The 52,380-nt window shown below is 41.3% G+C and overlaps 1 protein-coding gene across 1 annotated transcript; it reads right to left on the reverse strand.

Moving 5' to 3' along the window:
* Positions 1–8,672: 8,672 nt before the first annotated feature.
* On the reverse strand, positions 8,673–49,883 carry GPR19 (G protein-coupled receptor 19). Its single transcript, XM_047867110.1, has 4 exons — positions 49,844–49,883; positions 49,041–49,129; positions 31,317–31,473; positions 8,673–10,005 (listed from the first exon to the last, which is right to left on the reverse strand). Exon 4 carries the CDS (start codon positions 9,981–9,983, stop codon positions 8,736–8,738), a length of 1,248 nt encoding a protein of 415 aa, XP_047723066.1. The 5' UTR covers positions 9,984–10,005; positions 31,317–31,473; positions 49,041–49,129; positions 49,844–49,883; the 3' UTR covers positions 8,673–8,735.
* Between the last annotated feature and the right edge of the window lie 2,497 nt (positions 49,884–52,380).

A 52,380-nucleotide genomic window follows, 5' to 3' on the forward strand; every position in this document is an offset into this window, starting at 1 on the left:
TCAAGTACAAAATGAAAGCTGGCAGTGCCTCTTCCCTTGTGAGAGTAGCCCCGTGTTCTTCCCACTCCAGACAGAAAAAGGAAAACCCATGTGCCCTGGAGCCTTTTTTTTTTTTTTTTTTTTGGGAGGCAGAGTAGGAACTCTACCTAGCAGCAGCCAGTGCAGTGTCTTTAAACAGAGCTACACTAGCATCACTCTTCCTGGAGTGAAGAGGGCCAGCCCTGGTGGAGAAAGGAGTCTTCAGTACAAATCAGAAGCACACAAACACAACACATCTGGGCTCCGGAGATGCTGACTCATTTCGAGGACAATGCAGTACCCAGCCAGAGCTGCTGGAAGCATGAGATGAGAGAAGGTTCTTTTTCAAATACAAAGGACTCATCATGGAGTTCCTTTACATTAGCACTCCTTTGGTGAGATAAATGTTTCATAGATCATTAACCACATCATTCTATACCTGGGGGTGACAGAAACACATCAAGCTAAAATGTGCTCATTCATTTGTTAATCAGATAAAATGAAAATAGAATATCTCTACAAGTGTAATATGTACAATCGCATTCTGAGTAAGATGGCTTTTTAGGAACATTTTTGTTGAGTAAAAAGAAGTAGCCAGTTGTGTGCTGGTAGATGTTTAACAACTGACTCTTGGCTGGGGGAGGTCCGATTTGTAGTATTTACCCATTTCTGGGGTGGAAATATTCCCACCATGGTTGATTTCATGCTACTATGTTGTCAGTCGGCAACCAACATTTTTGAAAATTTAAAAATTGACTCTTGCAACATATATGAGCCACCTTGACACCACTGGATAATCTATATAGAACGAGAATAGGGAATCTGTTAGGACTCTTTCAGGTACAAGTAAATACCCAACTGAAGTTGGTATAAACAATAAGGAGACTGAAAGCTACAGTGGCTTGATAGTGTCAGTAAAGACATTTAAAGTCATTAAAGACACAATATTTCCTTCTGCTCTAGGTTCTTGTCAGTAGGTTGGCTTTCACCATTGGTTTAATCCTCTCATAAACATCCCCAACAGTAAACCCATATATCTTTTCTTTAAAAAAAAATTTTAAGCCATAAACCGTTCTGTTAAATTTTTCTTCAAAATAAACTTAAATGTTGCTTACAATGTTTGTGTTCGTAAGTTTGAGTCTATGGCTTTTCACTGTGTTTCTTTCCCCTTCAACTCCCCAGTTACCAAGAAGCTTTTTTTCAATACCTTCATTTCGCTTTCATTTGATATCATTGAAATTTGATTTCAATGAAATTTCATTGATTTCTAGTTATAGTATAATTCATATGGTTTAACTGAAAATATACAACTGTTACATGTTTTAGCTACATAGTTGCCTATGATTAACTATGACCAAGAGTGACCTGGGTCCGTTTCACTGGTTTTTCATATTCTACTAGAATGATAGTTAAATTAACAGGCAAAACTGATTCCCCTCCACTCCCATCAGTTTTCTCTTCTGTATAAAGTGGAAATCCCAACAGAAGGGTGACAATAAAAGTCTACATCCTCAAGTATTTTGTGTATCCTGTTTTGGACCATTCCTTCTTTTTAAAATTATTTTTTAAATTTTATTAATTTATTTTGAGAGTAAGAGAGTATGCAGGTGGGGGAGGGGCAGAGAGCAAGGGAGAGAGGGAATCCCAAGCAGGCTCTGTGCTGCCAGTGCAGAGCCAGACCCTGGGCTTGATCTCAGGAACCGTGAGCTCATGACCTGAGCTGAAATCAAGAGTCAGTTGCTTAAGTGACTGAGCCACCCAGGTACCCCCTGGACCATTCTTTCTTAAGAAATATTTTCAGGGGGAAAAGTTTCCTTTGGGGTGAGTAGTGAAGTAGCCCTACCACTTATGTCCCTTCCATTCAAGTTCCTGCTTCCAATTGTTCCTTCCACCTTGAGTCTGTAAAATCTTAACTTAAAAAAAAGAAAAAAAAAGCTACAGAAGGAAAACAATATTTGACAGTAACATTAAAAACCCATTTCTACTAATGTTAACACACGGCAATAGGTGCCAAGTAACTTGAAAAATGGGAAAATTCACCGGGTTAGCAGTGACTAAAGTAAAATAGCATTAGAAAACCTTTATTAAGGGCTTCACATGTGTTCAGTAATACACTGATGATTTACATGAGTTTGGGCTCATTTTATTACTGCAACAATTCTGTAAGGTGGTGTGATGGTTAGTCTCCCATGTCAATTTAGCTAGCTATAGTACCTAGTCATTTAATCAAACACTAATCTAGATGTTGTGAAGGTATTTTGTAAATGTGGTTGACATCTACAATCAGTTGACTTTAAATAAAGATTATCTTTGATAATCTGGGTGGGCTTTATTGAATCAGTTAAAGGCCTTATGAACAAAAAATGAGAGAAGAAGCAATTCTGCCTCAAGACTACAACATCAAATGCTGCCTGCTGGCCCGGCCCATAGATTTCATAAACCGCAACCCCAGCCTGCCTGCCTGCCCTACACATTTCAAGCTTGTCAGTCCCCTCAATGGCCTGAGCCACTTCCTCCAAATATTATCATCTAGCTAGCTAGCTATCATCTAGCTACATCTTATTAGTTCTGTCATTAGGGTTCTAGAGAAGTCTAGTACAGGTAGATACCGCTACATTCCCCATTTTAAAAATGGAGAAGCTGGGGTTTGAGAATAATTTTCTGGGTAAACGGGTGGTAAGCAGAATCCAAACTTCAACCCAGAAGTTGACTTCTGAGCCCTTGAAAGCAACCATAATACTATTTATGACTAAGGAAAACTTTGCTGGCTGGATGTATCGCTGGAATGTTGTGCCTAATTTTCAAAGCATCGTTCAAGTAGAATACATCTTCCTGGACAATCAGATAGCCCAGAAGTGTACATGAATCTAGACTGATGGGCAGAGTATATATCTTTTCTTCTCAGCTAGTGTGCTGCCCGTTGTCTCTACCATACAAATCCTGCATCTACTTTTCTGTTGTCCAGGTGTCTCTGCCATGTCCTCATCCAGCACGCTCAGGGTCCTATTAGCAGAACACTAATAGACCTAAGACCTCAGAAGACCTAAGACTACTCGGTCTTCTTTTTCATTTTTTGAAAAATTTTTAATGTTTTATTTTATCTTTGAGAGAGAGGCAGAGACAGAGCATGAGCAGAGGAGGAGCAGAGAGAGAGGGAGACACAGAATCCAAAGCAAGCTCTAGGCTACAAGCTGGCAGCACAGAGCCCGACACTGGGCTTGAACTCATGAACCACGAGATCATGACCTGAGCCAAAGTCAGATGTTTAACCAACTGAGCCACCCAGGTGCCCTGGGAATATAGTCTTCTTAGACTGTTCTTTGGAAGATCTGTCAGGGAAGGAGAGTAGAGAAGATTCATTCAAAATTCCCTTCGAGGAACTCTTGGGTGGCTCAATTGATTAAGCATCTGACTCTTGGTTTCGGCTCAGGTCATGGTCTCATGGTTCATGAGTTTGAGCCCCGCATCGGGTTCTGTACTGATGATGTGGATCCTGCTCGAGATTCTCTCTCTCCCTCTCTCTCTCAAAATAAATAAATAAAACTTAAAAAAAAATTTCAGGCTGCCAGAACCAGAATCCTCAAGCACTTAAAGGGGAATCAGGGAATGTTACAGCTACAGTTTAGATTGCAGACTTAAAAAAAAAAATTCCCTTAGAGGAGTGTTAATCTGTATTTAGCTATTGTGGGCAAATACCTGGGACTACTTTATTGCTGCCTGCTGAAAACTAGATTATATTCGCAAGCTTCCAGACCTACATTATAATCCTGGAACCAGATATACATGCACCCCTCATTGCAGAGGCCAGGACTTTTTGGGAGTCATTTTCCTGCAGAAGTGAAATCGCACATTCTTCAAATTATAGGTGAATCCTAATTGTATAGCCCTAATTGTATAACTCAGGGTTGATGGGGAGTTTTAAAAGGCAATCTTTTAAAGAGGCTTCTTCGGGAAAAGAATACAGAGCTTTGTTCGGTTGAGCAAAAAGTGCAGAATGGCCCAGATTATAGGGGATCAAAAAATTAAAGACGGCCTGAGGGAAATGAGAGGGCCCTAAAATAAATTCAACCTAAAATAAACTTAAATGCCTAGGAGCATAGGGACATTTACTTTTAGGAAAAGTCTAGATTGCACTTCTATGAAAAGGGCCATGAATTCTCAGAGTCAAATGGTAAAGGGAACAGAAAAGACAGAGGCCTTGGTAAGTGTGGGTGGCACTCCCACCAGTTTGGTGTCTGATGGGGTTTTGCGAAAGTGATACCATTTGCAAAATGGATTTAAAATAATATTTTGACTAGTGATTTCATGTCTGTAAAGAGTATTAATTATTTTGGAATTTCCTCCAAATGTTTAGATGCTCTGTCTTTTGAACACACTGATTGATCAGTTAATCTACAGCTGCTTCTTGTGCTCAGCAATTTTCCCTGACTTGTTGCTAGACCAGGACCTCTCAGAAATTGCCCATGTGACAGGCATTAGGAAGAGGTGGTGGGCTCTACCTACTAGCCACAGTGCCACCAAGCGGTCATTCTGCAAAACACTTAGACAAAGTCCGTTTGTCTCCCCTGTTCTCTAATTAGAGTACGCCAAGGTAGTCTCTGTTCCAGATGAATTAGCAGGTTAACTGAACAGTGGGGAATTGTTTATTCTCCTCATAGACTTCTGCACACAGGGAGGATTTTTTCTCCAATAAATGAATCATGCCACGGCAAGCAGAATGGTGGAGTTAAAAGAATGTTGGACTGGGGGGCGCCTGGGTGGCTCAGTCAGTTGAGCATCTGACTCGATTTCAGCTCAGGTCATGAGTTCATGGTTCCTGAGATTAAGCCCTGCGTCTGGCTCTGCACTGACAGCACGGAGCCTGCTTGGATTCTCCCTCTCCCTCTCTCTCTGCCCCTTCCCCACTAGTGTGCATTCTTCTCTCTCTCTCTCAAAACAAACAAACAAACAAACAAACAAACAAACTTTATATATATAAAAGGATGTTGGACTGGTTGGTAGAAGGCATTTTAGTTTACCCCTAATTTGACCTCCCTTGGTTGTAATTTCCTCTCCTAAACAATAAGGGGCATCGGCTAGGTCTCTCAATGTCCCTTCTAATCCAAAATTCTGTAATTCTTCATTGCTTTTACATGCAGTTCTTCCAGAGGAGCTCATCCTCAAAGCTGATCCTGGTCCAGTAGCTCCAATAGATCTCAGTTATGTTGTTTCACACTGAGTTTGAGCAGGGGGCAGCAAGACTGGAAGGGAAAAGGGAAAGACTGTGCCCACCCCAAGACACAAAACTGCCCACCTTATCTGGCAAATGACTGCTCCCACATATTTGGTGGAGGCCCTCCTGGGTAAAATTGTCCTTCCTGAGCAAGGAACTCTGGCCCAGGGAATCAGCTCCAGCCATCTTGGGTAAAAACCTGGAATGTCAGGTCAACTGAGAAGCACATATGAGCAGGATGTGCTTGTGGACTTTCAGCAGCAGGCTGATTCCACTAATGCTTTCACTGAAGATTAGAAGAAAAGGAACAACTTGGATTCCACCTTAAAGGATGCGTCCCTGTCCCTTCCTCTGACAGTCTCTGGGAGCCAGGTATGAGCATCACCTCTACTCTGAACCCTGTTCCCCACTATCATTTTTCTTGAACTCCGCTTTGGAGGCTACGTGAATCCAGATTCATGGCGCGCCTCATATGTACCTGGTAAGGAGACTGGGGTAATGTTTTTACTGTCTCCAATAGGCTGCCTCCCTGTGATTTAACTGATTCTTGCTAGGCAGATATGAGTTATGGCGAATGTTGTTCTTGTACTGTTGGGACTTATGCAAAGCCTCATCAATCTGTGAATTATATCCAGTTTCCTCCATTTCAGGATCAAGTGAGACAACAGGAATCCTGAATATTAAATAAGACTAGGGGTGCCTGGGTGGCTCAGTTTGTAAAGTGTCCAACTTCAGCTAGGTCATGATATCATGGTTCATGGGTTTGAGCCCTGCATTGGGCTCTGTGCTGAGAGCTCAGAGCCCAGAGCCTGCTTTGGATTCTGTTGTCTCTCTCTCTCTCTCTCTCTGCCCCTTCCCTCAAGCTGTCTCTCTGTCTCTCAAAAACAAATAAACATTGAAAAAAAGTTTTTAAAAACAGACTAAACAAAAATACAGTGAATTATCAACATGCTCAGAGAATATAGCTGGATTATTACAAGTCATGAGACTATGATTTGGTTGACCCTTTTAATTTGTCATTATTTGGGAGATTCTTTAAAAAAAAAAACCTTAAAGTGTCAACCAAATCAGTCTCATGACCTATAATAATTCAGCTATGAAGTTGTCTCACTGACTTTCCACTGACTAGGATAAACTCACAGAACATTATAGATAGAATGGAGCTTAGAACTCTTTTAGTTTAAACTAAAACCTAAAAATATATATATAAACAAAATTGAGATGAATTAAATTTAACTTTTTACAATCTTTTAAAAATATTCCTTTTAAATGGATCAACAGTATGGACCAAAAAATGGACAAAAATGCAAGGGTTTTCTCTGTTTTTTAACAAGTCTGAACCATAGAATTCGAGGGCTAAGTGAGAGAAATGTCTAGCTTCTTTTGTCATTTTAGAGTGCCATCTGCTGATGGGATAAGGAAGAAGAAGATGAGGAGGAAAAAGAAAAAGAAAAATATGAGATGTTCTTTTTGCCTTTTGAACTTGACTGAAGGAAGCAGCTCCATTTAAAAACACCGGCTCTGTAGATGTTTAGTAGATGAAACGCTTTCTTGTTCTTGTTCCTTGTCCTAATTATTGAACCCAGTCTTGTCTCGTTTCCCTTTGTCTGTATCTCTGACATTCAGCACAAGTCCAACAACCTATCCACAGCCGAAGAAAAGGTGAGGGCCAGCTCATTAAATTCCACCTAGACTCTCCTTTTAAGAATGGGCGGATTCTCTTAGACCTTAGATTTCTACCAAAGCAGCAGCCAGAAGACCCATGGAGGCCTGGACGGGTTTGGCCACTCGTGTGTTCCTTAGAGAGACATCTGTAGTGTCAAGGAAAGAGTGATATACATGCAGTTAGAGGCCCTGAGTGTGAATACCAGCTCTGTCACACTCCAATGTGGGCAAGTCACAAAACAGCATTCCAGATTCTCATCTATGAGGCGCAGATGACAAGAAGTACACCACAGAATTCCCAAGAGGATAAAATAATGCCGGTAAAATTGCTCAAAAACTGGAATTATTATTTGCAGCTCTTAACTGGGATGTGAAAATGCATACTGTCTTGTCTGTAAGCCCTTTATTATTTATTTATTTTTATTTATTTTTAACATTTATTCATTTTTGAGAGACAGAGAGAGAGCATGAGTGGGGGGAGGGCAGAGAGAGGGAGACAGAATCTGAAGCAGGCTCCAGGCTCTGAGCTGTCAGCACGGAGCCTGATGCAGGGCTCGAACCCACGGACTGCAAGATCATGACCTGAACTGAAAGTCGGACGCTTAACGACTGAGCCACCCAGGTGCCCCATGTAGGCCCTTTACTGTTTAAATAGGAACATTTTTAAAATGTGCTGGACCTAGATTTGAAACAACAGAAAGCTGACAAGCAGAGAAGAAAACCTAGAGATAGCACAGGCAAAGAAGAGTCTGAATTTGGCCAGGCTATGAAGATGTATCCTGGAGAGAGATGAGGGGAAAAAGGCGCTGGTTGGACGTATGGCCTCAGGTCAGAGTATCAAGGAGGATAAAGCAGGTGCTTCTCGTCCTCGCTATATCTATTTATAGAGGTCGGGCCAGGCAGCCAAAGCCCTCTGCCTGAAGCGCAGAGCACAGAGAAACGCCATGTGTCATTTCTCCCACTGGCATTTTCTAAAGGGCTTGCCTAGCAAGGACACCTACTCATTTGCTTGAGTTTAACTCATAGAAGGGAAGTAAACATCCTAGACACAGCCCAGATGGGACACAGATGTGAGAAAAACATATTGACCTCGGAATTTTCAAGACCTCATCAACTGCTTAGGTTAAGGGAGAATGAAAATGAGAGATGGGGAGAGAGAGAGAGAGAGAGAGAGAGAGAGGGAGAGAGATATTAGGCAATTTTATAAGTTTTCTTTCCCTAAGAATCCTGAGTCAAATTTAATCACAGAAGACTTCCCAGAAAGTTCCAGTGTATTCCATCATACGGGGTGCTTTCCACAGGAGATCCGGACAGCGATTACTTGGAAGAAACTAATGTAAAAACATATACAATATTAACACTCCCTCAATGTTACTTAGTCGCAGAAATACAAGTCTCTGAAGTGTGTGTGACAGGAGATTTCATTTGGAACAGAAGCCCATAGTTATAAAATTTCAGTAGGGAGGAGAATAAAGGGACAGAATAAAAGGAGACAGAATAAAACAAATTTGAGTCATTAATCAAAGGCTGTGTGTATGGTTTATGCTTTTTGGACCTAATGGTAACTAAAAAGTAGGAACGCATTCTCTCTTTTATGTACGTAACTAATAGAGTAAAAGAACTCTTAACTATAGCTCAAGGTGAAAGCTTCCCCTAAAAGAAAAGGCAACCAAAAGAAAACCACAGAAATTCCAATCAATAGTTAAATGCATTTTACAAAATAAAACATTTCCCTCAGAAAGTTGACAGAAAAAAAAATGCATATAAATAGCTTCTGTTTTTAGAGTTAAAGCTTTTTAATCTCTGGCAACATAACAATAATTGAAAGAACTCTGCGAAATTAGACAAAAGTATTTGGTGGATTTGAATTAATGGGCCAAGCAAGCTTTTTTTCCTTGGCTTCTCTGTCAAATGAATCATAGATTGAGTCTTTGGTTATAGTTTTGGCCGTGGGAGGAATTTCTGAAATGCCAACGTAGTTTTTTTTGGCCATCCTTGAACTGGTTGTGATAGTATAGGCATTGCTTCGGTAACACTTCATTGAGGACATGCAAAAAGTTTCTTTCATTCCTCTCCTAAAATTGGCATTATAAATGGAATAGAGCGTAGGTTTAGAGGCTGAAGAACTAAAAGATATCCATGTGATAGCTGTGAAAACAAGAGAACTTTTCTTAGAGTCCCGTTCGGGGGGGTGCCACAGCTGAGCCACATGAAAAGGTAGCCAGGAGAGCAGGAACAATAGATTTAAAATGAGGAACATCTTGATAGTTTTCACTTTTGTCCTCGGGACAATGTTCATCGTCCTCCGCACTGTCCGACCATCGGTGCCTATTCTCCAGATATACTTCACGACCTTCTGGTAAAATAAGATGATGAGGACAGAAGGAATCACAAAGCTCACCAAGAAATGGATGACAGTGTAGGCAGTTCCTTCCCAAGAGGCAGGGAGGAAGTAATTGCAATGACTGTCCCAGTGGGAGCCATAGAAAAAGAACACGGGGGTCACGAAGGCTGCATTGAAGACCCACGACGCGGCAATCATTTTCTTGGCTTTTTCTCTGGACACCTTGAAGCTCAGGGGATAGACAATGGTGTAGAACCGGTCTATGCAGATGGAGAGGAGGACGTAGATCTGGACGCCTGGGGTGAGATACTGAAAATACCGCACCAGCTTACACATCACACTGCCAAGTGTCCACCTCCCCGTGGCGAACTGAAGCAGGACGAAAGGCGTACTGGCGACGCTGACGAGAAGATCAGCACATGCCATGGAGACCACAAAGTAGTTGGTGGTGGACTGTGTCCTCCTACTCCGGTGGATGACCAGACAAACCAGGGAGTTGCCAAATACAGAGAACAGCCACAGGGCCCCGAAGAAAATGCTGGCTGTGGCCACTTCCCCGGGTCTCAGTCCGTACTGCAGGTCCGTTCTGTTGCTCATCCAGCCATGCTCCCCATGTAAGTCTGTCAGGTCACGGCTTGGCAGAGGTGTGGCTGTTTCGGTGCAGCTGTGGTTTTGGAGGGGCACCAGGAGCGTGGGGATGACCAAAGGCGGCTTGCTGTTATCCATTCTGTGAGCAAAAACCATATTCACTTTTTTCCTCTTAGTTCTGGATAAGAAAAGAAGAATGAGGCCTCCTGTTAAAATGGTGTTATAAAGAGCGACTCCTAAGGCTAACAGTCTTATCGGACACTGAGACTGTTGTTGTCTGTCAGTGAGTAGGACCCGTGGACTGGCAGGAACCCTGGACTACCATCCAGAAAGAGCTCTGGTTCCACTTCTCTTTTGTTTTAGGAGCTGTTTTGGCTGATCCCAGCTCAGGCTGTCCCTGGCCTCTCCCTTTCTCAACCCTTACTCAAGTGAGGTAGAACTCCTGCCCAGCCCCACCCCTAGACATATCCTTGTTGCCTTCACCCGCTGGGGACCACAAAGGGTTAAGGCACTCAAATCTGGCTCATGGTAAGGGTGCTACTCCCAAATGGAATGCATGGCAAGCAGGTGAGAAGTTCCTAAATGTCAGGACACTAAAGCAGTGAGGCTGCGACAAGAAGACTCGGGCAGATGGAAACACACGGATGTCAGCTATGGAAACAGCTAACAGGAATCTGTGCAGACAGCCTGGCTGGTTCCCAGAGATGGCCCCGTTCTTACTTATGCAGAATTTCCAGTACAGAAGCATTATGAAAGGCCGGAGCAACTGTATATAACACTTTCACAGGAGCCAGAAGTAGCTTCTAATTTAATGACATCTGAAAATAGCTTGCTTCTTCCAAAAGATGACATGATCCCTGTTCTAATAGCTTGCTACTTACAAATGATGTAACTTGAGGCTATTCTGCTGTTACTGTTTCATAGAATAACATATTGACTAAAGAACATACAAGATGTTCTCTATAGAATGTAACCAGGTTACTAGAAAGTTTGTGGCAAATGGATGATTAAAACCAGCCAACTGTAACTGTTACTCAGCTGGGTAAATAAACATTTATTTATTTTTGAGAGACAGAGAGAGACAGAGCATGAGCAGAGGAGGGGCAGAGAGAGAGGGAGACACAGAATCCCAAGTAGGCTCCAGGCTCCAAGCTAGCAGCACAGAGCCTGATGTGGGGCTTGAACTTACAAACCGCGAGATCATGATTTGAGCCGAAGTCAGACACTTAACCGACAGAGCCATTCAGTGCCCCTCAGCTGGTTTTTTAAAAGCTTATGACCCTTGGGGCGCCGGGATGGCTCAGTCAGTTAAGTGTCCGACTCTTGGTTTCACCTCAGATGATCTCATGGTTTGTGAGTTTGAGCCCCACATAGGGCTCTGTGCTGTGTGGAGGCTACTTGGGGTTATCTTTCTCCTCTTCTTTGCCCCTCCCCCATTCATGCTGTCTCTCTCAAAATAAATTTAAAAAAATAAATAAGTAAAAGCTTATGATCCTTAGATATAGAAGATTATTATAAATTTAGCCTTTAACTTTTTAGGGTACTATTTGGTGACAATAAAAGTTACACTTTTTTTTTTTTTTAATTTTTTTTTTCAACGTTTATTTATTTTTTGGGACAGAGAGAGACAGAGCATGAACGGGGGAGGGGCAGAGAGAGAGGGAGACACAGAATCGGAAACAGGCTCCAAGCTCTGAGCCATCAGCCCAGAGCCCGACGCGGGGCTCGAACTCCCGGACCACAAGATCGTGACCTGGCTGAAGTCGGATGCTTAACCGACTGCGCCACCCAGGCGCCCCTAAAAGTTACACTTTTTAATAGGTAAAACAATTATATAATTGTGGGCTATTCAATTAAAATTGGTGTGACTTTGGTTGTAGTTGGATTATTAAGGTCTAATTTGGTCTGAATCTATTAAGCAGAAAGAGAAAACACAGCATCTATGTCCAAAATAACCAGAGCAGTCCCATGTAGCCTGTGGCACAGCAGGGGGGCCCTCCAGCAGCTCCCGCGGGGCCCTGTGTCCCTGTTGGTGGGTTCCTGTTGACCAGCCTCACACAGAAGCATTTCTGAAGTTTAGAGGTGGGATTAAAGAGCAGTTTTTGTTATTGTTTTTCTTTTAAAGATTTCATTTTTTAAGTAATCTCCACACCCAACGTGGGGTTCAAACTCACAACCCTAAGATCAAGAGTCACACGCTCCTCCAACTGAGCCATTCAGGTCCCTACCAAGAACAGTTCTTAATGAAAGAACAGTTTTTCTTTTTCTTTTTTTTTTTTTTAAATTTTTAACCTTTATTTATTTTTGAGACAGAGAGAGCAAGCATGAGTGGGGGAGGGGCAGAGAGAGAGGGAGACACAGAATCCGAAGCGGGCTCCAGGCTCTGAGCTGTCAGCACAGAGCCCGACACGGGGCTCGAACCCATGGACTGCGAGATCGTGACCTGAGCCGAAGTCGGACGCCCAACCGACTGAGCCACCCAGGCGCCCCGAAAGAACAGTTTTTAATGGCAGAACAGTTCTTAATGGCCCGCTTTTCCTTGAAGGACTTTTGCACTAATTTGTGGTAGGGAGAGGAGTGTTAATATATACTGTTCTCACCCTGAAACCACATTCAACAAAAATCTGGAGCTCAGTGTGATGTGGTAAATGCCAGTCCCATATTACCTTCAGGCTTTTTTGTCCATAAGGCAGCCTTACATGATTTCTCAAAAGAAATGTAAGATAATTAGAAATTTGACTACTAGAAGGCTTTTAAGCATGGCTGGCTGGGTGATATTATAAGAATACCAACCACATTCTCCATCAAAAAAAAATCAGGATACGCAGTCTGAAAACAGAATATAAGATCTAAAGTTAGCACTGCCCTAGAAAATCTGGAATGCATGACCCTTGTACTTATAAAGTTGAAATGATCTCTTCACCTTTATATGTGTAAAACCTACGAAATGCCAAAAAAAATTATTTTTTTAAAGATTTAAACTTTAGGGGCACCTGGCTGGCTCAGTCGGTAGAGTGTGTGACTTGATCTCGGGGTTGGGAGTTTGAGCCTCACACTGGGTGTGGGGATTATCTACAAATAAAATAAAATATAATAAAGATTTAAAGTTTAAAAGTAAAACAGACGAGGAATCTTCCCAGGCTGTGCTCAACTTTTGGGGGATGCCTGCAGCGTAAATAAAACAGGACTTGGTGGCACAGCCTCTTTTCCGTAGTCAACACACACACTTTGAACCTGTGAACTTACTTTTGTTTCTCTCTCCCTTGTAGCAAAATTCTGGAGATGAAACTCAAGTTCACCACCACAACTAAAGCACCAGGAGGCCTTCCATCACTTCCTCCAGCTGCATTACACCAGCGAGTGTGTCTGCCCACTTCTCTAGCCCCACCACTCGGAAGCAGAGGCTCCTAAAGCTCAGAAATCGGACGAGGGAGACTTGAGGAGGTCCTGAGTCCAGGTCTCCCCAACGATGGCACGACTTTTTGGACATTACGTACAACTGCTACGGCTCTGTTTTTTCATTCAACAAACCAAGACAAGACACTATGCTAGGTACTAGGGAAACTGATAAGTAAAGCCCGTAAGAGGGAAAATGGATAAACAGCTGCCTGACATAACTAAATTCTGTAATAATTATAATTGATTCTAAAAAGGCAAGCAGCTAAGTGGCAGAGAAAAACAAGGACCCAATTTTACATGGGATATGAAAAAGAAAGGAGACACTTCACAAAGGAGGTGATGTTTGAGTTGGGGATTTAGAGACTAGGACTTCTTTAGGAAGACAGGGAGTGAAAAAAACATTCCAAAGAAGAGAGAGAGCATGTGGAATGAATTTGGGGGTCATCTTTTTTTGTGTCCCCTTTCCCTTAGGGGACATAGTTTCCTACAAACCACACCTCCTAGAGTATACACAGTTTCTAAATGTCCTACAATCAAACTGACCTAAAATTTCCCCAAGGTTACAGTGAGAGGTTACATTTTCTGCATTCATGGGCTGAAATGTGGTCAACAGTGGATGAGAGTATGAACAAAGCCAGAATGGCTGTGGTATCCTTGTTCACACAGCACTTTGTTAGTCCTTTATTGCAGCATTTTCCAAGTATACTTTCCTTTAGAACAATGGTTCTCTAGCTTAGCAACGCATTGGACTCTCTCAGGGAGCTTTTAAAAAATACTGATGTCCTGGTCCTCCCCCAGAGATTCTAATTTCACTGGCCTGGAGTGCAACCCCCCAGGTGATCCTAATGTGCAGCCAAGATCAGGAGTCCCTGCTTCAGAATTGCTTTCATGTTTCTGACTTCCCCCATCAAACTGTGGGCTCCCAGGTGAAGAATGCTATTCTTTGTCTTTACATTAATAATTGCCCATTAAATATTTACTGAATCAAATCCATAGGGACAGAGAACTGAAATGTAGGACTCCTACCATAGGGGGCTCTGCTAGGAAAATTAAACCCAGAGATAGAAAGTCATTGTGTCTTCTCATGGAGCTGAAACACTGGTGACCATGGAGACAGGAAAACAGACTGTGAAACTAAAGTCACCTCCATCGACTGCTACATGCAGAATTCTCATTTAAGGGAGAGTGAAGGTAGTTGAGACGTCTGTCCTCAGACAGGCTTCTGCAATCCCCACCCCCCAAAAAATAGTCTGCCATGTTATAACTAAATTCTAGGGTTCCAAAGTAAAATTTCAGGTTCCAAAGTAAAATTTCGCCTACCCCATTAATTTGGAAATAAATCCTTCTTCAGGGGAGTGTTTCTGAAATACAAGGGTTGTTTAATTAGTTATTATGTCTGGGTTATCCATATGCAGTAATTTTATTTTTTTTTTTAATTTTTTTCAACGTTTTTTTATTTATTTTTGGGACAGAGAGAGACAGAGCATGAACGGGGGAGGGGCAGAGAGAGAGGGAGACACAGAATCGGAAACAGGCTCCAGGCTCCGAGCCATCAGCCCAGAGCCCGACGCGGGGCTCGAACTCACTGACCGCGAGATCATGACCTGGCTGAAGTCGGACGCTTAACCAACTGCGCCACCCAGGCGCCCCATATATGCAGTAATTTTAACAGCAACAGGAAAAACTTATTCACCTCTTTCCTGATCGACCTCTCTCTTCCCCTTCAGTTCTGAGACTGCCACATGATACACCCCACTGAGTTGAGTACTGAAGGCCCTTATTAGAATATATCTCTATACACTATCATTCATCTATCAGGCTCTAGGAGAGCTATTGCAATATACAGGTGGGGAAATGGTGGATGGGTTGACATGGTATAGAGCTAGGGACTGGGTGGACCTCCATCCCCCCCTCAGGAGCCTGGGGTAAATGCCTGTTACTGTATATTGCAATTTTTACTTTGTTTTGTTTTTTGTTTTTGTTTTTTTCAAGTTTATTTATTTTGAGAAGGGGAGAAGGCAAGAGAGAATCCCAGACAGTCTCTGACCTGCCAGCACAGAGCCCAATGTGGAGCTCAAACTCATGAACTATGAGATCATGACCTGAGCGGAAGTCAGATGCTCGACCAACTGAGCCACCCAGGCACCCTGCAACTTTTATTTTGAATGTTGCTCTGCTTCATAAGGTTATGAGTTCCTTAGGGCAAGGACTGTGTTTTTATCTCTGCATCCCTGGGGCATATAGATACTAAAAGTTTACTGAATAAATAAATGGATAAATGTGTTAATAAAAAGTATCCAATACTTGAAAATAAAGCAAAGAGAGTATAGCATATCTTTTTAATGTCATGCTAAGACACTGTTAAAGGCGGTTCCCCCAAAGAATTATTTAATTCTCTGGGAGAATGTATCTGTGCTTGATTTTGCTATTTACTATATGACTAAAGCCCAGACATTGTGAAAGTACATGTTAACATGCAGATTTCTGTCTAGCAGAAAAAATAACTCCAAGAGTTATGAACTTATTGCTCGGTAGGACATCAGTTTTGTGTCTGTCTAGCAATCTTATGTCCATCTTCTTTAAAAAAACAAACAATAACAATAACAAAACCCTATAAATACCCATCTATTCAAATGCTCTTAGAACCAGCCTTATTACCTCATTGGTTTCTTCAGTAGCAAGTTGATAAATCTTTGACCTACGTTCATCCCCTATTTGTGTAAGAGTGAGTCATGATTTTAGCTTTTTGAAAATCACACTGATAGGTGGATGAATGCATGAAAGATGAGAAACAAACAAAAGGACCAAAAGAGGAACAGAGGCACACAGCTGACAAACTTGGTTTACTTCAGGGTTGTACCAGGGGCCATTCCTTGCCAAGCATCAACTGCTGCTTCGGCTTCTAGATTCAAAGAACCCTAACAACTGATCTCTTTTCCCCCATGGAATTATAAAGATTCACAGGCATTCTTACAATAGAGAAAGACCATTTTTATTTCTGAAATCTGTTTAAACATTTAATGTCAAACTAGAATTTTTATAATGTTGAATTTTTTTTTTTACATGATTTGGTTGGGGAAAAAAAAAAAAAACCAATCTGAGACATTTTCTTGTACCATGGTAAGCTTCTGCTGGACCAAAGCAGATACATAAGATAAGGTTGTTTACTACTGAGCAGTAAGACTAATTACAATTATGACAGTAGTTACAGCATTAACACCACTGAGAATTGATATCTATTTTGTGCTTACTATATGTCAGGTACTTCATACACATAGCCCTTTGAGGTAGGTAATAGCCATGTTTCACAAATGGAAAAAACTGAAGTTCTTCCCCAAGATCATATAGTTATAAAGTAGTCACCCCAGGACTGCCTCACTCCAAAGCCCATGCTCTTAACCACCACTAGGGCTTCATGCCTAGGGAGGCCACAAAAGGCTGGATCTGAATTCAGAGGTTCACACTGGCTGTACATGGATAGGTCTTTCTTGACTCCTCAAACACAGGAATGTAAAATTATTCCGCCACAGCCTCTTGCCTACCCACAGATACATCTGTTCAATATGCTAGCTCAGAAATATGTGACATAGTGAACATTTGGGGAAAAAAAAATCACTCCCACCATATACTGCACAGAGGCTTGGCATCAAAAGTACAGTAAGACATGTTGGTCTGGAAATACAGCCTTTCTTCAGAATGAAAAATGTGAGATGATTGGAAATTCATTATAACACATGATTAACCGTTATTGGCTTTTAAACACAGGATGAAAGCAGAACTCTAAACCCGTTTGAACTGAAAGTGAGGAAAAGTTTGATCAATGGTAGTGCCCCAAGTAGGGAAATGTCTCCTTTAAATTTTAATTTTTGTAACTTAGAAAATACCATGGTGGTAGATATTTGCTCTTAAACCTTGCATTGTTAGTAGGCTGTATATGTGAAAATAAGAAATACCCAAAACAGTAGTGGGTGACTGGCTTGCATGAGCTCCCCAGAGCCAGCTGTGCACATTTCTTCGCAACTCCAAGTTCAATGACATCATGCTGGTATAAATCAGCCTTGGCAGGAATATTCACACCATGGAAACTGACAAACACCACAAATCAGGTTTTGTTTTGTTTTTTTTTCTCCTCCTGCTCAACTAGATGTTAAACATTTACCAGCCTACTGCCTCCGGTAGGGCAGGATTTACAGGGCAACATACCCTGAAGCCCTGAATTTACATCCCTGAATTTACAAATGGCTAAGGAGGCCACACAGGCTCTTCAGAAGCTTCCTGAATGGTTATCTCGCTTTCTGGCTCTGAGCTATGGCTTTGGTGTGGACACTGAGCTCAGTGCCTTATGGAACTACATAAGGCCCAGGTAGCCACCAGCATGACTGTGGTGGGGGAACAAAAAACCAGAGAGGATAAGACACGTTCTCACAATGTGCCACCCAGATATGCCTGCCAGATGAAATACAGGATCCCCAGTAAAAGATGAATTTCAGATAAAGGACAATATTTTAGCACAGATATATCCCATATAATATTTAACTGGTATCCTATATTTTTATTAGCTAAATCTGGCAAACCTACACCCAGAACATAATCCTGTGCTGAAAATCTTCTCATCTCACAATATAGGAATATTGCAAAGCGTACATATATGAAGACTTTGAAGTTAGAAAGCTCAAGTGTAAATTCCACCTTTGTTGCTCACTAAGTTGTTGTGTGACCCGGGACAAATGATCTAACCCTTCTTGAACTCCAGTTTTCTTATCTGTAAAATAAGGATAATTATTCCTATCGTATTTGATTATTATGAAGATAAAATGAGATAATATATGCACAGGAGTTAAATGAGCTAATACCAACCAATCTGCCTAGTATGAGGAAAATTGTCAATAAGCCTTATCCTTGTGCAGGTCTATACATGATCTAATGCAGTGTCTAGCACATAGCAAGTGCTTAAAAAATTAGCACTCTTATGGAGGTTCTTAAAAAAGTTAAAAATAGGACTAGTACAATCCAGCAATTGCACTACAAGGCATTTACCTAAAGAATACAAAAATACTAATTTGAAGGGATACATGCACCCCAAATGTTTATAGCAGTATTATCACAAGAGCCAAATTAAGGAAACAGCCCAAGTGTCCACTGATAGGTGAACGGATAAAGAAAATGTGATGTGTATATACACACAATGGAATATTACTCAGCCATAAAAAAGAATGAAATCTTGCCACTTGCAACAACAAGGATGGAGCTAGAGAGCATTACGCTAAGTGAAGTAAATCAGTCAGAGAAAGACAGGCACCATATGATTTCACAATATATAGAATTTAAGAAACAAATGAGCAAAGAGGAAAAAAGGAGAGGCAAACCAAGAAAGACTCAACTATAGAAAACAAACTGATGGTTACCAGAGGGGAGCCGGAGGGACAGGTGACCTAGGTGAGGGGGATTAAAGAGTGCACTTCTGATCAGCACTTTGTGATGAATGGAAGTGTTGAATCACTATACTGTACACCTAAAACTAACATTATACTGTATGTTAACTAAACAGAACTTAAATATCAACTTTTTAAAACTTAAAAAAAAATTAGCACTTTTACTACTGTTGGCCCATGGAAGTCTCAAAAGCCATATGACAAGCAAATTTTAGTAACCACATCTCATACTGTAGTGATAATACTAACATCAGTCACATAATTTAACTGTGTTAAGAGTGAATGGCTTTTGCAGAGGGGCCTTGGCACCTAATCATTATTCACATTGTTGATTCTAAGGGAAAAATCATTGAGATCCAAATAAATCAACACAACCTTTCTCCAAGTTGGGCATGATTTTTTTTAGTGACAGATTAGCCAAATAAAACCTTTTTCTATACTTTAAACCAAAATATGTAATACAATGAATTGAATGTCTTTCTCAAAAACATGTGAAATCCACTCCACTTAAATTATTTCCATTAAGTAATTCTGAATAATTGCAAAAGAACCTCATATTTCCAGTGAAACAGTTTCTCCTCCACCATCGGAGACCCCTAGTATCACATGCTTACTAACCTGGAATTTTCTCTACTGCCCTTTCCCCCTTTTCTATTGTATGTTATATAACATATAAATATTCCTCCGTAATATTTCCAGCTCTGTGCCTTTCAATCTGTTTCCAGCCTGGGATCAAGCAGTGTCCTAAGAGCAGCCTGGGCACACCATCTTTGTGTCTGGATACTGGCTGTCCATGGACCTGTATTACTCTTCTACCACCTTTACCTTTCTTTGTCCTTCACATGAATTCTAAAATATCAGAAATAAACAGAGTCAGCATCCTTGGAGTGATTTCTGGGAACAAGGAAAGCTTCTTTCTCAACTTCTCTTACCATTAGAGCATCATTCTTTTAAAGTCAAGGTCCCTATTAAAATGTAAATGCTTCTTAAAGAGTAAATATTTTTACTATTATAAGCAGAAGAGACCCCTTTTATCTCTGAGATCAATGATCTTAGTGGAAAGGAAAAAAGAAGAGATGCCAAAACAAAAGTCTTGAGGACAGTCACACCTGAGAGAATAAAGATGGGGTGCCATTATGGGAGGGAGTGGGTGAAGGGTGAAAGGCTGAAGGTGAAGAAGCACCTACTTGACAGTTTTGTGTAGGGATGGCTAGCACTGTAATAAATGTCACACCCAAAAGAATATAACAGAAAGGAACCCAAGCTCTACCCCACATGAACGTTTCTGTTGGTCATGAGCTGCAGTCCTCCCCAAATTCTTTACAAACAATGTTGCAGGAGAAAATGTTAGGTTACCCTGGCATCTCACTATAGGTGCATATAAAGGACACTAGCCAATCTCTCTCACCCCACTGCCACTTAGTAAAGTTCTGTGCAGGAGGGATGCAGCTCCGGGGTTAATAATACTGAACTTCTCCCTCTCTCTACTGTTCACACAAAATCTATAAAGTCAGACAAAATGGGGGGGGGGGGGGAGAAATATCAAGAAACATCACCCTAAGAAATGACTATTTTCTTACAATGGTATATGCAAAATAGTCTTCAATTATACAATTACCCAATATTTTTTATCACTTAATATGAACCAGGATTGTGCTAATTGCTAAAAATATAGAAGTCAGCTAGACAGACAAGGTCCCTGTTTTTGTGGAGCTTACCTCTAGTAGGGAAAACAAATTACAGCTAAACAAATACATAAAGAGTAAAGAAATGGCTAGTACTAGGGAGAAAAATAAAGCAAAATGAGGGACCAAGGATCCATGAAAAATGGGATGGCACGTGACTGGTTGGTTACCCAATGGCCATTCCCAACTTCTCCCTTGCCTTCCTCTCTCAAGAGGCTGAAAAGGCAAGATAACCACTTTCTGCCATCCCTTGCAGCTAGGGATGGTTACACCATCATTGCTTCTGGCACTGAGACAAGAGGAAATCTCTAGGTGGGTGTTGGGAAGCTCTTGAGAAAATGTTTCTCTCTTGATAAGAGGAAAGAGGCATGTGGAAAGTGTTCTATCTTATGGGCCTGGCTGCCCCTTACTTCTTAACCTTTGTAAACTGTCATGTGAAGAGGTCGGGGCACTGGGTGGTATCTTATCACCCAGTAATAAGGGCAGGGGAAGTCCTGAGACTCAAAAAGATATTACCCAGTGTCCTGACACTGAGGTAATGTTAGAACAGCCACCACTAGGCTTCTCAAATAAGCAATGTTTCTGTATGGCTTTAATCCCCTTTGAGTTTTCTATTACTTGCCTCTAAAATCATTGTAACATAGGGTCTTATTTTAGATGGAGTGGCCAGAGAACAGTTCTCTGAAGAAGTGATACTACAGCTGAAACTCCAGTGATGGCAAGCCAGCCACAGGAAAGTCAGAATAACATTCTAGGCAGAAGCAATGTGTGCAAAGACCCTGGGGCAGGAATAAGCTTGTTATGTAGCTGAAGCATATGAATGTGGAATAAAATGGTACCTGATATAATCAGAAAGGTAGGCAGTGGATTAAATCACATATAGCATTGTAGGGCACAGATATTATTCTTATTGCAATGAGACTCACTGCAGGCTTTAAGCAAAAGAGTGATAGGAGTATGACCTGATTTATGTTTTAAAAATACAACTTTAATTGCTGTGTAGGTGGCTGAGAGAAGTGGGGGCACCAGTTAAGAAACTGTTACAATAAGCTAAGTAAGTAATAATGATGGCTTAGACCTAGTAGCAATGTAGGTGGAGAAAAGTAGATGGCTACTGAAAATATTTTGGAGACAGAGCCAAGAATATCTCCTGGTGTGTGATGGGGTTAGGGGAACAGGGATGACTCCTAGGTTTGAGGGTCTGCGATGGGGGTGGGGGGAGAAAAAGTTTGGGGATCTGGAAATCAGTAATTCTATTTTGGGTGAGTTACATTCTTAGCAGATACCCAAGTAGAGACATCCAGTTGTCAGATAAATAGATAAGTTTGGAGAAATGTCTATTGAGATTCTTTGCCCATTTTCATTAAGTCATTCATCATTCCATAAATCCATTTTAAGATCATACTATGCGCCAGAATGTACTGTGCTAAGAACTATGTATACAATGACCAATAAAACCATGTCCCTACCTTCAGGAAGTTCACAGTCTAATTACGACTATGCTGTGGAGGGATGGAGAGAAGAGGAATAAATAAGTACAAATAAAACCAGTAAGTTGTAGTGAGTTCTGTGAAAGAAAAGAGCAGAGCACGGTAGGAGGACCTTCTTTAGGGCTGGGTGGTTGGGGAACCAAAGGAAGCGTAGCAGCCATGACAGAGAAGAACAAGCCATTGCTAGTAGACTCCCTAGGACACCTGCTGCAGACAGATGACAAGACAAGAAAACCCAGTCCCTAAGCTGCCCTGGATCCCCAGCTACCTTCCAGATCTTGAACAATGTTTCAGGCTCCTTAAGGCCTGGACTTAGTACTTGTGATAGGCTGTTTTCCTTGAGGCAACTCAGATTTCTCTGCAGTCAAAAAAACCTATCTCACAGGGGATGGGGGACAAGAAAGAGAGAAAAAGGGGTAAGCGGGGCCTAGAGGGCCTAAGTGCCTCTGGGAACTTCCTTTGACTCTGTACCAGATTCGTTCCCCTATTCGCCTATCCCACTCCACAATATGTCCCCACCTGGTCATTTAAGCAGGGAGCAAAGAATGCCTTCATTTCTGCCTAGAGGAGGGGAAAAAGAGGAGGCCTGATTCACTCACCTGCAGGTCACTGTTCCACGGAGTCAGTGTTGCCCATTGATAATTGCAACTGGAAGACTCCACCGCATTGTACGGAGGCAAGATAATAAGTCACTCGAGAATTGATTTGTGCTGTGCTCTTTGCTGAGATTTTTTTTTCTGTCCCCTTCTGAGAATGACCCCAGACCCTAAGTTCTGCCTTATTTTGCAGGAGAGTTGTATTACTGGGCCTGAGACAACACTGTTTCCTTGGCTTTTGTTTTCTGGAGGCTGAGTTCTCTGACGGGATTTCTAAAGAGGGTAGGAGACAGAAACAAGGATGGCTGAACCAGGATGTGGCTGTGGCCCCTGGAGTCATGTGAAAGGCAGGCCTAGATGGCCACAAAAGATCTTTTGGGAATGATGAAAAGGTTCCAAAATTTGATTATGGTGATGGTTGTGCAATGCTGTAAATACAACAAAAATCACTGCCTTATACACTTAATATGAGGGAATGTTTTGGTATATGAAAAAGTTGTTAAAAAACAAAAAACAATGTTGGCCTGGAACCCTTGCCTCACTTCCCCACTGCACTCACTTCCCTACTGCTCCCCACTGACAAGTGGTAATAGAGGAGTGCAGCTAGCAGGGTGGACTCAAGGCATAGAGTTTCTAGCTGGGAATAAAGTCCACTGCCCCAGGGGTGGTACCAACACAGATCTACCAGTTTCCAAGGACACGTTGTGGCCCAGATCATAATTACATTTCTGGTATAATCAGAAGGGATCCAAGGTTAGAGCGACCATCCCATACATTTTGCTGTAAGAACCCCAGGACGTAGGAAGAGAAAGAGACTCCCACTCCCAGTCCCAGTAAAGTTTGTCACTGACTTTTGCACTTAGCCTGGTAGGATGGAGCCCTGCCATTATTTAAAGGAAATAATATATGTAGGAGGCAAAATGCCCCCCCCCCCTCACCAAAGATGTCCATGCCACACAGCAAAAGAGATTCATAAATGAATGAGCCCTTAAAAACAGAGAATCCTCTCTGGTTAGAAACAGACAGATGAGGGGCACCTGGGTGGCTCAGTCGGTTAAGCGTCTGACTTCAGCTCAGGCCATGATCTCGTGGTTTGTGAGTTTGAGCCCAGCGTCGGGCTCTGTGCTGACAGCTCAGAGCCTGAAGCCTGTTTCAGATTCTGTGTCTCTCTCTCTCTGCCCCTCCCCTGCTTATGCTCTGTCTCTGTCTCAAAAATAAATAAAACATTAAAAAAAAAAAAAAAGACAGACAGATGAGGCAAAAGAAGTTAGAGAATGATTCCAAGCATGACAAGGAAGCAGACATGCTGTTGCTGGCTCTGAGATACAGGGGCTCACGTGCAACAACCAGAGAGAGGCCACTAGGAGTGATGGATGGTCCCCAACTGATAGCCATGAAGAAAATGTGACCTTAGTCCTACAACCAGAAGAACTGGATTCTGCCAATCACTGAGAAGAGCTTGGAAGGGGAATCATCCTCTAAAAAGAAACACAGTCCTGTCCACACCTTGATTTCAGCCTTGTGAGACTCTAAGCAAAGAAACCAGCCAACCCACTCAGACCTCTGACCTGCAGAACTGTGACATAATAAATAGCTATTATCTTAAGCTACTAAATTTGTGTTAATTTGTTGAGCAGTAATAATAATAGGAGCTTGGCATATATTTTGACACCATAGTTGATAAGAGCATGCTATATACTGTAAATGTACACCTGAAATCTGAATTCTTTTATTCTTTTTCAATATGGCATTTCTTAGATAACTGGGTGTGAACACTACCACTTTCCACTACCCCACCAGCATCTAGATTAGTAGAAACCTTGAAAAGCTTAAAGAGTGTAGTTTACCTTAAAGATTGGACCAGGGACTAAGAAACCAGGGCTCTGATTCTGATCATAAGCACTGAACAGAAAGTCATGAGAAACAGGTCTTATTTTTAGATCCCTGTAAGGACCTTAAGTAAATCAATCTCTCTGACTCTCCATTTCCATGTCTACAATATCAATGAGTTGGCCTAGATGACTTCTAAGTTCCTTTTAGTGTAATGAACTAAAACTGATAGACGTTTCAAGGAACAACACACATTCATTTAATATATAACCCACTACTTTCACCCGGCAGAGAGCTCATCCCAAGAGGGCATTTTGATGGGAGGAGAGGGAAGTTGGTTAGGGCTGCTGAGGCTTCTGTGAGCTTCTGATAACCAAGAACAGTATGGGTCTCCAAAGAAGAGATGAATTTCCCCTATGGGCCAGCTAAGCACCCTGCTCCTGCCACCCCCAGGTGCCCCACTAATTTTCCTGGAAGAGCCAGCAACCTCTTGAAGATTCCCTGCAAGAAGTGATGGGTCAGGGAGGACCTGCCACATGTGTTTGCCTTCCATTCTATCTAAACCAAGCTTCTCAGAGGGGAGAAGAACTTACTAGCATCCTCTACCAATTTCCCACACCTCTCTTCCCAGTATGGAATCTTTCGAATTCTGAAGGAAACAATTTGGCCAAGGGATTTGCACCTCCCCAAATTCAATGTAATTCATTGCAGCAAACGGTTTTTGAATAGCTGCTGTGTGCTCACTGAGTTAAAGTAGAGGCGAGCAGTTGTTCTGGAGGTAAGCGTTCAGTTTCATTTTCAAGCTTGGATTTCAGTATTAAAATCTCTAGTGAAACTCAGGAAAGAAGGAGGAGGCAAAGACCAGACGCATTACACTCAAAGCACAGAACGATACAGTAGATGCGATTTACAGTCATTTGAAAAGAAGATGGTTTTCCTTAAGAACTGAGTGCAAACACTGAACAGAGTTACTAAGAACTCTGTTTTTCAGAAGCATTTATATTCTGTTTCACATCAAATTAACATCAACACTCTGGGTAAATTTTGTCCTCAATCAGGGTTTTTCCAAGAAAGCAAACCTTTAAGTTCATGGAGCAGAACTTAGATTTGAATTTGCATTAATGTGCATTCTTCATGGACATATTATGCAACTATATGTAGCCAGCTGTCACTGAAAATATGTTTGACATGTATTTGCTTTTTTTCACATGGTTAATACATATTTTAGTACCATATATTTTTAGACATTTTATAAGTTAAAACGATGCTATCATTTCTCATTGGTTCATACTTTAATCCTCTCTATACATCAGCCATGGTTGACCCAAGTCACCTACACCAATCATTTTTAGCTTTTCTTCCTCAGAGACAGATGTGACAAATGTGTTTTTACATGTGACACACCCCTACAGATGTATCCAGAATTATGTGCAACTCTACGAGCCTGACCTATAACTCCAAAACTGAGTCTTCAACTAAGAAATCATGTGGAAAAGAAAATAATTGTGTAGATATCCTTAAATTTATTCTAATTAATTAAAAAAATTCGGGGCGCCTGGGTGGCGCAGTCGGTTAAGCGTCCGACTTCAGCCAGGTCACGATCTCGCGGTCCGTGAGTTCGAGCCCCGCGTCGGGCTCTGGGCTGATGGCTCAGAGCCTGGAGCCTGTTTCCGATTCTGTGTCTCCCTCTCTCTCTGCCCCTCCCCTGTTCATGCTCTGTCTCTCTCTGTCCCAAAAATAAATAAACGTTGAAAAAAAAATAAAAAAAAAATTAATCACTGGCAAATCTTGGTATTTGATATATTAGCAAGCAATTATTTGCAACAGATATCCTTTACTTGGCATATATTTTGACACCATAGTTGATAAGAGCATGCTATATACTGTAAATGTACACCTGGAATCTGAATTTTTATTCTTTTTTTCCTTAAATGTTTTACTTACTTTTGAGAGAAAAAGAGACAGAGAGCATGTGCGGGGAGGGGCAGAGAGAGACAGAGGATCCCAAGCAGGCTCTATGCTGTCAGCACAGATGCGGGGCTCGAACTCACGAACTGCAAGATCATGACCTGAACAGAAGTCGGACACTTAACCAACTGAGCCAACGAAGTGCCCCTGAAATCTGAATTCTTGAAGGCTAAGGGTGCCTGTCACAGAGAACCAGAGAAAAGACTATAAGGAAGAAAAACATAGTTATTCTCCCAACTGGGCAATGGTGGGAATATGATAAACCTGTTATAAAAGTCTACCAATGAGCATTTTTCTGGAAGTAACTAATCTCCTACCCATGATCTATAAAGCCACTGACATTCCAAAAGGTTTCATAGGCTACACCCAAACTTGGAAGTTGTGTTACATTCCTTAGATGTGGAAGAAAATGACTCTTCACACATTTCAAATATGAAGAGGCTGTATAATGTGATGATTGGGAGCATGGGCTCTTAGAGCTGTGGTTCACAGTTAATTCTGCCTCCCAGGGGACATTTGGCAATGTCTGAAGACACTCTTGATGTCACAATTGGGGGAGGAGGGTGTTACTGACATCTGGTAGGTAGAGGCCAGGTATGCTGCTAAACATTCTAAAATAATGTAGGAAAGCTCCCCACAAACACAGAGTTAGCTGGCCCCAAAAACCAATAGTGCTGAGGTTGAGAAACCCTGCTATAAAGCAACCTGCCTGGGTTTCAGATCACTCAATACCTATGTAGCCTCTACCAAGTTACTTAACATTTTTGTCCTTATTGAGTGCTTTTTACCAATAAAATTAGGATAATAATGGTACCCACCTTATTGATTTGTTGTGAGAATAAAATAAATGATGCAGGAAAGGAGCTAAGAACAATGTCTGGAACAAACCAAGTGTTCAACAAACACTGACTTTTGTTATCACTGTATGTATTGAGAAAGACTGAGAAGAAATATAACAAAATTGTAACAATGGTTGTTTCCAGGTGGCAAGATCATGACTGATTTTTATTTTCATTACAGTTCTATAGTTTTCATATTTTCCAAATTTTCTAGAACTGTATTTATACTAACCTAATATCCAAAAACATATACTATATTTTTAAAGAATGCAGAGGAAAGAACTTTATTTGTGATATGGTGGAAAGAGGACAGAATTCAGATCCTGGCTCTATCTGCTGCGTGGGACTTCGGGCAGGTTAGTCCATCTCTCTGAGCTTCAATTTCCTGATCAGAAATTGGGGCTAATAACCTATGTCACAGAGTCTGTATCAGGATTACACATGACAGACATCCAGTGCCTAGGAAAGTATGCTGAATGAGAGGTTCCATGAGATGACCGTTTTAAAAGTTTAGCCAGGGAAAAATGACTCCATAAACAGGAAAATATATTCATCATGCTAACGCCTCTTTTGCTTTTTATTTTTTTATTTTGTTAAATTTTTATTTATTTTTGGGACAGAGAGAGACAGAGCATGAACGGGGGAGGGGCAGAGAGAGAGGGAGACACAGAATCGGAAACAGGCTCCAGGCTCTGAGCCATCAGCCCAGAGCCCGACGCGGGGCTCGAACTCACGGACTGCGAGATCGTGACCTGGCTGAAGTCGGACGCTTAACCGACTGCGCCACCCAGGCGCCCCTCTTTTGCTTTTTAAACTGTCCTCTTAGAGAGACGACCTCCCATCTCGTGTCATTTTTGGCCTTGGTTCATAAAGGAGACGCTGCATCCATATTCTGGTTCTTCCTTCTATTCCTTCCCCTTCCCTATACACACATATGCTAGGAAAGGATTCAGTAATTTGGCTGGCAGGGCCTGACTCATTTGGCAGGGTTTACAAGCAGTGGGCAAGTTACTGTGACTGAGGCAGGGCCCCGGTCTCACTTTCTCATATCCTTCACCCAGGCTCAGTGTCCCTCTTCCTATTTCCTCTTCCATTCCTAGCCTCCAGGTTGGCAAGGCCTCTCCCTAAGGGGAAGCCTCTCTGCTCTCTCTGTTCCACCTTCTCCTGTTCAGCTGGGAGAGTAGAGCTGGTAGACTTGAGAGGGATGAGTAGGAAGCCCAGCTAGGTTTCCAAACCTAAGCCTCTCGAGCACACCAGCCCTGCCTACCTGAGAAGCCCTGCATGAGTGTGGTGGGCATGCCGCACTTGCCTGGCTGTACAGTGCTTCCAGCACGGCTTTTCTTCTGCACAACTCACTCAGCAGGTAACACTGGAGGTAAGGCGGTAAGGAGGAGAAGTTTATCCACAAACCCTTTTCTTCCTCTCCTTAATGACTGAATTAGATGGGAACAATAGGATATGTCTCTGAATATTATAAAGAGGGGTGACTATTTTATTTATTTTATTTTTATTTTTTAATGTAATCTCCACTCCCTACATGAGGCTCAAACTCATGACCCTGAGATCAAGAGTTCCATTTTCTACCAACTGAGCCAGGCAGGTACTCCAAGAGGGATGACTGTTTAAACCCTAGTTATCCTGCTAACTTGAATTCAAATCCTAAGCAAACTTTCAAGATAACCTGAGACAATCTTTTGCACTCAAGTCCTAACTGCCATGGTTTGGGAAAAGTACTGTGGCTCCAATCTACTCTGACACTAAAGATCCCAGGGTTCTCTGGGGGAGGAGTCCTATAGTCGTGTGAGTTCTTGGCTAAATGTTCTGGGGACCGGGAGCCACAGCTGATTAGGAGAGGCCTGCCTGGGGCAGGAACTGACCTTCTCATCACATTCAGCCTCAACCCAAGATAAACTATTTCAGTGTTGGGAGATGATGCCAGGCAAATCATCAGAGTAAAATGAGATCATTAGGGTGCCTCTATATCTAGACACAAATAAAAATATCAGGAGAACCTCATTCTAAAGATAAATAAAATGTCAGGGGGATTGGATATCCCCAGGTAGGAATTTATGAATACTTCTTGAACTCTAGTGTGCTACTGCTTCAGGGTCAGACTGACTATTGTATATAAATTTCAGGCATAGTTTTGACTATATGTAGTTGCTAAGTTCTCTCCCACTACACATTCACCTCTTCACTGTCCTCTCTACAAGCACATGCAGCATAAAATAGACGTGGGCCCCTAAACTGGCTCCAGCAGAAAGCTTCCAGAGCTTTCGCAAATGTATAGTGTGAGCTTACCATAAACCGGGCCTGGTGCTAAATGCCAGAAACCCAGTGATGGAAGATATGGTCCCTTCACTCAAGGAGCTCATTTTAGATGACTATAATAGTGTAAAAGTGGTACTTGTCCCAGGGAAACATAGATTTTAGCAGGGATCCAAGGCTTAATATAAAGGACTAAAGTTCAGTATCGTAGGAGACACAATCACTCTTCAAAGTATTCTTCGATGAAACCCTGAAAGGGAATACCTCATTTAGTGAAGAATTTTACAAATTTTAGATTTCTATCCCTTCTCTTCCTCTTTGTATCTTTGACCTAGTAACTTCTCGTAGTTTTTCCATAGCACAGAAGTATGAGATCAGTCATCATTTACTGTCAAGAGCCAAAAGGGAAACTACACAGACCAAAAAGAGGAAATCTTTATATTTCAGAAATTTCTAGAAGTTAAGGGAAAAACTTATTTTTCCCTTAAAAACCTAAAATAATTTGTAAAGAGAGTGATCTGTTATTACCTTGAAGTATGATAATATTATTTTAAAGCAATAAATCCAGTCTGTTTGATACCGTAGTTTGTGGTCATAATTTCTAAAGTTTTTAATCTCTTTGTTTTATTTTGAAAACCAAGTTAAGTCCTTTTAAAGATAACATGTTTAGACTGGTCTTATTACTAGGTTCAGAGGATGAAAATATGTTCAGTTCGATTAAAAAAAAAAAATCAACCATGAGGTAATTCTAGATTTTTTTTGCCTTTAGACATCATTTGGTCACCATAGTAACACAGTACTTTACTACCAAATATCTATACAGCAAAAAGGGAAGAGAAGAACAGGCAATTACTTACTGGTTATTTGGGAGTACAGAATATGACTATTGGGATAATTCAAGATTAAATATAGATTCCACCGGGGATCTGTTTTAGCCAGGCAAGCTAATTTGATCTTCTAGTAGCATCAGCTGAACAAAATTTGTAGGCAAGTCAACTGTTGACATCATTTGAAATAACACAAGCAGGAAAGAAGCATAGTTTAGTAGTTAAAAATCATGGACTCTGGGGTCAATTTCCTTGGGTCCAAACCCTATTTCTAGGGTTTGCTAGCTGTATGATCTTGGGAATGTTCCCTGATTTCTCTGTGCCTTGGTTTCTTCATTACCAAAATGTGGGTACTAATAATACCTCCCTCAGAGGGTTATTATAAAGATTAAATGACTGATTATTTGTGCTTAGAATGATGTCTTGCACATAGCAATAACTGTGTAAGTATTTTTTAAAAGATGAAATAAAATTTAAATTTGCTAACTTCCCTCTTTGTGCTAGGTAGAAATGGTCAAAGATACCAAGATTTAAGTACATAGCAGATTATTTTAGCCTGTAACTTTAGAAGATTCCTTTGAGAACTTCCTGGGAGCCTTCTTGATGGCTATTCTGTAAGATTTGGAAGTCAGTAGCACTCTACTATCTAAAACCAGAGCTGGAAATAATCATAAGCTCTCCTTGTATCAGGAACATCAGAAGGAAGACAATTGCACAGCACAAAGAAACAGCACGCCTGCCCGCTCAGGCTCCCTAAGCCACTGCCAATAACCTCTGGGAACATGGGCACAGAATAAGCAAGGGAGGAAACAAGATTTTATTGCCATGACAATGAAATCTAGTTGATTTCAGTAATATTTTTTTTTCCTTCTTTCCAGGGCTCAAAGAAAAAATCGTTTTCATCAATTAGTACTTTGTTTTACTAATTATCATTGTACAAAATTTCCATCAATTTTTCTTCAACAGGCACTTACTCTGGTAAATTGTTCCTTTTACAGAACTATCTAGGCATCTTTTCTAAACCTGCAACAAATCTAAAGCCCCTAACCAACATCTAAGCCATGACAAAAATCTCTAAATTGCCTGGAAAAAAGAAGGTATTATGTTCTCTAAGCCAAATTTCAGCCGCGATACCACAGGATCCCTAGCGCATACCTTCATCTGGACTTGATTTCAGGGATGGTCTCCTTTGGTCTTCTCCGTCAGGAATAACCCTTGCATAGGAGTTTGGAGAATTCAATAAACCACCAGGAAAGCTTGGGAACACATTCATTTCTGTCCTCTGCCTTCCCCTTGGCTCGTAGCCTGCTTCCTGGTAAGAAGACAAGATGACGCTGTACTGGGTTGACTGTTAAACCATCTTCCCGCCCCCAGCCCCACTCTCTTGGTGCCCCTCCCTTATCCTTTCCAAGGCTCTGGAATGTGTCACATGGGAAATGGATCATGTGGTTCAAGGGGGGAATGTGGCCATCTTCTATCTCCCTTCCCCCACTTTTCCTTTCAGGAGCAAAGCAGCAGAAATCTCCGACCTGATTGGCTCTGACCAAAAATCTCCATATGAAAAGGAAAAGACTCAACCAAACCTCCAGCCTTCTCCACTTTCTTTTTTTGTTTTATTTCTCATCTGAACGTTTTATTATGGACATTCAGAGTTGCTTGGTAGTGAGGGAAATGATGCTTTCTTCCCAGCCCCTTTCTTTCTTATTATCAATACCCTAATGTGACAAGGTGTTCCCTAACCTCCGTCTGGAACCCACTTAGCATAACTGAGACAACTGAGTGTTCAGCACCAAGGACAGCATTGCACCCCCTTCGGCGTTCATTAAAGCCATTTGTCTACTTCACTCTCAGGTAAATAAAAATATTTTTAAAATATTTCCCTGAGGTCTTGTGTCTAAATATAAGTCAGACCACATATTTAGGGCCCTGATGTTTTCTACTATCAATTTATTGCTACTTTATAAATACAATTTTTACATATCATTACAAGGCCATCCCATGCGTACCTACCTCCCTGTTGCCATCCCATCACCCATCCCCATCCTTTAGATATGCTCCATGTTTTAGGGGGAGGGGAAATTCTCATAACATAGTTTACTATACACCCATATATCTATGCTCATGAACAAGACAAAATAAAGCACAGAAACACACAGGATTTCTTAAGTGTGTATATCAAGATGTCCTTAGTCCCATTCCTAGGCCTCAGGCAGGGTTGAATTAGAGAAGCAGGGAGAAAGCCTAGTAGAAACTGTTTTTGTGCAGGGTCTATCCTGCTTTGCTGACGTCCCTGTTGCCATGGTGCTAGGTAACAGCTGAAGGGGATGATTTCTTTCAGAACCGGTCACCATGGGACCCTGCTGACTAAAGAAAGGAAGAGGAAAAAGGACTGAATTGCTGAGGAGGACTTTCAATTAGCATTTTCAGAGCCAAATTTACCTAATGGGCCCTTTCCTTATTAAATTGTTGCTGACCCTAAATCCTAAAAGGATTCTAGAAATTAGTATGGACACTGTGATGCTAACTCCCTCCATACTCCTCTGCTTTTTTCCCTAAAAATCTATTTAGGTGCAACTGAATGAAAATGCCAGCTTCACAGGGTGACTGTGGAGTGCCATCACAGAGTTGGGGGAAGGACACAGGAATCTATATTTTTCTCAGGTTGGGACTTCTGATTTTTACGAAGCCATTCATCTTAAGTCCTAACAACCTTAACTTTACAACCACACCTGATTGTTGACACAAGGAACAATTTGTGAATGTTTTACAATGTTATAGGAGAAAGCACAAATATTTTTGAATGTGAGTTGCTGAATGATATTAAATAAAAATAAATTTGATTAAAGTCAATCCTTTGGATAGAATTTGGGCTACCTCCATCAGGAAGCTCTACGTTTATGTCATTAGGCTGGCATATAACTGATTGTTTCTAACTCAGAGTCCTTACCATGGCAATTCTAGATATTTATCTTGGGGGGCAGAAATACTTTAAAAAATTTTCTTAATGTTTATTTTTGAAAGAGAGACAGAGTGTGAGCAGGGAGGGGCAGAGAGAGTGGGAGAAACAGAATCCGAACCAGGTTCCAGGTTCCAAGCTGTCAGCGCAGAGCCTGATGCAGGGCTCAAACCCACAAACCGTGAGACCATGACCCAAGCCGAAGCCGGATGCTTAACCGACTGAGCCACCAAGGAACCCTGGCAGAAATACTTCTAATGTGCAGGAATGCAAACTCTGTTAAAAAAAAAAAAAAAAAAAAAAAAGAGGCTGCACAAGGAAGCTGGAGTATAATTTCAAGAAATCAAAATTTCTTCCTGGCTCAACATTCACAGCTTAAGATGTATTTACTTCTTTTATTTTAGGAGAAGAGCCAGGTTAATTCCAGTTTTTCTAAATAAGACAGAGAATTTCAACTTGGCTAATTCTAATGCTTGTAGCTTTCAGAAAATTCATTTATCAGGAAAGCCGATAGGTGTTGAAGAAATTCTTAGAAAGCCAGCAGGACGATGACTTAGATATCATCTATCTTTTCTTAGTCAATAACAATAACGAGAACAACAAGAAAAACAGCTAATGTTTAACATGTCCCAGTTATTTAGTACATGTCATTTAATCCTCCTCCCAAACCATGAGACAGGTACTCTTATAGACTTTCTTGTTTTATAGAAGTGACTGAGGCTTAAAGAGGATAAGTAATGTGCCCCAAACTACACAGCTAGTTAGTGTGGGAATAAGCATTTGGAACTATTTAATCTGACTCCAGAGCAGGCACACTATACTATACTATTCTACATCGTGAATAATGGACTAGACTAAAATTACTTGTCAATTGATTGTAATGTGATTCACTACTAAGGGCCTCTGACAGGAGAAATTAAAAAGATTGCTTTAAATTATTTGAGACATGGGCACCTGGCTCAGTCAGTTAAGCATCAAACAATTGATTTTGGCTCAGGTCATGATCTCATGGTTTGTGGGATCAAGCCCTGCACTGGGCTCTGTGCTGATGGCACAGGGCCTGCTTGGGATTCTCTCTCTCCTTTCTCTGCCTCTCCCCTGCTTGCATGCTCTCTCTCTTTCAAAATAAATAAAAATAAACTTAAAAAAAATCATGAACTTTCTGATTGCTTTAAACCAAATCGAAAGCAAACTACTGTCCAACTGTCTGAGAGATTTATTAAAATAGTTTTCTTAAGGGGCACCTGGGTAGCTCCGTCAGTTAAGCGTCCAACTTCAGCTCAGGTCATGATCTCGCAGTTTGTGAGTTTGAGCCCTGTGTCAGGCTCTGTGCTGACAGCTCAGAGCCTGGAGCCTGCTTTCAATTCTGTGTGTGTGTCTCTCTCTCTGCCCCTCCCCTGCTTTCGCTCTGTCTCTCTCTCCCTAGCAAAATAAACATTAAAAAACTTTTTTAAAATAGTTTTCTTAAAACAAAGCTCTTTTTACAAAAGAATGCCGGCTAATGAATGCAAAGTATAATAGTTAGGAGCAGCCCTCAATGAAATAACCTATTCAGTAAAGGACCAAAATGGGCATTCAAACTATTAAATGAGGACAGGTTGTTTGTAGATGATTTGCAAACTGCAAAGGCAAATGTATTCTGGAAGGGGGGGGGGGTCATCACCATCTTGACTATGCCACCAAACAACTTGCAATTATGTGCCAACATGAAGCAATGTGAACTACCCAATATTACTAATGAAGTACTCTTTCATAAAATGTTCAACCTGAATCTAAACAAACTTCTATTCATAGCGTCTAGTTTTTTTTAAAGGGCAGGGGTTGGAGACCAAGTCATAAGATGTTATGAGGAAATAATCAGCCAAATCGAGAATACAGACTATTCTACAAGGGAACTTATCTAGACTTATCAAAAGTCAATGTCATGAAATGAAAATAAAACAGGGGCACCTGGGTGGCACAGTCGGTTAAGCATCTAACTCTTGATCTTGGTTCAGGTCATGATCTCACAGTTCATGAGTTCCATCCCCATATCGGGCTCAGTCCAGAGTCTGCTTGGGATTTTGTCTTTCTTTCTCTCTGCCCCTTCCCTGCTTGTGCACACATGCTCTCTCTCAAAAGAAATAAACTTAAAAAAACAAAAACAAAAACAAAAAAACAGGTGTGCTGCTTGAAGGGTGTGCTGTTACAGATTAAAAGAGACTAAAGACCACAGTTGCAAAGGATACGATTTGCTGACGTGCTGACTGGGGAGGGAGAGAGAATGGAAATAAGTAGCTATAAAATATTTTTGGGAGGCATCTGGGTGGCTCAGTCAGCTTGAGCATCTGACTTTTGATATCAGCTCAGGTCATGATTGCTTAGTGTGGAGCCTGCTTGAGTTTCTTTCTCTCTCTCTACCTCTGCCCCTCTTCTCCATTCCCGTTCCCTTTCTCTAATAAAAATTAATTAATTAATTAAAAATATTTTGGGGACAATTGGTGAAATTTGCATTGTGAAATGGATATTAGATGACATCACAGAATTGTTATTTATATTAGGTGTAGGAAATGGTTTATAGGAGAATTTTTTTATTCTTAGGAAATGCTTAAGTATTCAGGATAAAGTGTCAAGACGAATGCAAGTTACCTTCAAATAGTTCAACAACAAGAAAATATATGTATGTATATATACGGAAAGTGTGAGAAAATATGGCAAAACAATACAATTGGTGAATCTAGGGGAAGAGTGTATGGGTGTTTATTGTACTTAAAGTTATTGTACTTAAACTTTGTCATCTGAATGAAAAAGTAATAAATACTGTTCTATGCTAGAACAAGGACATGCCACATGGAGTCTGTCCCTTTCCAGGTCAGGTTTAGTGAGAAAGAAAGTGAGATAAAGGAGAATAAAGCAGTCAGAAAACTGGACTTGATCTCTTTCTAGGACGAAGTTGGATATGAGAGTACTCATTTTCTACTGTGGCTATAACAAATTATCACAAACTTAGTGGCTTAAAACAACACAAATATTAAAGTTTTATAGCTTAGAAATCTGACAGGGGTCTTACTGGACTAAAATCATGGTGATGGCAGGGCTGCATTCCTTTCTGGAGGCTACAGAGACAGAATCTATTTCCTTACCTTTCCCAGCCCCCCACATTCCTTGGCTTGTACCCCTTTCACTCCATCTTTAAAACCAACAACTTTGTACCTCTCTAACCATTATTCCATAGTCACATCTTCCTTTGACTCTGACCTCAGACTGAAAAGGTTCTTTTAAGGACCAATGTCATTAGATTGGGCCCACTCAGATAATCTCCCCTTTCAAGGTCCTTAACCTAATTATATCTACAAAGTCCCTTTTGCTTTGTAAGGTAACAACATATTCATAGGTTCCAGGGGTTGGGACATGGACATCATTAGGGAGCCCTTATTCTGCATACCACAGTGAATTGCCTCCATGTTGAGAGGATCTCTACCGTTGCTCCTCTTTGGGGACCACTGCCCAGGTCCCTCATACCACACTCTCTGCACTTTCCATAGCTATTTGGGCCAATGGCAAGTCTCCAACAGTGTAGTCAGACAGAGATAGAGCAGTCAACTATCCCAGGCTGTTCCTATTCCCTTGAAGCATGGATGCTGAACTAACAGCCAGGGGGCTGCCACGGACAGATGAGGTGACTCCATAGCATGGGCCAAGAAGAAGCTGAGTCCACAAGGGGAGGTAGCCAGTACTCCCTGGGAACTTTGCCTGAAGCCAAAAATGGGCCATGAATTCACCAGCTCCAGGCTTCAGCATCACAGGCCAGCAGATTCCCCAGTGATCAGGCCAACAAGGGACATCATGCCAGAAAACTGCCAGTACATACTCTATGTCCAGAATGAAGCCAGGGGATTCTATCTCTCTCATCAATTCCACAAAAATGTGTACATTACACTTCCCCACCCCCCATACAAATGGATGTTATCTTCAGAGAAGATGCAGGACCTCCTTGGAAGGCATTGTGAAACATGAAACATATTTTATCCAAAGGAGACTTATACTACTTAAAGGAATTGTTCAGTGAAATTGAACTATATCTGAGACTGAATTAGACACTTAGGGGTTTTTTTTTCCTTGTAACCTAACAATGGTTTTAAAATATGATATGACTCCTTTCAAATGGTGATACCTAATACTACTCCCCTTGAATGTGGACCTGACTTAGTAGCCTATTTCCAATGAAAAGAATGTGGCAGAAGAGATTCTATGTACCTTCTAAAGCTGGGTCATAATAAGGATAGTTTCTGCCTGGCTCACTAACTTCTTGGACTGTTCATTCTAGGGGAAGCCAGCTACCATGTCAGGACATTCAAGCTATCTTATGAAGGGGCCCACATATGGAAAACAGGCCTCTCACCAACCAGCACCAAGGAGCAACCATGAGTGAGTTGCCATGGCAGCAGATCCTCCAGCCCTAATCAGGTGACTGCAGTTCTCATCAATATTAGGACTGCAACAATGTTTGACACCCGAAGCCAGAACTGCTCAGCTGAGTTGCTCCCAAATTCCTGACCCACAGAAATTGTGAGATGTTTATTATTGTTTCAAGTTACTGTGTTTTGAGGTATTTTGTTATATAGTAATAGATAACTAATACACAAGTGAAAACTCTGGAAAAAACAAGATACCTATTCTTTCTTGGCATAGCTGAGTTAATTAAGTGTAATTAAGTTAATTAAGTAAATTAAGTGTCCCTACTACATATGTGTATGTTCCTTATACAGAAGTTATGTGGTTTCATTAAGTCAAGACACTAGGAAGGGGAGAAACAATTAGCCACTTAACAGTGTTGTCTGGGGGAAGAAAAGCTAAGTAGATGGAAGTAGGTTATAAAGACTCAGAAGAACTGTAGGGAATTCTAGAACAGGAAGACAGACCTAAGACGGGACTGAAACAAGTGACCAGAAAGCTGTCAGAGCCAAGACTGGCACTGACTCTACCTCTTTCTCTATGAGGCTACAATGCCTATCATCTCTTACTTTCTCATAATCAGCTATGTTCACCTGCTTCTCTCTTTTTTAAAATTCGTATTTATGTATTTATTTTGCGAGAAAGAGAGAGTGTGCACGTGTGTGAGGGAGAGAAAATTCCAAGCAGGCACCATGCTATTAGCACAGAGCTCAATGTGGGGCTTAATCTCATGAACTGCGAGATCATGACCTGAGCTGAAATCAAGAGTTGGATGTTTAATTGCCTGAGCCACCCAGGTGCCCCACACCTGCTTCTCTTTTGGTATCAGTCCATCCTGCTTTATATTGCATTACTGGCCCCCAAATGGCTGGTCCCAACAGACCCAGCTGGCTCTGAAATGTACACGACCTTACCAGTTCAATGTTCCTATCTAAGTAACCCAATTTCAATTAAAAACAAACTACCATATAATCTAGCAATCCCATTTCTGGGAATATCTCTATCTCTAAAGGAAATAAAATCAGTATCTTAAAAAGATATCTGCATTCCAGGTTCACAAAGCATCATTCACAGTAGTCAAGATATGGAAACAATCTCAGTGTCTGTCAATAAATGAATGGATAAAGAAAATATGATACAGACTTCAGAAGATGACAGAGAAGTAGGCGGACTGAGATTTCCCTCGTCCCTCAAACACAGCTGTATTGAGGCCAGAACACTTGAAACACCCAGGAAATCTATCTGCAGAGTAACAGAAAAATCTCCACAGGTGGAGGGAGACAGCTTGGCCAGACAGGTGCGTGTAGGTGAATTGGGGGACATATAACAGAGTGGGCACGGAGGGGAGGGATCCCCTTATGTGGAGAGACAAAGGGGAGAGAAAGAGAAGCTGTATATTGTGGTTGTGTGTTAGGACAAGAGAAAAACATCTCCAGATCACAGACTGAGGAACGAGAAATACAGAGTACCAGTCTCTACTTCGTAAACAGCCTTAGGAGCTGAAGATCCTAATTTTCAAAAGTGTGCGATTTTCTCCAAACAACACCTAGGGGTGGGGAGCCAGCCCCAGGGCTTAGTAGCAATCTCAGGGGCACACTGGGAGAGAATAATCCCCTTCCTGGAGTACTGTGGAAAGAGGGGTTACTGCCCCACCAAGGACCAAAGAGTCTGCAGGCACCCAACATGTTGGGAGAGTGGAGTGGTGCTACCCCAGAACGGGGTTGCATGGTGCAGGATCCTTTAAAAACAGGTGCTGAATCCCAGCCCACTGCCTAGGAGGTGTGGGAGACTGTGGAGCAGGATAGGCTGACCACTGGGACTACTCTTCGAGGACCGCCTAAACCGTGTGGTTTGAGACGCTGGTCAGGGGAGGAGAGATTGGGGTGTTACCATTTTTATCTCCATTACCAACACGGAGGGGCTTCAGAGAACAGGACAGCGGCCCCCAGTGGAGGCGGGACCTGCTTCCTAGAGAGATTGACACTGACCCAAACCAAGCAGCATCTCATCCAGACCAGCACAGCTGCAGGTCCCAGGCACCAACAGACAACTGTCCTGCGGTTTTGTATGTTAGTCTGTTGCTCTTTTTTTTCCCTCTTTTCTTTCTTTCCTTCTCTTCTTTTTCTTTTTACCCTCTTCTTTTTTTTTTTTTTTTTCCTTTAGAATCAGGCTCGTAGTTTCTGATTTGATTTTTGGTCAATTTTTATTATATATATTTTTTCTTTATTTTTTTTCTTTCTCTTTGTTGGTTTTTTTAATCAGGCATTTTTACTCTATTCCTTTATACCTCTTCTATACCTCCTTCTTTATTTTCCTTTCTCTGGATTAAGCCTTAAAGTTTCTTTGATTCTCTACTTGGTCTTTTTTTTTTTCGCCCCTTTCATTTTTCTCCTCATATGAGATCAGGTCCCCTGCCCATTCTTTTTTTCCAGAGTTACTTCAACAACAAATTAAAGCATACCTGGTGGAAAGTCTAAACAATCCACTACTATGAGTAAGGAGGAGCTTTGTAGAAGACTGACCAGTGGGATAGAGCAGGCAATACACAACAACAGAGAGCACTGACACACTCCAAAAATACTTCCTGAAGTTCCAAGCCCTGGACAGTGTATGACCCCTTTTTAATATAGTATTACTTGCAGGTGCAGGACATATAACAAGCTACTAAAGCATGTAAAGGACAGAAAACTAGCCAAAATGATGAAACAGAAGAATTCTCCTCAAAAGAAATTCCAGGAAGAAATGACAGTCAGAGAATTGCTTAAAACATATAAAATATATATCTGAACAAGAATTTAGAATAACAGTCATAAGACTAATAGCTGGGCTTGGAAAAATCATAGAAGACAGCAGAGAATCTATTGCTGCAGAGATCAAAGACTTAAGAAATAGTCATGATGAATTAAAAAATGCTATAAATGAGATGCAAAATAAACTAGGTGCAGTGACAGTGAGGACAGAAGAAGCAAAGGAGAGAACAGGTGAAATAGAAAATAAAATTATGGAAAATGATGAAGCTGAAAAAAAGAGGGAAAGGAAGTTACTACACCACAAGGGGAGAATTAGAGACCTAAGCGATTCAATGAAATGAAATAATATCCATATCATAGGAGTTCTAGAAGAAGAGAGAAAGGGGCAAAAGGTTTATTTGAACAAATTATAGCTGAGAACTTTCCTAATCTGGGGAAGGAAATAGGCATCCAAGTATAAGAGACACAGAGAACTCCCTTCGAAAACAACAAAAAAAGGTCAACACCATGACATATCATACTGAAACTGGCAAAATACAAAGATAACAAGAGAATTCTGAAAGCAGCTAGGGACAAATGGGCCTTAACCTACAAGGGTAGATACAAAAGGGTAGTAGCAAACCTGTCCACTGAAATTTGGCAGGCCAGAAGGGAGTGGCAGGAAATATTCAACATACTTAATCCTTTATCCAGCAAGGCTGTCATTCAAAATAGAAGGAAAGATAAAGACTTTCCCAAACAAAAACTGAAGGAGTTCACGACCACTAAACCAGCCCTGCAGGAGATCCTAAGGGGGACTCTGTGAGTGGAATGCTGCAAAGGACCAGAGATATCACCACAAGCACAAAACCTACAGATAACACAATGACACTAAATCCATGTATTTCAATAATCACCCTGAATGTAAATGGACCAAATGCCTCAATCAAAAGACATAGGGTATCAGAATGGATAAAAAAACAAGATCCATCTATATTCTGCCTATAAGAGACTCATTTTACACCTGAGGACACCTGCAGATTGAAAGTGAGGAGATGGAGAACTATCTATCATGCTACTAGACAGCGAAAGAAAGCCAGAATAGCCATACTTATATCAGACAAACTAGACTTTAAAACAAAGATTGTAACAAGAGATGAAGAAGGGCATTATATCATAATTAAGGGGTCTATCCATTTAGAAGATCTAACCATTGTAAATGTTTACATCCCCAACATGGAGGCACCCAAATATATATATCAGTTAATTACAAACATAAATAAATGTATAGATAATAATAGTGATTGTAGGGGACTTCAATACTCCACTTACAACAATGGATGGATCGCGTAGGCAGAAAAATAAATAAGGAAACAACAGTCCTGAATGACACATTGGACCAGATGGACTTAACAGATATATTCACAACTTTCCATCCAAAAGCAGCAGAATACACATTCTTCTCAAGTGACATGGAACATTCTCCAAAATAGATCACATACTGGGTCACGAAACAGCCCTCAACAAATATAAAAGGATTGAGATCATACTATATATATTTTCAGATCACAACTTGAAACCAACCACAAGAAAAAATTTGGAAAGCCCCTAAATACATGGAGGTTAAAGAATATCCTACTAAAGAATGAATGGGTCAACCAGTAAATTAAAGAATAATTTTAAAAATATATGGAAACAAATGAAAATGAAAACACAACAGTCCAAACCCTTTGGGATACAGCACAGGCAGGCCTAAGATACACTGCAATCCAAGAAGTAAGAGTTCCGGGGCACCTGGGTGGTTCAGTTGGTTAAGTGTCCGACTTCAGTTCAGGTCACGATCTCACGGTGTGTGAGTCTGAGCCCTACATCGGGCTCTGTGCTGACAGTTCAGAGCCTGGAGCCTGCTTTGGATTTTGTGTCTCCCTCTCTCATTGCCCCTCCCCCACTCGCATTCTCGGTCTCTCAAAAATGAATGTTAAAAAAAAAAAAAGTAACAAAGGTCCCAAATACAGAACCTAATTTCACACCTAAAGGAGGAAGCAGAAAAGAAAGCACAAAGCCAGCAGAAGAGAAATAATAAAGATTAGAACAGAAATAAACAACATAGAATCCAAAAACAAAACAAAACAGATCAATGAATCCAAGAGCTGGTTTTTTGAAAGAATAAACAAAATTGATAAACCCCTAGCCAAACTTCTCAAAAAGAAAAGAGAGAGGACCCAAATAGATAAAATCATGAATGAAACAAGAGAGATTACAACAAACACCTCAGAAATACAAACAATTAGTAGAAAATACTATGCAAAATTATATGCCAAAAAACTGGACAACCTGGAAGAAATGGACAAATTCCTAGACACTCACACACTACCAAAACTCAAACAGGAAGAAATAGAAAATTTGAATAGACCCATAACCAGCGAAGAAATCGAATAGGTTATCAAAAATCTCCCAACAAATAAAAGTCCTGGGCCAGATGGCTTCACAGGGGAATTCTATCAGACATTTAGAGCAGAGTTAATACCTATTCTTCTCAAGCTGTTCCAAAAAGTAGAAACGGAAGGAACGCTTCCAGATTGATTCTATGAAGCCAGCATTACCTTGATTTCCAAACCAGACAAGACCCCACTAAAAAGGAGAATTACAGCCAATATCCCTGATGAACACAGATGCAAAAATTCTCAACACGATACTGGCAAATCCAATTCAACAGTATATTAAAAAAAAATTATTCACCGGGGCGCCTGGGTGGCGCAGTCGGTTAAGCGTCCGACTTCAGCCAGGTCACGATCTCGCAGTCCGGGAGTTCGAGCCCCGCGTCGGGCTCTGGGCTGATGGCTCAGAGCCTGGAGCCTGTTTCCGATTCTGTGTCTCCCTCTCTCTCTGCCCCTCCCCCATTCATGCTCTGTCTCTCTCTGTCCCAAAAATAAATAAACGTTGAAAAACAAAATTAAAAAAAAAAAATTATTCACCAAGATCAAGTAGGATTCATTCCTGGGCTGCAGAGCTGGTTCAATATTCGCAAATCAATCAACGTGACACATCACATTAATAGAAGGATAAGAACCATATGATCCTGTCAATAGATGCAGAAAGAGCATTTGACAAAATACAGCATCGTTTCTTAATAAAAACCCTCAAGAAAGTCAGGATAGAAAGTACATAACTTAACATCATAAAAGCCATATATGAAAGTCCACAGCTAATAACATCCTGAGAGCTTCCCCCTGAGATCGGTAACATGACAGAGATGTCTACTCTCACCACTGTTGTTTAACATGGTGTTGGAAGTCCTAGCCTCAGCAATCAGACAACAAAACAAAATAAAAGGCATCCAAATTGGCAAAGAAGTCAAACTTTCACTCCTCACAGATGACATGATACTCTACATGGAAAACCTGAAAGATTTCACAAAAAAACTGCTAGAACCGATACATGAATTCAGCAAAGTCGCAGGATATAAAATCATTGTAAAGATATTGGTTGCATTTCTATACACTAATAATGAAGCAACAGAAAGAGATATCAGGCAATCAATCCCATTTACAATTGCACCAAGAACCATAAAATACCTAGGAATAAACCTAACCAAAGAGGTAAAAGATGTATATGCTGAAAACTATAGAAAGCTTATGAAAAAAACTGAAGAGCACACAAAGAAATGGAAAAACATTCCATGCTCATGGACTGGAGAAACAAATATTGTTAAAATGTCTATACTGCAGATTCAATGGAAACCCTATCAAAAAAGCACAAGAATTCTTCACAAAGCTAAAACAAACAATCCTAAAATTTGTACAGAACCACAAAAGAGCCCAAATAGCCAAAGTAATGTTGAAAAAGAAAAACAAAGCTGAAGGCAAAACAATTCCAGACTTCAAACAGGCAACAACCTCTTTGAACTCAGCCACAGCATCTTCTTACTAGACATGTCTTTGGAGGCAAGGGAAACAAAAGCAAAATGAACTATCTGGGACCTCATCAAGATAAAAAAGCTTCTGCACAGAGAAGGAAACAATCAACAAAACTTAAAGGCAATTGATGGAATGGGAGAAGATATTTGCAAATGACATGGCAGACAAACAATTAGTATCCAAAATCTACAAAGAACTTATCAAACTCATTGGGGCGCCTGGGTGGCTCAGTCCGTTAAGCGTCCTACTTCAGCTCAGGTCACGATCTCGTGGTCCGTGAGTTCTAGCCCCGCGTCAGGCTCTGTGCTGACTGCTCAGAGCCTGGAGCCTGTTTCAGATTCTGTGTCTCCCTCTCTCTCTGACCCTCCCCCGTTCATGCTCTGTCTCTCTCTGTCTCAAAAATAAATAAACGTTAAAAAAAAATTTTTTTTAAAGAACTTATCAAACTCAATACCCAAAAAACAAATAATCCAGTGAAGAAACGGGCAAAAGGCATGAACAGACACTTTTCCAAAGAAGACATCCAGATGGCTAACAGACACATGAAAAGATGCTCAACATCACTCATCATCAGGAAAATATAAATCAAAACCACAATGAGTTACCACCCCACACCTGTCAGAATGGCTAAAATTAACAACTCAGGAAACAACAGATGTTGGTGACGATGTGGAGAAAAAGAAACACTTTTGCACTGCTGGTGGGAATGCAAACTGGTGCAGCCACTCTAGAAAACAGTTATGGAGATTCCTCAAAATATTGAAAACAGAGCTACCCTATGACCTAGCAATTGCCCTACAGGGTATTTATCCAAAGGATATAAAAATGCCGATCTGAAGGGGCACATACCCCGCCCCCCAGTGTTTATAGCAGCACTATTGACAATAGCTAAAGTATGGAAAGAGACCAAATGTCCATTGACTGATGAGTGGATAAAGAAGATGTGGTATATATACAATGGAATATTACTTGGCGACCAAAGAGAATGAAATCATACCATTTCATGGATGGTATTGGAACGTATTATGCTAAGCAAAATAAGTTGGTCAGAGAAAGACAAATATATGATTTCACTCATATGTGGAATTTAAGAAACAAAACAGATGAACATAGGGGAAGGGAAGGAAAAATAAGATAAAAACAGAGAGGGAGGCAAACCATAAGACACTCTTAAATACAGAGAACAAACTGAGGGTTGCTGGAGGGGTGTTGAGTGGGGGGAATGGGCTAAATGAGTGATGGGTATTAAGGAGGGCACTTGTTGGGATGAGCACTGGGTGTTATATGTAAGTGATAAATCACTAAATTCTATTCCTCAAACCATTATTACACTGTATGTTAACTGACTTGGATTTAAATAAAATTAAAAAAATAAAAATCTAAAAGCAAAGTAGGTGCTCAACAATAATGTTCCAGGACATTGAACAAACAGGACTTTTGGGGACTGACTTAAAACAACTTAATTTTTATTCTCCACTGTCCATCTAAAAACACTCTGCAGGGGTTGGGTCTTCTCCCATCCCCAAAAGAAAACCTGGGCAGTCCCATCCTTTTTCTGGTCACGTTTAGGTAAAAATAGCAATTAAAATATCCAGTCCTGTATATTAGTCACGATTTGTCCCTTAAAGTCCAGGCTTTCCCCCTCCCCCCTGTTTGTGCCTGCTACAGATAGGGAAGCTCACATTTTGGGTAAGAGTGTGCCACCTCTCTCTCCCTGATTTGTTTGTCTAACGGCATTCCAAGAACTTCACTCAAATATCCTCTTTGAGACCCCTTTCCCAGTCACCATCTTGCCTTTTTATGCCCTTGATAAGGGTGAGCATTCCAGAGTACTCTAATCCATTCTCACCCCCGTATAAATTGCGGAAACCCTACCGAGTGGTCTGTCTGTGGTATTTCTTGTCATAGAATCTCAGGTAGGTAGCACTCCTATTTTCACATATTTAAAAAAAACTTTTTTTAATGTTTATTTATTTTTGAGAGACAGAGACAGAGCATGAGTGGGGGAGGGGCAGAGAGAGGGAGACACAGGATCCAAAGCAGGCTCCAGGCTCTGAGCTGTCAGCACAGAGCCCAACGCAGGGCTCAAACCCACGAACCATGAGATCATGACCTGAGCCAAAGTCAGACGCTTAACCGACTGAGCCACCCAGGTGCCCCTTCACATATTTTTATAACAGTTGGACTAAACTGTCACTGCTTGGGATTTTTCTATTTCTAACTTTCAACATACTTCCCTCCTTAACCAGAGTTCCCTATCCTCCTACCCCATTCCACTCCTCACTTCTGCTTCATAACCTCTATTGACCCCTGGAGAGTCTCTGACTCCCTTCTCTCCTTACCTAGCCAATAATGTTGAGTCATTTCCCCAATGCTCTTGCAGATGACTAGACAAACGAATGTGCTTCTCAAGAAAAGGGACCCGATTAAAGACAGGTTACCTTATGTGGCAGAAGATATTTCTGGCCATTACTGCTACATTTGGAGTTAGCCATCCAAAGACTGAAGTAATAAGGTGGTTTCAACTTCTGAATCACTTATATCCCTAGAAGCAAGAGTTGTCCTACTAAAAAGTCACTTATCTCTTAGAAGCTCAAATTCTTGACCCAGACATGCCATCCCTCCTGTTCCAAGTGATTTTCTATTCACTAAAAGACTACAAAAATAGGCTTACATCTCACCTTTGTCATCTGTTACTACCAACAAAACTACTTGTGTAGTCAAAGCAGCCACAACCCTGATAGGATTCATGGCCAATGGCCTGCTGCATACTTCCCCACATGCACCTTCACATCATACACTTCAGTGAGGCCATGATGCCCCCCGACCCCGAACTAATGGGGCAGAGCCAGGAAGGTAACCCCACCCCACTACAGACATCAGCCCAAGATTTACTGCATGGTAAAGCAATAAAGACATCATCATCTGCGTTGCCTGTCCTAGATCAAAAAATCAACTTGGGAGGCTCAAAGTCCTCTATCTCTACAGCAAGACCCATTTATTCCTGGGGCCTATATTATTGACCTCATCACTTTCCTCTCCCCAAATCAAGATGCTTACCACACTCTTATCATAGTGTCCTCTTTCCTGAATATAGCTCACTATGCCCTACTCATTTGCCCATCTCAAACACTAGCCTTTATTCCTCTAGAAATTTTTCAAATATATAGCTATACAAATGGGTAGTCTTAAACCACAAGTCTAATTTTCTTCTTCTTCTAGAGAGAACTCTTAAAGCAATGGTTCTTTTCTTTTTTAATGTTTATTTATTTTTTGAGAGAGACAGAGACAGAGTGCAAGTGGGGGAGGGACAGAGAGAGAGGGAGACACAGACTCTGAAACAGGCTCCAGGCTCCAAACCATCAGCACAGAGCCCAACGTGGGGCTTGAAACCACAAATCGCAAGACCATGACCTGAACCAAAGTGAGACGCCCAACTGACGGAGCCACCCAGGTGCCCCTTAAAGCAGTGGTTCTTAACTTTAGTAGCAAAATGAAGAGCTTTAAAAAGTACTGATGTCCAGACCCCACTACCAGAGATTCTGATTTATAATTGGTCTAGAGTGAAGGCTCGGCATTTTTTTAAACCTCCCCAGATGATTCTAATGTGAAAGCAACATAGAGAACCTGTCTTAAATACAGATGGCCCAATGCTACACAGGGCTTCCATATTTGAGGGGTAGATGACATACATAAATGTGGGAGGCTCAGGGAAGAAATTCTCATTTGATGATCATAAATTACATATGTTCTATATAGTAATTCATGCAGCCATCTCAACAGTACCTCATTTCATCTTCACAATCATCCTATGAGGTAGGCACTGTTATTCTTATTTTACAAATAGGGAAACTCAGGCACAGGGAGGTTGCATAACCGACTAAGGCAAACCCCAGGTCCGATTTCCAATTCCACGCACTTTCTGTGACACCATACTGAGATGTCAATGCCTCCTACAGCTGGATGATCCCACTCCCTAAAATAAGACACCCAGGCTTTATCCCAGAAATACTATTCTATTGCATCCATGAATTTTTCCTGGAACATTTTTCCATGAATTGCATACATATAGCCCAGCTACTAGGCTATACTTTAAGCTGCCAAAATGAAGTAAAGTGCTCCAAGGGAGAGCTCCTTGACAGGGGCCTACTTCTTTTTTTTTTTTTTTTTAATTTAATGTTTTTTTTTATTTTTGAGACAAAGGGAGACAGAGCATGAGCGGGGGAGGGGCAGAGAGAGAGGGAGACACAGAATCAGAAGCAGGCTCCAGGCTCTGAGCTGTCAGCCCAGAGCCTGACACGGGGCTCGAACCCACGAACCGTGAGATCATGACCTGAGCTGAAGTCGGACGCTCAACCAACTGAGCCACCCAGGCGCCCCAACAGGGGTCTACTTCCTTATTGAAGTACTTCCATTCTCTAATTAATACCTGCAGTCTTTCTCCATTACTGCTTAAACTTAAACTCCATTACAACTTAAAGCCTGTGGCTTTCTAGATTTAGTTTTTCTTACAGACAAAGCTATACTGCCTACCTACAAACCATTCTTTTGATGGTCTCATGAAATTAAGTACTCCATTGCTCCTCTGCCTTGGACTCCACACAGTACACAAAGAATCAAAATTATAGAGGCTAAGCTGCGTAAGATTGCTGCCAATATCAAGATGGACTCTAATACATAGTGAGCTGGGTAACTAGAGCTAGAAGTATGTATTTTTGTAACGCACCAGTGGTATGTTTAAGGGACTTGGTAACAAATTCCACCGTGTCACTCCATGAAATCCACATTGCATGCCGGCTGACATACAGGGTGGGTGGGAGGTGGCAGGGACCAGGGGACTTACTGGGAGAGAGAGTCCTGCAGGTGTCTGCGTGGTAGCTTTCAGACGTTGCAGGACAAAAATCCAATGCTTGTGCAGGTGTCCCACGTATCCTGAGAAAGAGGTAAGATTAGTCAGTTCTCTCAAGACAGTTCCCAATTTCCTGACTCCTGTTACTTTAACTGTTCGTTCTAAGCCTAACCTCAGCCCTTGTTCACGGCTGCGCGTTTCAGAATCCTCCTTGTTCCACCCATTTAGGGACTTCCCAATTTTCACCTTACGAATCACGGCCTCATCATTTCTGCCTGTTTACAAACATGCACAGGTTCACACTATTTTCGGGAAAACTTCTTCTCCTTGCCAATTGTCCTGTCTTTCTAGTCTCACCTCTCGCGTGTGCTGTATAGTTACTGCCTTCATTTACCTCTCAAATTTTCCCATCTCCTTCCCACTGCACTACCTCAGTTCAGCAGTCTCCCATGGTCTCCAGTAAAGAAAAAAAAAAAAAAATCTTGGCCCCCTCAGATTTATTCCTTTAAGTCGCTCCCCGAGTTATCTTTCCAAACACATAAAAGTCATCCTTATTTTAAAACCTTGATCCGCTCTCTCACGCCCACTCCTTTATTACTGGATTCGCTGAAACCCTCCTCTCACACAGAATTCACAGCCAATATACAAGGGAAAGAAGGGACGACTACGCAGTCATACAGAGTTATGACTGCAAAATCTTGAAGAACGTAGCGGTGTGTGCTTGACTCCCTCGGACCTTTCTGGAGGGCCAAATTTGGTTTACTACTAACCCCACAGATAGTTTCAAAGTTTCAAACCTTGTTCCCGCGAAAAAGGATTTAGTCAGGCGCATGCGCAATCGTGCCCTTGGAAGTGCCGCTTTACTCTCGGGCAGATCTCGCGTTGTTTGGGGAAGCGCCCGAGAGTAGCAAATTTTGTGCGGCGTTGTGAGGCCTTTTTTTTTTTTTTTTTTTTTTTTAAAACCCTCCCAAGCTGGGTGGATTAGTGTTGTGTACAGAAGATCGAGACTCTGCGGCGAGAACAAATGAGGCCGGTATAACTAGCTGACATGCTAGCGGCAGTTCTCGGGGGTCGAGGTATTCTACGGACTTCTCTGCAAGTCCCCAAGGCTGCGACACTCAGGAACCAAAGCCAGAAATAAATAAAAGTAGAAAAAGCCAACCAGTTTATCACCTCAAGAAGCAGCGTTTTGTTTTGCTTCTCCACTTTTCACTAGACGAAAAATCCCCCATTGGCTACCAGGCCACCGCTTTACCCTCCTGCTGTCAGTGCGCCTGCGCGGCGTTTGTTTACCAACTCGGGCGACCGCTCGGTCCCGCTTCCTGGGCGCCGGCGTTTAGTCTTGATATGTAATTCATACTGAAAGTCATGTTTTCAGTCAGGAAGGCGGACTGGAAGTTAAGAACAGGCCATTTTAAGTGTAATTCCGAAACTAGCGAAAATACGAACGGTAATGAAAACCCTGAAAGTTAGAAATCTTTGCCTTGTCAGACCTGTCGTGGAAGAGCTTTAGAATGAACGTGACGAAGGTGACAGCAGCACTCTCTCCATTACTGAGAAGTGACAGGCAGCAACAGTAAATCCAAAAGCTCAGGTAGTATTTGGTACATATTTAAAATACGGGCTCTGTTATGGAAAAGATGCAAATAAACCTAGCCCCAAGGCCGTCTTGCTCGAGCAATGCCTCAGGATTAAGACTGACTTTTGAAGCAAAGTCAAAAGGCAGCCATGCAAATTTAGAAACCAAAAAGAGAGGTAACTCTAGAAGCAATAGCCATCAAAAGCACAAACCAATAAGCAAATGTTAAAAGGTGGTTTTAAGTTCCCTTCGGAATCCGTTTCAGGTGGTTTAGAAGTCTGTGATACTAAGAAAAAATGAGAAGACCTGGTGGAACTTAATGTTATCATGACTGGATCTGTTTGGGGAGAAAAAAAAAAAGGCAGGCAAGCTGATTTTTTTTTTTAAGTATCTTTGTGGAAGAATTTCTAACGATGCATTTTAATGTGCTCAGATGCAAACTTACATAACTGGTTGAGCTAAACCCGAATCTTAGAACTGTTATAAAAACATAGATGTTAGTAATTTGGCAACTTTATTGCGCTCTATTTGTTAAGTTTTAAATGATGAATTTGAAGACTTGGATTTGGGACAGAAGAAAATTTCTAGAAAGGAAAGTGTGATTTTTAGGTAGCATGAAATTAAGTAGAGAAAAACGTATGGATGTGTGCAGGTGCGGCCAAATTTTGAAGGCTTTGGACAGTTTCCAGCAAGGTTCACATAGAACCTCCATTTTAAAAAGCTAGCCCCTGGATTTTTCTATGTTCAAAATGATAGTAAAATTTAGTAAATCTTGTTAGTTTGGATACCCTACCTTTTAAAGCAAATTTGTGCCAAAGTCAGAAGTGACTTCAAAATCCTGCTCTGTTATCTAAAAGTACACTTATTTGGTTGAGGAAGGTGATAACCAGTTTTCGAAGCCAGGATTGAATTGACATTTTCTTCATGAAGGAAAAGAAATGTAGATAAGGTGAATTGATTCTTTGTTCACCTTAATGATTAAGACTGAGTCATAAAGACGGCTGGCTTACTTTGTCAAGGCAATCAACAACTGTAAAACAAACTGAATACTTTTATTGCACTAGATGAGATGGCTCTAATGAAAATTAAGTATGGGAATTGGATGAAGAGTTGATAAAGAACTGTGAATCCTTTGAGGCTCCTCGTTCATTTACATGTGATAAAAATGTTAGTGTAACACTGGTAAGTGGTCAAATAAAGTTTCATCTTTGTTCCCGGAAAAAAATCCTTTGATGAGTAAAAGAAAGTCATTAGTGGGTTGGTTATCCATTCAGTCTGTCACATGACTCAGGAAATACACTTACCAAATTTCCACAATCAGCAGCTGAAAAAGCTACCCATACAATTTAAAACAAAAAAAAAGTTTTTTTTTTCAACTTATTTTTGGGACAGAGAGAGACAGAGCATGAACGGGGGAGGGGCAGAGAGAATGGGAGACACAGAATCGGAAACAGGCTCCAGGCTCTGAGCCATCAGCCCAGAGCCTGACGCGGGGCTCGAACTCACAGACCGCGAGATCGTGACCTGGCTGAAGTCCGGCGCTTAACCGACTGCGCCACCCAGGCGCTCCCCAAAAAAAGTTTTTTAGCAGTATTCTGGGCAGTGTGTCCTGTAACTACCCTGACACTATAAAGCAGTGAAAAACTGTTGTCATTTTTATCCACGTATTTTTGTGAATCTGGGTTCTTGAATTATGGTGACCTCAAGACACGTAAGAAATTGATGAACAATGAATCTGATATGCATTACCAATTA

This window comes from Prionailurus viverrinus, chromosome B4, assembly GCF_022837055.1.
Source record: "Prionailurus viverrinus isolate Anna chromosome B4, UM_Priviv_1.0, whole genome shotgun sequence".
NCBI lineage: Eukaryota > Metazoa > Chordata > Mammalia > Carnivora > Felidae > Prionailurus > Prionailurus viverrinus.

Bases quoted from the DNA above. Each gene is read 5' to 3' on its own strand.
- GPR19 (XM_047867110.1), bottom strand. From the start codon at position 9,983: ATGGTTTTTGCTCACAGAATGGATAACAGCAAGCCGCCTTTGGTCATC.